The sequence below is a fragment of the Zea mays genome, chromosome 8 (assembly GCF_902167145.1).
Source record: "Zea mays cultivar B73 chromosome 8, Zm-B73-REFERENCE-NAM-5.0, whole genome shotgun sequence".
NCBI classification, from domain to species: domain Eukaryota; kingdom Viridiplantae; phylum Streptophyta; class Magnoliopsida; order Poales; family Poaceae; genus Zea; species Zea mays.
This window is the reverse complement of record NC_050103.1, coordinates 113,118,696-113,190,784: the sequence shown is the minus strand read 5'-3', so window position 1 is coordinate 113,190,784 and position 72,089 is coordinate 113,118,696. Positions and strand designations below refer to the sequence as shown.

The 72,089-nt window shown below is 44.8% G+C and overlaps 2 long non-coding RNA genes across 2 annotated transcripts; one reads left to right on the top strand and one right to left on the bottom strand.

Annotated features, from left to right (window-relative positions):
* The first annotated feature begins 16,300 nt into the window (after positions 1-16,300).
* On the top strand, positions 16,301-18,324 carry LOC103635712 (uncharacterized). Its single transcript, XR_002264141.3, has 3 exons — positions 16,301-16,544; positions 16,681-17,535; positions 18,175-18,324. It is a non-coding gene; the product is annotated as an uncharacterized lncRNA (long non-coding RNA).
* A 14,178-nt stretch (positions 18,325-32,502) lies between these two features.
* LOC109941644 (uncharacterized) lies at positions 32,503-50,375 on the bottom strand. Its single transcript, XR_002264359.1, has 2 exons — positions 50,337-50,375; positions 32,503-32,806 (listed from the first exon to the last, which is right to left on the bottom strand). It is a non-coding gene; the product is annotated as an uncharacterized lncRNA (long non-coding RNA).
* Positions 50,376-72,089: the final 21,714 nt, after the last annotated feature.

The window sequence follows — 72,089 nt, the reverse complement described above, 5'->3', positions numbered from 1 at the left end:
GAATTCCAAATTTAATTTGGAAACTGAAATAGAAAACAAAATAGATAATAGAAGAGAAAATAGAAACGGAAAATAAAAGAAAAAGACAAATCGCATGGGCTGAATTGCCCTGGTCGGCCCATCTCCTTCATAGCATCCACACTTGCGCTGGCCCAGGTGCGCCGCGCGCCCCTGTCGCTGTCACATGGGGCCCACCGTCGGGTTCCCTCTCGCGCACGCGGACTCAGGCTACGTACCGGTACCGCCATGTGGGACCTTTGGGGCCAGCTTCGTCTCATCTCCAAAGTCCCGCTCGTAAGAAAAAGTTGTGCAATGAACTCGCCGCGTTCACAGGGGTTGAGCACTTATCGTCTTGATCCCGTGTCCTCGCCCATATATAGACCGGATGTTGCCCTCCCTCACATATCTCACATCACCGTGTGCCGGGGACCCAAGTGTTGACGCCTTTTTGGATGCGCCAATTACTCAAGAGAACCAGCGGCGGTACTCTCTGCACAGGGGCGGACGGTCCGCGCGCGGGGGCCGGACGGTCCGCGGCCTGGTGCGAGGCGGCGGTGCTTTCTGGTCAGGCGCGGACGGTCCGCGGCACAGGGCCGGACGGTCCGCGGCCTGGTGCAGGAGCCCGAGTTCCCTGCCTAACGGCCGGACGGTCCGCGCCCTAGGGCCGGACGGTCCGCGCGTGCGCAGGGGCGGCGGAAGACCGCCGACGGCGCCTGGATCTCGCTCCCGGGAGGGACCCCGTCGGGGAGGAGAGATCCTAGGTGGTGTCTAGGCTCGGGCCGGCCGACCTAGACTCCTCTAATCGACGTAGAGTCGAAGAGAGACGAAAAATTGGGGATTGGAAGGCTAAACCTAAACTAGACTAGAACTACTCCTAGGATAAAATGCGAAATAGAAGTTGTATTGATTCGATTGTTGATGATTCCAAATCGGCCGTATACCTCTCTATTTATAGAGGAGGGGGGCTGGACCCTTTACAAACTAGTTTCCGAGCTTATCCCATGATTTTAGCTAACAACCGTAGCACAAAACTCGGAACCCTAATCTGTTCTGCGCACGCGCGGACCGTCCGGCCCACAGGCGTGGACCGTCCGGACCGCGGACCGTCCGGCCTCAGGGCCGGACCGTCCGCGCTCAATTTTGGTTCGAACATATGCCCCCCTGCCTTTTGGTGGAGCTGAGCGAACCAAAAGCAACTAACTCGATGTTATCACATCGGTTTTCTTAGGCATCTTGCCACTTACTAGGATGGTACGCAGTGGCCTTGGTCTCGATGGTTGACTCAACGGACGTGATCCCTTTAGATTTGATCGAACTGTCAGTCCCAACATCGCCGAGCGTCATACTGGTCCTGACCAATTCGTCACCTTGCCTTCCTAATTCTCTAAGTGTTCTGGCGTAGCTCCGTAGTCGACCAGGTCTTCTCCTTGCAGGTCGTCTTCCTCCATGGGCGTCGGTACGTCGTCGGAGGTGTCTTGGTGTAGTGCGGATGGTTCGGCCTCAGGGGTCGGATGGTCCGCGTCCTGTGCAGATGATCCGGCCTTTATAGCCGGACAGTCTACCATACCTGCAGAGAGATGCACAGTTGTTGTTTTATTTACTATCTTTGTGGCCGTTTGACTTTTCTCAACGGCCTTTGGTCTCCATCTCTTTTGCGGTGGCGGATACTGCGGATGCGTGTCATTGAATATTCTTTCTGCCTCTTTTTCCTGATTCTCCTTTGCTCTGAGGCGCTGTAATTTTCGCTTTTGCGATCGTGTCAATCCCGATGGACACCATCGGGGCATGGAGTATTTTGGATCGGCTATTTTATTGATAGTCGCACTTTCTTTTTTGTTTGTGTTGGCCGATTCACCAAAAATCATCGGCCCTTCGTTATTTTGTTGTACGACGACATCTGTCGCTCCTATTTTAATGACCTCTCCCTTTTTCGTACTGTTGGAGGTTATAGCTGTATGTCCCCCTGCCGGATTAGTCAGCCTTTGGGGCTGAGTTGTTCGGCAATCTTGCTGGGCCTGTGCTCGTGGACCAGATTGAGGGGCTCTCAATCGGTCTTGTACTGGAGGTGTCAACCTATTGAATACAGATGTTTGGGGTGCCCCCCAAGTGGGGTACTGTGGCATCCCAAATGGATATGGTGGCATGCCTGAGAGCACCTAGAGGGGGGGGTGAATAGGTGATCCTGTAAAAACTTAAACTTAAGCCACAAAAACTTGTTAAGGGTTAGTACAAGTATGGTCAAGTGGCTAGAGAGAACTCAAAACACAATAACCACAAGAAAGCAATCACAGAGTTGACACGGTGGTTATCCCGTGGTTCGGCCAAGTACAAAACTTGCCTACTCCACGTTGTGGCGTCCCAACGGACGAGAGTTGCACTCAACCTTTCTCAAGTGATCCAATGATCAACTTGAATACCACGGTGTTTTTCTTTCCTTTGATCTTTTCCCGTTTGCGAGGAATCTCCACAACTTGGAGTCTCTCGCCCTTACAATTGAGTTCACAAAGAATACGGAGTAAGGTGGGAATGAGCAACGCACACAAGACTCGAAAATCAGAGCAACACCACGCACACAAGTCGCAACAAGAGCTCGCAACGCAACACAAAGAGTTCACAACTCCACAAGAGCTCTATATGCTATCACAATGAAACGAATGCGTGAGATTGATGTCTTGGTGCTTAGAAGAGTTGTAGGAATGCTTGGTGTACTCCTCCATGCGCCTAGGGGTCCCTTTTATAGCCCCAAGGCAGCTAGGAGCCGTTGAGAACAAATCTGGAAGGCCATCTTTGCCTTCTGTCTCGTGGCGCACCGGACAGTCCGGTGCACACCGGACACTGTCCGGTGCCCGATTTGTTTCCTTAAATGGCGAAGCCGACCGTTGCCGACCGTTGCAGATCTGGCGCACCGGACAGTCCGGTGCACACCGGACAGTCCGGTGCTTCCTTCCGACCGTTGGCTCGGCCACGTGTCGCGCGCCGATCGCGCGGCCGACCGTTGGCCCGGCCGACCGTTGGCTCACCGGACAGTCCGGTGCACACCGGACAGTCCGGTGAATTTTAGCCGAAGTCGCCGGAGAAAAACCCGAGAGCGGCCTCTTCGGCCGAGGCAGCCTGGCGCACCGGACACTGTCCGGTGCACCACCGGACAGTCCGGTGCCCCAGACCGAAGCAGCCCCTTGGCTGTACACAGCCAAGTCTTCTCTTCTCTTCTTCTATCTGTTTCTAACACTTAGACAAGAATATTAGTACACAAAACCAATGTACTAAAGCTTAGAAACATACCTTTACTTGTGATTTGCACTTTGTTCATCCTTGGGCATATTTTCACATTTAAGCACTTGTGTTTGCATTCAATCACCAAAATACTTAGAAATGGCCCAAGGGCACATTTCCCTTTCAATCTCCCCCTTTTTGGTGATTTATGCCAACACAACATAAAGCAACTAGAACAAGTGCAAAATCACTTCAAATAAAAACTAACTTTGAGTTTTATTCAATTTTGGCATATATGGATCATCCTTTGCCACCACTTGGTTTGTTTTTGCAAATCAAACTCAAATCTCTATCTCTAAGTCAAACACACACGTTGAAGTATAAAGAGTCATTCTAAAAGAGATTGATCAAAGATTTCAAAAACTCCCCCTATTTCCCATAATCAATACTTCTCCCCACAAGAAGCCAACTTTTGACACTAGAGACAATAAGGGACAATAAAAGCTTTTGACAAAACAAAAACTCTATTCTACTATTTTCAAAATCTCTCAAGTGGTAGCTGATCCATTTATCACTTTGGCCTTTATTTTCTCCCCCTTTGGCATCAAGCACCAAAACGGGATCAATCTTGGCCTGTTAACCCCATTGCCTCACCAAAGTCTTCAATTAAGAGCAAATGGCAATAAGATTTCATGAGATGAACTTGGAATTAGTTACCCTCTCATCGGAGTGCAGTGGAAGTCTTTCATGGTCCAAGTCCACCTTTTCCCTTTCAATCCTCCTTCGAGACTCAATCAAGCAAACTCAAGCAAATGGTTAGTCTCAAAGGGTCAAGTTGTGACACATCTCCCCCTAAACATGTGCATCACTTTGCAACGGACTTGTGAGGTCCAGGGAGTGTTGGTACAACTTGAGCACCACAATAAGCAACAAAATGCAGAATGAACCTGATCAAATGCATAAACACATGTATGCTACAATTCAATCCAAGTTCCGCGAATCTAAGACATTTAGCTCACTACGTAACCTGCAAAAGGTCTTCTCATCTAGAGGCTTAGTGAAGATATCGGCTAGCTGGTTCTCGGTGCTAACATGAAACACTTCGATATCTCCCTTTTGCTGGTGATCTCTCAAAAAGTGATGCCGGATGTCTATGTGCTTTGTGCGGCTGTGTTCAACAGGATTTTCCGCCATGCGGATAGCACTCTCATTATCACATAGGAGTGGGACTTTGCTCAGATTGTAGCCAAAGTCCCGGAGGGTTTGCCTCATCCAAAGTAGTTGCGCGCAACACTGACCTGCGGCAACATACTCGGCCTCAGCGGTGGATAGGGCAACGGAGGTTTGTTTCTTAGAGTTCCATGACACCAGGGACCTTCCTAAGAATTGGCACGTCCCTGATGTACTCTTCCTATCGACCTTACATCCAGCATAGTCGGAGTCTGAGTATCCAACTAAGTCAAAGGTAGACCCCTTTGGATACCAGAGCCCGAAGCAAGGCGTAGCAACCAAATATCTAAGAATTCGCTTCACCGCCACTAAGTGACACTCCTTAGGATCGGATTGAAATCTAGCACACATGCATACACTAAGCATAATGTCCGGTCTACTAGCACATAAATAAAGCAAAGAACCTATCATTGACCGGTATGCTTTTTGATCAACGGACTTACCTCCTTTGTTGAGGTCGGTGTGTCCGTCGGTCCCCATCGGAGTCTTTGCGGGCTTGGCGTCCTTCATCCCAAACCGCTTTAGCAGATCTTGCGTGTACTTCGTTTGAGAGATGAAGGTGCCGTCCTTGAGTTGCTTCACTTGGAACCCAAGGAAGTAGTTCAACTCGCCCATCATTGACATCTCGAATTTCTGCGTCATCACCCTGCTAAACTCTTCACACGACTTTTGGTTAGTAGAACCAAATATTATGTCATCGACATAAATTTGGCACACAAACAAATCACCATCACAAGTCTTAGTAAAAAGAGTTGGATCGGCTTTCCCAACCTTGAAAGCATTAGCAATTAAGAAATCTCTAAGGCATTCATACCATGCTCTTGGAGCTTGCTTAAGTCCATAGAGCGCCTTAGAGAGCTTACACACATGGTCGGGGTACCGTTCATCCTCGAAGCCAGGGGGTTGCTCCACGTACACCTCCTCCTTGATTGGCCCGTTGAGGAAAGCGCTCTTTACATCCATTTGGTACAACCTGAAAGAATGGTGAGCGGCATATGCTAGCAAGATACGAATGGACTCTAGCCTAGCCACAGGAGCGAAAGTCTCCTCAAAGTCCAAACCTGCGACTTGGGCATAACCTTTTGCCACAAGTCGAGCCTTGTTCCTCGTCACCACCCCGTGCTCGTCCTGTTTGTTGCGGAACACCCACTTGGTTCCCACAACATTTTGCTTCGGACGAGGCACCAGTGTCCAAACTTCATTGCGCTTGAAGTTGTTTAACTCCTCTTGCATGGCCAACACCCAGTCCGGATCTAGCAAGGCCTCTTCTACCCTAAAAGGCTCAATAGAAGAGACAAAGGAGTAATGCTCACAAAAATTAACTAATCGAGATCGAGTAGTTACTCCCTTGCTAATGTCACCCAGAATTTGGTCGACGGGATGATCCCTTTGAATCATTGCTCGAACTTGGGTTGGAGGTGCTGGTTGCGCTTCTTCCTCCATCACTTGATCATCTTGTGCTCCCCCTTGATCAACCGCCTCCACTTGAGGTACCTGTTCGTCATCTTTGGTTGGGGGATGCACCATAGTTGAGGAAGAAGGTTGATCTCATTCATCTTGTTCCTGTGGCCGTACTTCTCCAATCGCCATGGTGCGTATAGCGGCCGTCGGAACATCTTCTTCATCTACATCATCACAATCAACAGCTTGCTCTCTTGGAGAGCCATTAGTCTCATCAAATACAACGTCGCTAGAGACTTCAACCAAACCCGATGATTTGTTGAAGACTCTATACGCCTTTGTATTTGAGTCATAACCTAACAAAAACCCTTCTACAGCTTTGGGAGCAAATTTAGAATTTCTACCCTTCTTCACTAGAATGTAGCATTTACTCCCAAATACACGAAAGTACGATACATTGGGTTTGTTACCGGTTATTAGCTCATACGACGTCTTCTTGAGGAGGCGATGAAGGTAGACCCTGTTGATGGCGTGGCAAGCCGTGTTCACGGCTTCCGTCCAAAAGCACTCGGGGGTCTTGAACTCTCCTAGCATCGTCCTCGCCATGTCGATGAGCGTCCTGTTCTTCCTCTCTACCACACCATTTTGCTGTGGTGTGTAGGGAGCGGAGAACTCGTGCTTGATCCCTTCTTCTTCGAGGAACTCCTCCACTTGAAGGTTCTTGAACTCGGACCCGTTGTCGCTCCTTATCTTCTTCACCTTGAGCTCAAACTCATTTTGAGCTCTCCTGAGAAAGCGCTTGAGAGTCCCTTGGGTTTCAGACTTATCCTGCAAAAAGAACACCCAAGTGAAGCGGGAAAAGTCATCAACAATAACTAAACCATACTTACTCCCTCCTATGCTCAGATAGGCGACAGGTCCGAAGAGGTCCATATGCAGCAGCTCCAGGGGTCTTGAAGTGGTCATCACGTTCTTGCTGTGATGTGCTCCTCCCACTTGTTTACCTGCTTGACAAGCTGCACAAGGTCTATCTTTTTCGAAATGCACGTTAGTCAAACCTATCACATGTTCTCCCTTTAGAAGCTTGTGAAGGTTCTTCATCCCCACATGTGCTAAGCGGCGATGCCACAGCCAGCCCATGCAAGTCTTAGCCATTAAGCATGCATCTAGACCGGCCTCTTCTTTTGCAAAATCAACTAAATAAAGTTTGCCGTCTAATACACCCTTAAAAGCTAGTGAACCATCACTTCTTCTAAAGACAGACACATCTACATTTGTAAATAGACAGTTATACCCCATATGACATAATTGACTAACAGATAGCAAATTATATCCAAGACTCTCTACTAAAAATACATTAGATATGGAGTGCTCATCAGAAATTGCAATTTTACCTAAACCTTTTACCTTGCCTTGATTCCCATCACCGAATACAATTGAATCTTGGGAATCTTTATTCTTGACGTAGGAGGTGAACATCTTCTTCTCCCCCGTCATATGGTTTGTGCATCCGCTGTCGATAATCCAGCTTGAACCCCCGGATGCATAAACCTGCAAGGCAAATTTAGGCTTGGGACTTAGGTACCCAACTCTTGTTGGGTCCTACAAGGTTAGTCACAATTTCCTTAGGGACCCAAATGCAAGTTTTATCACCTTTGCATTTTGCCCCTAACTTCCTAGCAATTACTTTTCTATCCTTTCTACAAATTGCAAATGAAGCATTCAAAGCACAATAAATTGTAGAAGGTTCATTTGCTATTTTCCTAGGAGCATGAATAACATTCTTTCTAGGCACATGATGAATAGCATTTCTTTTAGGAACAACATTTCTCCTAGTAACATTTCTATCATACACATAAGAGGAACTAGGAGCAAACATGGCATGAGAATCATAAACATATGGATCATAACTTCTATTTCTAGTTTGTCTTTTATCATGATACAAAAAGGCATGGTTCCTTTTAGCACTAGTAGCCATAGGGGCCTTCCCTTTCTCCTTGGCGGGAATGGGAGCCTTATGGCTTGTTAAGTTCTTGGCTTCCCTCTTGAAGCCAAGTCCATCCTTAATTGAGGGGTGTCTACCAACCGTGTAGGCATCCCTAGCAAATTTTAGTTTTTCAAAATCACTTTTGCTAGTCTTAAGTTGAGCATTAAGACTAGCCACTTCATCACTCAATTTTGAAATGGAAACTAAGTGTTCACTACAGGCATTAATATCAACATCCTTACACCTAGTACAAATTTCAACATGTTCAACACAAGAGTTGGATTTATTTGCTTCTACTAGTTTAGCATTTAAATCATTGTTTATGCTCTTTAAGTTAGAAATAGAATCATGGCATGTTGACACTTCACAAGCAAGCATTTCATTCCTCTTAATTTCTAATGCAAGAGATTTTTGAGCCTCTACAAACTTATCATGTTCTTCATGCAACAAATCTTCTTGCTTTTCTAAAAGTATATTCTTTTCATTCAAGGCATCAATTAATTCATTAATTTTGTCTATCTTAGATCTATCTAAGCCCTTGAACAAACATGAATAATCTACTTCATCCTCATCACTAGATTCGTCCTCACTTGAAGAAGCATAGGTAGAGTTGCGAGTACATACCTTCTTCTCCCTTGCCATAAGGCATGTGTGACGCTCGTTGGGAAGAGGGTTGATTTGTTGAAGGCGGTGGCGGCGAGTCCTTCATTGTCGGAGTCGGACGAGGAGCAATCCGAGTCCCACTCCTTGCCTAGATGCGCCTCGCCCTTTGCCTTCTTATAATGCTTCTTCTTTTCCCTCTTGTTTCCCTTTTCCTGGTCACTTTCATTATCAGGACAGTTAGCAATAAAATGACCAAGCTTACCGCATTTGAAGCATGATCGCTTCCCTTTGGTCTTAGTCTTGCTCGGCTGTCCATTGCGACCCTTTAGCACCGTCTTGAATCGCTTAATGATGAGAGCCATTTCTTCATCATTAAGCCCGGCTGCCTCAATTTGCGCCACCTTGCTTGGTAGTGCCTCCTTGCTCCTCGATGCCTTGAGAGCAATGGGTTGAGGCTCGTGGATTGGACCGTTCAACGCGTCATCGACGTACCTTGCCTCCTTGATCATCATTCGCCCGCTTACAAATTTTCCAAGAATTTCTTCGGGCGACATTTTGGTGTACCTGGGATTCTCACGAATATTATTCACCAAATGAGGATCAAGAACAGTAAAGGACCTTAGCATTAGGCGGACGACGTCGTGGTCCGTCCATCGCGTGCTTCCATAGCTCCTTATCTTGTTGACAAGGGTCTTGAGCCGGTTGTATGTTTGAGTTGGCTCCTCGCCCCTTATCATCGCGAACCGTCCAAGCTCGCCCTCCACCAACTCCATTTTGGTGAGCAAGGTAGCGTCATTTCCCTCATGAGAGATCTTGAGGGTATCCCAGATTTGCTTGGCGTTATCCAAGCCACTCACTTTATTATATTCATCCCTGCACAATGAGGCTAGAAGAACAGTAGTAGCTTGTGCATTCTTATGGATTTGCTCATTAATGAATATAGGACTATCCGAACTATTAAAGTGCATTCCACTATCTACAATCTCCCATATGCTAGGATGGAGAGAGAATAGGTGACTACGCATTTTGTGGCTCCAAAATCCGTAGTCCTCCCCATCAAAGTGTGGGGGCTTGCCGAGTGGAATGGAAAGCAAATGTGAATTTGAACTTTGCGGAATACGAGAGTAGTCAAAAGAAAAGTTAGAATTAACCGGTTTCCTTTGTTTGTCGTGGTCGTCGTCCTTTTGGGAAGAAGAGGACTCATCGCTGTCGTAGTAGACGATCTCCTTGATGTGTCTTGTCTTCTTCTTCTTCCCATCTCTTCGCTTGTGGCCCGAGCCCGAGTCATTGGACTTGTCATCCCTTGGCTCGTTGACGAAGGACTCTTTCTCCTTGTCGTTGATCACAATTCCCTTCCCCTTAGGATCCATCTCTTCGGGCGGTTAGTCCCTTTTTGAAGAGAACGGCTTTGATACCAATTGAGAGCACCTAGAGGGGGGGGTGAATAGGTGATCCTGTAAAAACTTAAACTTAAGCCACAAAAACTTGTTAAGGGTTAGTACAAGTATGGTCAAGTGGCTAGAGAGAACTCAAAACACAATAACCACAAGAAAGCAATCACAGAGTTGACACAGTGGTTATCCCGTGGTTCGGCCAAGTACAAAACTTGCCTACTCCACGTTGTGGCGTCCCAACGGACGAGAGTTGCACTCAACCTTTCTCAAGTGATCCAATGATCAACTTGAATACCACGGTGTTTTTCTTTCCTTTGATCTTTTCCCGTTTGCGAGGAATCTCCACAACTTGGAGTCTCTCGCCCTTACAATTGAGTTCACAAAGAATACGGAGTAAGGTGGGAATGAGCAACGCACACAAGACTCGAAAATCAGAGCAACACCACGCACACAAGTCGCAACAAGAGCTCGCAACGCAACACAAAGAGTTCACAACTCCACAAGAGCTCTATATGCTATCACAATGAAACGAATGCGTGAGATTGATGTCTTGGTGCTTAGAAGAGTTGTAGGAATGCTTGGTGTACTCCTCCATGCGCCTAGGGGTCCCTTTTATAGCCCCAAGGCAGCTAGGAGCCGTTGAGAACAAATCTGGAAGGCCATCTTTGCCTTCTGTCTCGTGGCGCACCGGACAGTCCGGTGCACACCGGACACTGTCCGGTGCCCGATTTGTTTCCTTAAATGGCGAAGCCGACCGTTGCCGACCGTTGCAGATCTGGCGCACCGGACAGTCCGGTGCACACCGGACAGTCCGGTGCTTCCTTCCGACCGTTGGCTCGGCCACGTGTCGCGCGCCGATCGCGCGGCCGACCGTTGGCCCGGCCGACCGTTGGCTCACCGGACAGTCCGGTGCACACCGGACAGTCCGGTGAATTTTAGCCGAAGTCGCCGGAGAAAAACCCGAGAGCGGCCTCTTCGGCCGAGGCAGCCTGGCGCACCGGACACTGTCCGGTGCACCACCGGACAGTCCGGTGCCCCAGACCGAAGCAGCCCCTTGGCTGTACACAGCCAAGTCTTCTCTTCTCTTCTTCTATCTGTTTCTAACACTTAGACAAGAATATTAGTACACAAAACCAATGTACTAAAGCTTAGAAACATACCTTTACTTGTGATTTGCACTTTGTTCATCCTTGGGCATATTTTCACATTTAAGCACTTGTGTTTGCATTCAATCACCAAAATACTTAGAAATGGCCCAAGGGCACATTTCCCTTTCAATGCCCCACATTTGATTTGGGACATATGGTGGAGGTATGTATGTGTATGGATATGGCATAGGTGGATATGGTGGTGGAGGTGTCCATGCAGGTACGTTAGGTCTTAATTGAACATTATGACCTTCCGTCCTTTCCGATTGGTGTGGTGGTCCAATCGGCCTAACCTGCCGTCGCACCTGGGTGGGTAAGCGAGGTCCCTTTGGTGGCCGGTCACTGGAGCCAGCCTTCTTTTTCACATATTTAGACAATAATTGATCAAAGGTCGGGCTAGATTTTACCAACCGACCAGTTGCCTTGAATGTGTTAGTTTTCCACGTACCTATTTCTGGTCGTCGTGGTTTGAAGGTACGTGGTTGCCGCGGCTCTTTGACGTTGCCGGACCGTCCGTCGGAACGCTTCGGACTGTCCGGTGATGTTACGGACCGTCCGCACCTAGACACCGGACCGTCCGCGATGCGTAGTATGGGTTCTCGCGCATATCCCCTTGTCTGTGCTTGCCCCCTAGCGCTGGAGTTTGTGATGGTTACCTTCAGTGTCTCCCCTCCATCAGGAGTCTTCTCGGCCATCACTTTCCTGCAAGAAATTTTGTTGTTTCCATCGGCCTCCCGTGCGTTGCCGATGATGACTTCTTTGTCTTTGCCCTTATCGGCTGTGTTGGGCCGAATTAGGACCTTTTTGCCATTAAAGTCGATCACATTCATTGGGAAGGGCTCCGTGTCCTCCTGAAATTTCAATCGTCCCTCATTAATGGCCGATTGAATTTGTCGTCGGAACACATTACAATCATTAGTGGCATGTGAAAATGAGTTGTGCCACTTGCAGTATGCGCGACGCTTTAGTTCGTCGGCAGGTGGAACGATATAATCAATTTTAATGTTACCATTTTTTAGTAATTCATCGAATATCTTATCACATTTGCCGACATTAAATGTAAACTTCACCTCCTCTTGTCGTTCCTTTTGAACTGACTGCAAGGAGTAGCAAGCCGAAGATTTGGCCTGCTCGGGCCAAACTATTTCGGCAGTGTAAACTTTCTTTGGTTCATCGTCCGAACTACTTTGATTGTGTTCTACTATAGGGACATTATGATGAACCGTTCTGACTAGTTCTTTGCTTCGGCTTTCACAAGCCGAAGCTCTCTGATGTAATTGTGCTAGAGTAAAGAACTGGATGCCTTCTAATCTCTCTTTTAAATAATAGCGCAATCCATCAAAGGCTATTCCCGCCAGTTGTTTATCTGTTAGATGAATTTGAAAGCATCGGTTTCTCGTATCCTAGAATCTCCGGATATAATCACTAACCGATTCATCCTTTTCTTGTCGTAGGGTCACTAAGTCTACTAAATCTAGCTCATAATCACCAGAGAAGAAGTGTTCATGAAATTTTTGCTCTAAGTCTCCCCATGACAAAATGGAATTAGGAGGGAGCGTGACATACCATGTGAATGCAGTCCCTGTTAAGGATAATGAAAATAAACGCACACGGAATGCTTCGGTGTCAGCCAATTCTCCTAATTGTGCTAGGAACTGGCCTATGTGCTCACGCGTGCTCTTTCCTTGGTCACCCGAAAACTTTGCAAACTTGGGTATCCTAGTTCCCTGTGGGTATGGGTGGTGATCAAATCGGCTGTCATAAGGCTTCCGATATGATTGCCCTCCAGGGATCATGCTTACTCCGAGCTTATCTCGGAACGCCCCGGCTATTTCTTCCCTCACTATACCAATGGCAGCCGGTGCAAGACCACCGGCTCTCTGGTCAAACATAGGTGGGGGTGGTTGCATGTTAGTATGTTGTCGTTCCCCCCATTGGTTTGAGCTACGTGGTGCATTTCCATTTGCGCTATATGGCTCATATGTTTGATCGTTTCTTTCCGGCCTTCTAGGTGGGGCCGGGAAGCTTTCCTGGGCTCTGGATCCTGAATTAATGGGCTGGTGCATTGCATAATGTGATGGGAAGTGTTGTTGGGACGGGCGAGGATTTAGGTAATAATCCCCCTCAAAAGACTCATGCGCGGACTGTCCGGATACGTACCCGGACCGTCCGTGATTATATGCGGACCGTCCGTCGTTGTATGCGGACCGTCCGACTGGATAGTTTAAATTCGGTGCCCTATGTGGTGGCTCGGGTGTGTGTCTAGGTAACTCATTAAAAATGGGCCCGACTGTGGCTGACCCGGACGGTCCGCGCTCGCGAGCGGACGGTCCGGACATGTGTAGATCGGCTGGTTTACTGCCGATTTGCGTTTGCTCAGGGTACGTGTCCATCGACATCCCATAAGGGGGTTGTGACTGGTCGTGACAACCTTTAGCCGATGTATTACGTGTATTATCTCCTAATTCAACCTCGTGTGAAGGAAAATTTGCTATACTAGATTTATCAAATGCACGTACTAGTCTCCTACAATCGTTTTGCATAACCCCTATGATATTTTGCATCTGTTCTCGCTATTCGTCTATGTAAGCTTTAAGAGATTGGAGTTCGTTGGTGCTACTTACATTTGGGGTAATCGTAGTAGGTCGGAGCGAAGCCAGATCTGTCGCCCGTTGCCGAACGACTTTGTTGTTCCTGTCCACTTTGAAGTCAGCCAGGAACTTCGCCTTTGCTTCTTGGATCAGCTGCTCCTGGCGCTCCTCGAACAGAAGTTGTTCTTCAGCCGGCAAAGCTTCCCATGTCGGTGTGATGATATTGCTGGTGGAAACCTCAGAGCTATCTTTTGAACCGGCCATTGAGGGCCGATTTGATAGGTCTATATGTGTTGTCCCCAGCGGAGTCGCCAAAAAGTATGTTGACGCCTTTTTGGATGCGCCAATTACTCAAGAGAACCAGCGGTGGTGCTCTCTGCACAGGGGCGGACGGTCCGCGCGCGGGGGCCGGACGGTCCGCGGCCTGGTGCGAGGCGGCGGTGCTTTCTGGTCAGGCGCGGACGGTCCGCGGCACAGGGCCGGACGGTCCGCGGCCTGGTGCAGGAGCCCGAGTTCCCTGCCTAACGGCCGGACGGTCCGCGCCCTAGGACCGGACGGTCCGCGCGTGCGCAGGGGCGGCGGAAGACCGCCGACGGCGCCTGGATCTCGCTCCCGGGAGGGACCCCGTCGGGGAGGAGAGATCCTAGGTGGTGTCTAGGCTCGGGCCGGCCGACCTAGACTCCTCTAATCGACGTAGAGTCGAAGAGAGACGAAAAATTGGGGATTGGAAGGCTAAACCTAAACTAGACTAGAACTACTCCTAGGATAAAATGCGAAATAGAAGTTGTATTGATTCGATTGTTGATGATTCCAAATCGGCCGTATACCTCTCTATTTATAGAGGAGGGGGGCTGGACACTTTACAAACTAATTTCCGAGCTTATCCCATGATTTTAGCTAACAACCGTAGCACAAAACTCGGAACCCTAATCTGTTCTGCGCACGCGCGGACCGTCCGGCCCACAGGCGCGGACCGTCCGGACCGCGGACCGTCCGGCCTCAGGGCCGGACCGTCCGCGCTCAATTTTGGTTCGAACACCAAGTCACCAGAGAGCCCGCCGAGCAGAAACCAGAGGGAGAGCAGAGAGCATCACCGGCTCAATTCAAGCCACATAGATGTCAGGACCATGGTAGAGCATCAAGTTGATCGCGAGCGTCTACCGAAGCTAGCCGGGGCCTCCACCGGCGAAGTAAAACACCAGAGCGCCACTTATTTCTCGTCGTCGCTCCTCCGCCGTCGTGGGTCCTCTATGCTACGTAGCCGAAGTTGACGCGTGCACGACTCATGATATGAATGTTTTCCCTAATTTAGGGTTTATCTCCGCAACGATTATGTTGGTTCACTATTGAGTTTTAATCACCGGAAGGTCATGTCATCGCACTAGTACAATTTGGTGGCATACATTGGACGAGCCATGTATAATCATGTACAACCACTACAAAACAAACCCCCTATAGCAACGTACACCTAGCAACGTATAGTTATATGTGTTGGAAGTGATTAGATCCCAACGCTTGTTATGCGTTGGAAGACACATCCGTTGAGCAACAATGGTAGTGGCAACATTTAACATGCGTTGCAAACCGTATCCGTAGAGTAACTACGATCATAGCAACGTTTACCATGTGTTACAACTGTATGCGTAAAATAACTAGAATAGTGGCAACGTTTACATGCGTTGCAAGCCATATATGTGGCATGATTTTGGTACATGGGCAAATTCGTTTAGTGTTTTTTACTTATTGAAACATTTGGTGTATTTATGTTTCTGTTTATTTAGCAAAAAATATACAAAATATGGCTTCAGCTAGGCTCTGTCTTTGTTTATTTGGCAAAAAATCTCTACTACACCTTAAGGCTGGAGCGAGGGCGTCCACCACCCTTACCGTGCCCCCGCTCCAGCCCCCGCCCGCACCGTCTTCCTCCCTGCAATCACGCCCCAGCCCGCGCCATCCCTTCCCTGCAATCTCGCCCCCGCCAGCGCCGTGTCCCCGCCCCCATCTCCCGAAGCCGTCCGCGACCGCTACCCAGCTTTCCTCTCCCCGCGCCGAAGCCGTCCGCGACCGCTGCCCTGCTTCCCTCGCCCCGCGCCGAAGCCGCCCACGACCGCTGCCCTGCGCCGCGTCCGCTGCCCTGCGCCGCGTCCGCCGTGACAGGGATCCGGGATTCGATGCCTCCCCCCGGTGATGCCCGGATCCACGACCGCCGCAGTCCAACCCCGTCCTCCGTCCGTGACCGCTCCATGGTGGCGTAGGCGCTAGAGGCATCCACGGGGACACCGTGACCCCACCCTCGTTCGACATCGGCACCACTCCCCCAGACCACTGCCGGATTCCATCGTAGGAGCTCCTCGCTCGGGGGGCGGGGGGGGGGGGGTCGACACGACTGGCGGCCGAACAGATCGAACGGAGATACATGCAGCCGGAGCGCCATCGAGTTGGGAAGGTTTACCTCGGAACGATCGGCTGGAGCGATGCGGTGCGGAGGTCGCTGGCGTCGCGGTCGGGGTACTGTGGCGGTGCGAAGTGGGGAGCTCGCTTGGGGGGACCTCGTGACCCCGCCCTTGTTCGACATCGGCACCCCCTCCCCTAGACCACTGCCAGATTCCATCGTAGGAGCTCCTCGCTCATGCCCGCTTCTTCACCGGCGATTCAGGAGGCCATGCCCCTTCGTCGTGTCCTGCCTTTTGGCCACAGAGCCACCCCTCGTCGCCTCTCCGACCCGGCCGCGTCCCGCCTCAGTTGATGGATGGGTGGGACGGCAAGGCCGTGGTGTACCCTCACCGCGCGCGAGAGCTGGTGCTGCGATTAGCTCCTTGACAGTTCCACCCACACCTACGTGTGCTCTGCCTCGCCGCATCCTGCCGCTCTACGCCGACATCGACACCAACAAGGCGTGTGGCCTCGGCCTCGGCGACCGCATCGGCAGTCGAGGCACCTCCCATTGGTGTCGCGGTGGAGGGAGCGAACAACACAGGTGTAGGTTTGTTGCGAATCTCATTCCCTTTCTCTGAATCCTGCTCCACCAGACGTGCTCCCACAGTGAGCACCGCTCGTCATTTTATTATAGATCTTTGTGATTTTTAACCATCTAATCTTTATAATCTTACCAGCTGCTTGTGGGGTGGGGACAGTGAGGCAGCAGGACTCAAGGTCCAGGATGATGAACAACAACAGTGGTGGCGACGCAGGAGGCCCTGGTTCAGGCATGGTCCGGGAGTGCCGGATGTCCCATTGGGGTCAATAGTAATTCACGATAATGCAGGGTGCTGTCAGCAAGAACATGGAGAGCCTTGCCGTCTCAGCCTTCCAATATTTTATGAATTTGGTGATTGGATAAAGGAACAGTCTTTTCCTTTTGCAGATTAAGTCAAAAGGGGTCACAATTACAGCGCTGTTGGCTAAGGCGACATCAACGGCTCTGCTTCAGCATCCTATGGTGAACTTGCAGCTGCAGGGATGGAAAGAGCTTCACATACAACAGTAGTATCAACATTGCTATAGCAGTGGCCATAGATGGTGGGTTGATTACATCGGTTCTTCAAGATGCTGGTAAGGTCAAACACTTTACCGTGCACAATGAATGTTGATTTTTTATGATTTATTTAAATGAGTGGTTACTTGTTGGTTTATGCGTCTTGACATTTATTCATTGTCAAGGAAACGTAAGGAGTTAGTTGATAAGGCGCGAGCAAAACAGTTGCAGCCCCATGAGTACAACTCTGATTTTTTTGCCTCATACACAAATATGAATATGTAGCACATCGTTGTATATCTTTTCTAATGCTCTGAATAAGATGTGGTGGTACAGTGCAGAATAATATGTTCTGTTTTTTTATTCAACTATTCAAATCTTATTTTTTATTCAGCTATTCAAATCATATTTTTTTGATTAGCTGATTGCCGGAGAGATTAAAATCAAAGGGGTTGAGCTGCAGGAGAGTTGCAGTTTGTCGTTCTTTTCCATGGTAGGAATTTTCATTGGGTTCATACAATTATTCTCTGTCGATGTTTACAAGAAAATAGTATCTAAAAACAAGATGCTTCTGTTCCATGAGGGTGTGATTGAGACTGAAACGGTGGGTACCAGAGTGAAGGAGTCGGAGGCAGTTGTAGTTGAGAAAGAGGTCGAACTGATAGATGAGCCTCAGATTCAAGAGAGCCCTCCAGTTCCTGCATTGTTGGATGATGAGGTGGATTTTGCTTAATCGTCACTTGCTATTAGAGAATCCGACATTCCCGTGAAAAAGGTGCTGATAATCGTGACAATCACTTCTGTTCGGCCACAACAACCATATTACTTGAATCAGCTAGCCCATGTTTTGAAAGCTGTATTGGCACCTCTTCTATGGTTAGTGGTGGAATGGCCTGAACAGTCCTATGAAACAGCAAAAACTATGTTACAGTCCACTCAGGTGGAAGAGGTCATTTGTAGATGTTTTTGTTTTCATATCTGAACTGTAATAGTAAGGTTACAATAATTTTTCACATAGCTGATGGAACTTCTGTTTGTGTGAAGCCAACAGATGGTCCCTCCTGCTCATTAGAAACCATTTTTTAAGACTTTTTCAGCCTCCTCTACTGCTCATGTTGCTGGCTTGTAACAGGTGGGCTAGGGGTTATCTAGAGATGACAAGGCCCTCAAGTTGGCTTTCCAGCACTGGATCGAAGCGATGAGTACAAACGGGCAGTGGGGATTGGTGGGTTTTACTGCCCATTCTTGCTCTTTTCATGGTACAATTATCCTGTTTTTTTCCTACAGTGATGTTTTATTTTGTGGCAACATCTTTCGACCATAAACAGATACACTCACTTTGACGAATGTCGTCATCCTCCGAACTGGCTCAGCCCACCCGCGTCTACGATCCCTGCCGGCGGCCTAAATCCACGCCCGACGTCCTCCATTCGTGTCTTCTTCGGTAAGATATCATTCTTGAGTAGCTGCATTACATGGCCTACAAAAAAATTACAGCCTTACTGCAAGATGGAAACTTTAGTGCGTTTTAACCTCTATATAAGTTCCACTTTCTTTTGTCATTGAGGATAGATTTCAGTTCATCTTTCTATTTGCATTTTAGTGGATCATGTGTGCCTTTCAGTATAATGTATAGTTAATTGTGATTGCTGCTACCTATTTAAGTCTGTTATTTGGCCCTCCATTTGCTGTCATTTTAATACATGCACATTGTGTCCACCTGAGTTCCTCTAAATTAGTTAATGTGTTCATGCCTCTATGGATCCTTAAAGTGAAATTATCTGCACTATTTCAGTAGAACATTATTGTGTTTCTATAACCTGATGGTGATATGATTGTTACCTCCATTAGTGTATATGAGGTAGTATCATTTCATAATTATTATTTGCAATGCACAAATGAATTGTATGAGGTAGTATCATTTCAGAATTATTATTTGCAATGCACAAATGAATTGTATGATGCAGTATCATCGTTCTTTGTTATAATTTCGTTTTAATTTCATAAGCTTAAGTTCATTGTGTGGATAATAGTAGCATTCACTGTCAAAGAGGTGGATGTAGAGAAGAAAGCAAGCAATATTGATACATGATTGATTATCATTCCCTGACCTTTACAATATCTGTTATGAATAGATCATCACAGTTTCTGAAATGGTCAGCAACAACTTGAGATTGAACTTTAGGAGATTGTGGAATGAGCAAGTCAAAACTAGATGAGAAGATAACTCTGTTATTAAATTATGCTTGTATTTGTGGAATTGGCAATTAAATACTTGGGTATTTATGCGGCCTTTCTCTATGCCCTGCAGGTTATCCGCTTGTTGCTTTTTGGGTATTCTGCTTACTCGCTTTTGGTTGTCCAACAAATCATGGTGAACTATTCTATATCACTTCTTCCTCCTTTTTTCTTTCCTTGTAGACATTCATGACATGTTCCAGGAGAAGTCGGGATATTATGAAGCACCTTCTTTTTCAGGCATGCATTGCTATGTGGAATATTATTTTATTATTGTGACATTATGCACTTGAGCTTTTAAGTATGCATTTGCTTGGTTGCAGAGCTTCTAAGTTTACTGCTCTTGAGCTTTTGCACACCTATATAGTTGTTGGGGGCCTACCTCACCGAAGGTCCTCAAAACATTCGTGTTTCAGAATTATAAAGTGTATTTCAGGTATATATTGGAGACCGGACGAAGGTAACTGTTGGTCACTCGTTTTCGATTGCTATATGGCATCAAAAACAAGGCAACACATAGTTAGAATGGAAAAACCTTTGCCCTCCTGTCAACACATAGTTTCCTTTTTTCCATACCACCTTCCTCGTGTTTAAAACGCTTCGGCATCAGCCTTTATTGAATCCTTCATCCTCTTGTCAATATATCTTCGGTGTATTGACAGGAGGGCAAAGGTTTTTCCATTCTAACTATGTGTTGCCTTGTTTTTGACGCCATATAGCAATCGAAAACGAGTGACTAACAATAGTCATGGTCTAGAGTAGAACAGTCCGTATAGGCATAGATCATCAGATTGATAGAACAGTCCATATAGGCACAAAACTTTATTACTAATAGAAGCCATGTGGTTTAGAAGCATATTTAATTTCTGGTGTCAAGTACTGTACTTTGTTTATCATTACCTTGTGGATCAATAGAAGTTTAAATTTTATTGGTTGGCCGAAAGTCCTTGGGCACAAACAACAGAATCTTGTAACACATGTTTATTCATGCGAGATTCTACTGATTTATATGTTCTAGTTTTTGCAGAGTTCCATGTGTTATGCACTGTTCATAGCCTTTCTCTAATTTGAATTGTTTCTTCCTTCCATGTGGTTTGTATTAACCTATTATATTTCATTTTCTTCATTTTTTCAGGAACACTACGAAGGTGAAGAGCTTGCATAAGAATGTACGTTTTGTTTCTTTTTTTATTTGGATCTAGATCATAATGACTTAAGATGAGCCATATGTAAATATATTTCTATAACTACGAATCAACTTCTTGACACTACTATGTAATGCGATTATAGATGTAATATATATTGTTTCTGCTTATTTGTCATGTGTGTGCGGTTGATTTGAAAAATATCAAATGTGCATTCTTCAGCATGTTGCTCAAAATAAAATAATTAAAAATTTTCATTTGTTTATTCCTTGCAACACATATAAATGTTGCTATAGCTCAAATCTAAACATTGCAACATCCTATGGCGATGAGTCAGTCATGGGCGGGAACAACACATGTAAGTGTTGTTGTATCTCATAGTTATTCGTTGTAGTTTAGCAACACTTATTGGAGGACATACCAACACATATATAAGTGTTGCAGTAGACTCTAGCAACAGCAGTATAAGCAACACATAATTATGCGTTGGTATAGACCCTAGTAACACTTATATGAGATTGTACCAACACATATATGCGTTGCTAAAAGGGGGGTCATTTTGTAGTGAACATGACAAGGACTTAATAATAGCTCCGCACCACTTTAAGTAAGTTATCGACATGGTTTTGAACTATAAATTATGGCAATCGTGATCTTAACATGTGTTTTCGTCTATGTCTATATAGTGACCACTACATTTGTATCATGATCTTTCCAAAGGATGGTAAAGTCGTGGTCTTCGACTCACTGAGAATGGAAAAGGCTACGTATAATGACTTCTTGAAGATTTTAGAGAAGTATGATTATTATTGCACACTTGTACTTATTACAACTTAACAAATGTATTCTTAATCTCACAATGCTATTCTTATATGCAGTGCATACCGTTTTTATTGGAAAGATCTTGGCGGCGAACATCCAGAGGACAAACCTAATTTGTCAATATCATTATTTTCATATGGTGACAAACAACCTCCGGGTACTGTCCTGTGCGGTTATTATGTATGCGAATGGTGTCGTGTCACCTTCCATTACATGGTCAATCGTGAGGATGTAAGTTCGCTATCATTGTCTATGTTGCAATTTTTATGTTATATTATTGCTCATCACATTACTCTTAGCACTGCTTGCTTTTTGCTTTCATTGCAGGTTCCTAAATCCAAGATCAATGCTGAATGGTTAGAAAGAGAGATGGTTTCCGTCGGCGTGGCTAAGGTTGTAAGAGACTTGCTTTACTTTATGCGCCGTGAAGTTCTTCATCAACAAGGGCTATTCTACAATACAAATGGAAATTTGCAAAAATTCCCAGAACTAAGTTTGTACATGATATCACACAGTGTTTAGGTCTTTAGTTAGGAACTTTAGATGTTTAGTTGTCTATGGAACTTTGAGATGTTTAGTTGTCTATGGAACTTGATATGTGTATAAATCTGTGTAAGACGATGGAACTTGATATGTGGATGAATCTGTGTATGGAACCTGTTATGGAACTTGATATGTATAAATCTGTGTATGCAATCTGTGTATAATCGGTGTATGAAATCTGTGTATATTTTGTGTTTGAAAATTCTGTATATGAATCTGTATATTGAAAACTGTCTATGATTTATATTGTATGCAGTCGGACTTATATAAAAAACTGTCTGTGATGTGTGGCTAACACAGACGGCTAGGATAAGAAACCGCATGTGATGTGTGTCTATCACAGGCAGTTCCTTTGAACTGGACCGCCTGTAATGTGTGTCTTTCACAGGTGGTTTTTGATTGACCGCCTGTGATGTTGTTTTACATCACAGGCGGTGCACCACAAGCGGTTCCTGGAACCGCATGTGTAGAGGCGAACCAAACCGCCTGTATAGAGGTTTGCTGTAGTAGTGTCGTGAGTCGATGATGGCACCGGCGTCAGTCGTGCATGCGCCACTGCGGCCTGGCGTCGGTTGGGGAAGACGTGTGCGGACTGTTGAATGCCACCCAAACGACCATGATTAAATCGTGCTTACCGCTTTGATAGGCTGGGGACCGTAGATTCGAGATCGGACGGCTCATAGTACACGGGCAGTGCAATCTAATTTGAGCGATCAGGTGGCGATCAGGCGACCAGGGTTGTGTACCTCTTCGGTTAAAGGTTTCGTCTAATCTGGTGCGTAGGATTTAGATCGAATGGCCGAAATCCCACGATATCCCTTCGCCGCAGCAAAAATATAGAGACCCTAGAGTTACGTGAAAATAACCAGCCGTCAAGATTAGTTAGAAAGTAGTCGAAATAGGTCCTCAGTTTTGCAAAATAAAAATTAAGCTTATGTAAAATGTTGGCCACCATCCAACGATGAGTAGATAAATATAAAATGAATATGGAAAATAATTTCAAGTATAAAATAAATCTAGAAACCTTAGAAAATCCATAACTTAATCGTTTTAACTTCGTTTTTAGTGGTTATCGAACTTGCGTTTTCGTAAAGGCCCGTATAATATTATTACGCAGTTTGTTCTCATGTTTTGGTGTAATGTTATCATATTCATTATTTTTTATTTATATGTATTGCTACGAGTAGAAGCAAGGTCACGAGAAACCTGAAGCTCAACTTTGAGAAGTGCCTAGAATCGCAAGTAAAAAAGGCAAGTTGTGTCCTTGACCACATTCTTTAACCTAATAATGTTCTGTTAATCACTGTGGCACTAGTAGGTTAAGCTGATGGGACCTAATAAGTTACCTAATTTGTTTACCCTACACCTTGCAAACTATTGAATTATTGGATTATCTTGCTATTGCTCTACGTGGTTTTGGGTTTAATGCTATATATAATTTATTATCATGTTCCAATATGATTTATTATTGCTGGTTTATGCTCATGCATGATAAGATAACCTTGTTTAATTGGAACATGGAGCGACCACACGAGAAAACAGTGCTACCACAAGGGTGGAATGAGACACCCTTAGCTAGCTAATTAGGTAAGCTAGTGAGGGACTACCTTACCCAAAAGGGACATTGACGTTATGAGGAGTTGTCGGTATAGGGATGTTCTCGGGTCGATCATGCTGCGATGGCTTTTCGGATGAGAGATTCCTATATCGCCCCCTTCTCAATGAATTCATAGCGTGTTTTCTCGAGCTATTGGAACTTTGTAAAGGCCTCGTAGTGTACGCTCGCCAACTCATCTTAGAAGTGTTTAAAGGGCCCGTACAACCTCGAGTGAAAAGGGAACACGACTTGTGAGTAAAGATGTGCAACCTATGCAGAGTGTGAAATTGGTATATCAGTCATGCTCACGGTCAATAGCGGCTCGGACCCTCACATGAGTAATTTATGAAATTAAACTTAACTTGTCATTTGCATTGCATTATCGGATTTAATATGAATTGTGATCAATTATTTAATTGGGTTGGTATACACTTATACTTAGTAATTGCTAATAAAATTTTGACCAACTTCTTTAAATCCAATGCTCAACCTTAATCATTCTCCTTGGTAAGCCTTACACTACGCATGAGCCTCCACCGTGAGCTCATGCACATTATTCCCCACACTTGTTGAACGATGAACGTATGTGAGCTCACCCTTGCTATAATCACACCAGGTCAAGAATAGGTAGCGCTGGAGGAACATGAAGGATACTACGATGAGTTCGGAGAGGCATAGGCCATCGTCTTCTAGTCAACTATGATGGTGGAGGATCGTTGTCGTCATATGATGTATATTACTTAGCTATTTTTGTACGAAATTCTATTATATAATAAAGATGTGACATTGATTTCTTTACCATGGGTCATCATATGTGTGAGACTTGATCCTAGCACACATTTGAGACACACTCGGGTTTGCCTTTAAATCTAGGTGTGGCAAGAATAGATAAGGGTATTCCTTTCTCATTGAGTCCTGACGCTCCTAGGTTGCTTATTCTTCTCCTTCGTGACTCCACTAGACTTCAGAGCTTTATTTCAAAATTCCTGGACTTGCAAACAACTGAGTCCAAAACTTTCACTAGTTTATCTCGGTACTGCAGGTGTTCCTAAACTTGGATTGATTCCTCTACGATGCGACTCTCTGGCACTTTCAAACATTTCCTGCACTAGGACACATGAAACACATTGTGGATATCTGACATTGATTCTTGCAACTGAAGGTGACAAGTTGCTGGACCTACTTTGCTTAGGATAGGGTAGGGTTTGATGTAGCGTGGGGCTGGTGTAACGCCTCAAAATCTCATTTTGGGGATATAGTAAAATTTTCCAAAGATTTTGAAATGGAATATCTTTTAACAAGAATTCCTATAAGTTGGAGTTACCTTATCCTAAAATAAGTAGATGGCTATAATAAAACATGTTACAGATATAATTCCTAAAATTTTTATATCTGAAATTTAATTCGTGAAAAGAAAGCATAATCTATTTATTAAACGTGGAATATCTCTCTCCTAAACTATGCAATTGGAAACACCTTTTGAAGTATTCAAGTAACTCTTAATATAAAATATATATATTTCTTTCCCTCAAAATAAGTAAGAGACTAATATTCATTTTTGAATTAACCTTTAATTGAGCACCCATTCGAAAAATGATATTTTCCTAAAATGAATAATATGTGAATAATTCTTTATTATATGTTTTGGAACATTTACTTAAAGGAATGCAATAGTAAGTATATAAATAATCAAGAATATACTTGCTCTCATGCTGGTCTTTGCATTTTGCATTTACTTTAGTTTGAAATGTAAAACTCAGATTTGAATTCAAATTTGAAATGTGAAAATTAAAATAGAAAATAACAATAAAAAGGTGAAGCCAGCCTCTTGGGTCGAAACCTCTGCTCCCAGCAAACTTTCACCTCATACTGTCGCCAGCCCAGTCCACTTCCCAGGCGCTGGTCAGGAGGCAATGTCTCTCTGCCTCGCAGGCCCGCGCGTCAGCCGTCCATTGATAAGGACAGACAAGGGGGGCCTATTGTCCAGTTACACTCGCGCGCACGCAATGGAGTCTGATCACTAATAATGGAGCCAGGTTCATCAGGCTCATCCCTTCCATCCTATAACAACCTCGTCGTGTTAGCCGGCCGATCATCCGCCTCGGTCTTCTCCTCGGGGTATAAAATCTGATCAATGCGACGACCCTCGGATCTCTGCATGCCCGTCATGAGCCGCTGCAGTAGTCAAAACCATCACCAGCTGCATCGACGTAGCGATACAAACAAACGGTGAAGGAGAAGATGAAGCCATCGACGTCATGCGCGCACCCATCATCGCTCTGGTCTCATGGTGGAAGGGAAGCAAATTGGAGGAGGTGTGCGGGTAATTTTGGGCGCACAGATGGTTGAATCGGTGATGATTTATCGCCAATATCGAGAGTCCGTCACGGAGATCTGTCGTGAGCTCGATGATATTTATGTGGTCGTCGTGGCCCTAAGGATGCACCTGGTGGAGTCGCGGGGGCTCCCGATCGCTTTCGTGGCCCCCAGGTGCTCGGTCGGCGATAGGAAGGAGGATTGCTCACCGGAGCAATAGTGTTCGCCGTGGCCCGAACATCCCCATGGGCAGGGATCTCTGCACAACCCTCAATGGTAAGACCGATTCCTATCAACTCACCTTCATACCCATATCGCGTAGCATGTCTTGGATCAGAGAATAGCACATTAGGAAGTCAATTTACATGGCTCTAGTGGGAATCTGTTGTGATTCCCGGCAGCGGCGCCGTGCACAGGGAGGTCGAGAGGAGAGGGATGGTTGTGAGCCACTGATCCCTCTTTGGACGATATAGATTGGATTAGGAAATAACCCTTGGGTCAGTTTGATGAGGACCATTGATCATTCAGTCGAGGGCTAGGATCAGATCACTGCATGGATATAATTTGGGTCATGGATCTCTGATCCTACGGCTAGGACTCGTACCAGTTCATAAATTCGGGTGGATCTAATCTGGACCACGTGTTTCTGATCAAGCGGCTTAGATCGGAACGTACCCTTTCGCCTCGGCAAATTTGCTAAAGAACCCCTGATATATCTAGGAATAAACCCGCCGTACTCGGCCACAGGCAAAGCTTTACACTGGGGTCCTAGATTTCACAAAATAGTCCCGGGTGTTTGCAAAAACACCCGTGGATAGTATCTCCTAGTATAAAAAGGTCCTAAAACTTGTTTCTATCATAACTTTTACACCTTAACTCCGATTTGATCGATTCAAATTGTGTTAGCTTCATAGAAATATTTACTACACAGTAACAACATTAATTATACGATATCACATACTTTTATATTTAGGTAACTAAATTTATTAATCCATGTTTATTGGATTAGCTTTTCTAATATAGTTAATATAATATTATGATCCTATAGTTATAATTTGACTAAAAGATAATCTATAATCAAGTAATAACTTAGGTTAAAGTTGAACGAAGATAGTTATATAATTTTTTTCACATAACTTATATTAATCAAATATAGTTTATTGTTTAAACACATAAAACTTCAGAAAACCGTATCTTTTCAACCATTACTCCATTTTTAGTGATTCTCAAGCTTGCAATCTCGTAGCAACGTGTAGAATATTCTTATGATGGTTGCTCAAGGTTGGTGTAGTGTTATTTTTATGTACTCCTTGTCTATTTGTATGAATTGCTACGAGTAGAGCGAGGTCACGAGAAACCCGGAGACTAACTTGGTGAAGTACCCGGCAAGTTCTGCCCTTGATCACTCTTATTTATCTAATAATGTTCATGTTAATCACTGTGACATGCTTAGGTTAATTTGATGGGACCTAATAGGTTTCCCTACTATTGTTTATCCCACACCTTGCAAACAAATGAACTATCGGGTAGATTTGCTATTGCTCTAACTGGTTTTGGGAATTAATGTTATATATGATCATGTTCCATTAATACTGTTGGTTTAATTATTGTTCATAATAAGATTATTGTATTAATTGGAACATGAAGAACCACACGGGAAAATAGTGCTACCACAAGGGTGGTATGGGACGCCCTTGGCTGACTAATTAGAAAAGCTAGTGGAGGACTACCTTATCCGAAAGGGGCAAGGGCGGTAGGGGAGTTGTCAGTATAGGGAGGTTCTCGGGTTGATAATGCTGCAATGGATTTTCAGACGGGGGATTCCTATATCGCTCTCCTCAGAAACCGTAGCGGGTTTTCTGAAGCTAGTGGAACTTTGTAAAGGCCTCGTAGTGCTACCCTGCCTCATCTCCTCGGTAGAGATGAATGGTAAGTCATGATCACTTGGTAAATAGGTAACACGACTTGTGGGTAAAGATGCACAACCTCTGAAAAGTGTAAAACTGGTATATCAGCCGTGCTCACAGTCATGAGCATCTCATACCCTCACATGATTAACTTATGGAATTAAACTTAATTTGTCATATGCATCGCTTTGTAGGTTTTATTATTAATTTTGATCTCTCATTTATTTGGATTGGTATCTACTTATACTTTGTAACTGCTAATAAAATTTTTACCAACTTTATCAGCTTTAACCATCTTCTTTGGTAAGTCTTACACTTCACATGAGCCCCCACCGTAAGTGAGCTCATGCACATTATTCTCCAACTTGTTGAGCAATGAATGTATGTGAGCTCACCGTTGTTGTACTCACATCCCCCAGGTCAAGGACAGGTACCACAAGATGAGGAGCATAAAGGATGTCACGATGAGTTCGTGAGAGGTTTAGGTCGTCGTCTCCCGGTCCACTATGATTGCGGTGGATCGATGTCGTCATATGATGTAATTATTTAGTTATTTTGTATAGAACCTCTATTATATAGTACAGATGTGACGTTCGTTTCTGTACCATGAGTCATCATATGTGTGAGACTTGATCCTAGCACACATTTGATTCGCGCCTGGATTTGCCCTTAAATCCGGGTGTGACAGCTGGCTTCCCTTTCACTTGGAATCTTCTGACACCTCTCATTGGTGAGACCTTAAGATATACAAAATCTCCTTCTTGAAAACTGCGCTATCTTCTCATGTTGTCATCATAGCTCTTTTGTCGACTCTAGGCCTCGAGAAGTCTTTTCTGGACCATGGCAACTTTCTCTTCTGCCTCGATAAAGGTGGGTCCTACCATGGTCTTTTCTCCCACATTAGACCACATTAATGGGGTTTGGCATCTTCCATACAGGGCTTTGAAAGGTGACATATTGATGCTTTCTTGGTAACTGTTATTGTACGAAATTTTGCATAAGGAATGCTGGATTCCCAATCTCTATCAAAGGTCAGAGTACAAGCTCTCAACAAGTCTTCTAGGACCTTGTTAACTATTTCGGTCTGCCCATATGACTGAGGGTGGTAGGCAGTGTTGAAATCTAGCTTGGTGCCCATGGCCTGCTACAAACTCTTCCAGAACTTAGAAGTGAAATGTGTTCCTCTATCTGACACTATTCTTTGTGGAATGCCATGGAGTCTGACTATTTCCTTGAGAAACAAATGTGCAAGGGCTACACCTTCGTAGGTGGTCTTCATAGGAATGAAGTGAGCCACCTTGGTGAGACGATCGATTATGACCTAGATGGAGTCATTTCCTTTCGAAGATCGAGCAAGTCCAACCATAAAATACATTCCTATTTCGCCCCACTTATTCAGGTATTGGTAAAGGTTGTAAAAATCTCGCGGGCTTTTGATGCTCTACCTCGGTTCGCAGGCATGTGTCGCATCAAGCAACAAACTGAGCTATATCATTCTTCATCCCTCTCCACCAGTATCTGGCTTTGAGATCTAGGTACATTTTGGTGGACTGGAATAGGCTGAGTTGTGTGCCTCATCCAGCAGAACTTCCCAGGATTCCCCTTTTGGTACACAAAGATGGTCTTTAAACTAGAGAGTTTTTTTTCATCTGTTTGAATATCCAAGCGTTGATCTCTGCTGGCCTTCTCTAATAGTTCCTTTGACTTTGGGCCCAGGAGTTGAGCTTCCCTGAAGCGGTCTTCTATAGAGGACTAGACTTTTAGCTTTCCATCCTTTCCCAAACATGCATTAAGATGGGTAGATTCTTGCTTCAATTCTTCAAGAGAACATGCTGCCTTTTTCCCAAAATGTTTTCTGCTGAGAGCGTTGGCTACCACATTTGCTTTCCCTGGATGATAGTGTACTTCCAAGTTATAGTCTTTGATTAGCTCCAACCATCTTCACTGACGAAGGTTAATGCCTGGTTGGGTGAAGATGTACTTAGGCTCTTGTTATAATGTGATATGTGCGCATGTCACACTTGTTCTCGATCAGATAGTGCCTCCATATTTTTAGAGCATGCACTATGGCTGCCAGCTCCAAGTCATGTGTTGGGTAGTTTTGCTCATGTGGCTTGAGTAGCCGGGAAGTGTAAGCAATTACTTTTTGATCTTTCATTAGGTCACATCCCAAGCCTTGTCTGGATGCATTGCAGAAGATGACGAAGTTTCGGTGGATATCTGATAAGGTTGGCATAGGAGAGGTAGTGAGCTTCTTATTTATTTCTTGGAAACTCTCTTCACATTCCTTTGTACAGATGAATTTCTTGTCTTTCTTAAAAAATTTCTTTCATTAACTTGGATGCTTGAGAATCTCGTAATAAAGTGATAGTAATATCCTACCATCCCTAGGAAGCTCCTGATTCCACTGATATTGGTAGGTTGCTTCCATTTGGACATAGCTTCCACCTTAATAGGATCCACTCCTACCCCTTTGGTGGACAAGTTATGTCCTAGGAATGCTAACTTTTCCAGCCAAAACTCACAGTTACTGAACTTGGCATCGAGTCGATGTGCTCTAAGTCTTTCAAGGATGACTCAGAGGTGGTTCTCGTGCTCTTCTTGGCTCTTGGAGTAGATGAGAATGTCGTCGATGAAGAATATGACAAACTTATCTAACTCTTCCATGAATACCTTGTTCATGAGATTCATGAAGAAAGCATGTGCATTGGTTAGCCAAAAGGCATCATAGTGAACTCATATTGACCATACCGGGTGACTAAAGCAGTTTTCTGTATATCTCCTTTGATTCTCAACTAATGATAACCCTATCTTAGATCAATCTTTGAGAAGTATCATGCCCCTTGAAGATGGTTGAACAAGCCATGAATCCGAGTTAGCAAATATTTGTTCTTGACAGTAACTTCGTTGAAGGATTGGTAGTCAATACACATCCTCATGTTGTTGTCCTTCTTGGTGACTATTGGGGACTTGTTCTCAAATGATATGAGTTAAGAACAAGGCAACACAAAATGTTAAATGTTAATGTCCTTCGTCCTTCGAAGCATTATTTCCCTTAGGATATAATGATGTTCAGACGAAGGTTATGAAGGACATACCTTCATAAACGTGATATATGTTAATACAAGAAGAAGTATATGAAATATAAGAGGCAAGATAAGCAATCATACAACATCATTAATTCATTATCATTATATTATCCAAAAAAGACAAAGGCAATATTGAATTACAAATGTACCTTTGACTTGATAGAAGATAAAAAGTACAAGTGTGACGCAAAAGCAAGTACAAGTCAGCGTGAACAGTACCCCCAGGACGCAGCCTGTGAGAAATTACAGTCATGCCCTTTACATTTACTATTGACTTATAGATAGATCTATGAGGACTAGATAGTCTATTCCCCTTTAAGTCGGTTCCTTTTTCCGCAATTGAGCCGAAGCTCCCTTGCGCGTAGCTTCGGAGCAACGACAACTTTCGTCGCTGTCGCAGAACCTCCCAAGTTATCGGGCCCACATGCACCTGTCCTTGTCTCAAAGACCTCAGACAGCTATGCATGTGCACCAAACAACTTAACAGGATCTGTCCGAGTGCCCCGAGGACCCCGGATAAACGACTTACTGCCAAGATCGCAAGATTAAGTAAACACAAATCACACACCATCATTTGCAGCGGAAATAAATTCTTTATTGCAAAATGATTACATGTTACAATAAGTTTACATTATACAATTAACGGAGTGATTACAAAAGAAAGTGATTCAAAAGAATTATAATTTAAAATGTATAAAATATTTATAGTTTTTAAAATACATGCTAGCTTAAGTGACAATCCTCAATAAAGAAGCTAAAGATGGGATATACTTATATAAGAAGGCCGAGCCCACCGGCACTTAGCACCATCCACAACAGAACAAAATTACAACCTGAAAAACAACAGGGAATAAAACCCTGAGTACGCAATTACTCAGCAAGACTTACCCGACTAAAGAAAAGACTCTCAAGGATATGCTGGTTTGTCGGGAATCAAGGTAAAGCTTATCAAATTTCAAAGACTCATTTTCGCAGAAAAGCTTACTAGTAGTGGATCCTTATGCAAAAATTTTACTTCACAAATTAAGTACTTTTCCTGAAACTAGTTTTGCCTAATCAAGAGCATTCACTTGTCCTACACTAGCTTCCTTTTAGCAGCTTTAGTTTCACTTGTTATCTACGTTGAAGGTCGAAGATCCAGTCTTCATATCCGAGAAGTTCGGCGATCCAAATCGATTAATTCCCAGCTGGGGATCTCCAACCACACGACATATGTAGCACTTAACCCTGGCATATGTCAACTCGCCATTGGGTTTCTCAAGACCAAAACGGGTTCACGCGACCCAAGAGCACAGCACTCCATCGTCCAGTCGTTGGCCTGGTTGGTACACGTTACTCTCGCCATGGTGTCCGCCATGTTTCCGAGAGTACAGCACCCCCACCTTCCAGTCTCTTGCCACGGAGGGTTCAAGCTACTCTCGCCATCTCTCCACTCCCAGTGCGTGCGAGCTGTTCTGGTATTGGTCCGACCGAGACAAAGCTTACCCATGATGAGGCATGTGGCCAGTTAAAGGGTCCTAGATCAGTAGGCCAACAATCGGAACGATCCTTAAGCGACACAGACGGGCGACCTTTCCTGCTCAGCGTCTAGTCTAGATTTATTCCAACCATTCTCCCATTTTTGGTACCCGGCAGGGGTACTCTTTTCCGAATGATGAACCCACTCCGGCCGAAGGGGAATCATCACCATAAGTTTGCTTTGATTTTTAAACAAAAGCCCATAACAGTGTTCCACATCATTCTTTTTAAAAGAATCAATTTTTAATTTCTCTAGGCAGGGCTAAGCCTCATTAGTTCTCTTTATAAAACAAGTAGCAAGGAGGAGAATCAAATTCAAAGGAATGATAATGCATCAATTGTTTATTCACTCAACTCCTATCACCTAATGCAGCAGATAAGTGATAAAAGTTTTTAAAACAGCAAGGAGGTGGCAAATGCACCGGGGCTTGCCTGGGATAACACTAAGTTAGTGTTGTTAATTGATGACCACTTGGTGAGCATCTTCTATCCTGGCACTTGGTTGATTCATCCATTTTAGCTTCGTCCATCAGCATCACTTGGAGATCAATTCCACTCGTCTTCCATAGCACGTGATCAATTAACGTAACTAAATGATATGAATGATGCACATGAGCATGAGCACGAAGAGCATAAGATAGATAATCTATGTTAAAGAGGATAAATATTTAAAACAAGTCATCACAACACCTAGGAGCACACTAGATGTCAAGATATTACTAAGTATCACAAGTACATTTTTTTACATTTGCATAGATCTAACTTAAGCATCAATCAACAAAAGGCTATACATGAACCTTAACTTTATGGATTAGAGTACACTATCAAAGGATTAACATCATTCTTAGCACTAATGAATAACCCACTATTAACTAGCATAAAATCCTATGGAGCAAAACTTATCTCAACCTATAGATCTAAAATACTTCTATGCATAACAAGCATTTCAATTATAAACTTTACTCCTCAATCATCCAGCATTAACATCATGCTTATAACTATAAGGCGACCAAATTAATTCATAGATCTAGATATGTATGTCTACTAAACCTTCTTCGCATTATTGAGTTCATTATAACCACACAAACACAAGGTCTAATTAGCTACTAGTTCCAATACATTCATCAAAGTATTAATTCCCAAACTAATAGGTTTAGAGCACACATTAAGAAAGAAAAACTCAACCATGTGCAACAAGACATTTGGATAAACATTTCAAATGTCATAAGTCTTCATCACTCAAGAATCAAAAACTGATTACTCCTACTTAGCCAAACAGGAATCAAACCAAATACTCCATTGCAGATTTTCTGGACAGCATTCAGCAGTCAACGGTTTTGCTCCTAACTCACAAGATATTCATCCAAAAATAATGAGCTAGGACTTTCTGGAACGCCTAAGAAATCCTCTACAACTTTGGTATTATCATCACCATGAGATTAGACACTTAGAAAGGTCAAACAGTACAAAACAATAATGCTGTCCAGATTTAGACAGAATTTGATTATCCACTTCAAAACTCCATAACTGGAGATTTAGGCATCCAAAACAGGTGATCTTAGATTTTCTAGAAAGCTTATAAAATTATCTACAAATCCTTTATAAATATTTCAGGTTGATTCAATGTGGATCAAAGTCAGCTAATACAAACAAACTTCTCTGTCCAGATTTGGACAGGTTTGGACATCACAATTCAAACAGCTGTAACTCAACCTTTAGATCACCAAAAAGGGTGATCCAAAACTTGTTGGAAAGCTTAAGAAAAGTACTACAACTCTCCTATAATTACTAAGAGCTGATTCTCAGTTTAGCTTAGACAAACAAGGTCATTTTCGAAATCAGTACAGAATCTGGACAGATTCTGAAACTAGACTTAGAAAAATCATAACTCCTAAACTACTGAACCTATGTTCATGAAATTTTTACACAAGTAAGATAAAGAAAGTATCTACAACTTTTATATATCATACTTTCACAGAAAACATGATCTACTTTACTAAACTAGCTGCATAATTAAAATCGTACCTACAGCCCTAAACAGCAGGAATTCCAGCTTAGTTCCTATTTAAGTTAACCACACCTTACCAACTCCTTTATCAAAGCATCCATTGCCTAATTTGCATCATAAACCAATCTTTAGATCAAACAATACTTTGGCTTCTTAATACTAATACACCTATTTCATAACATGAAACTATACTGAAAGGGAATTAGGCTTACACCTATTTCCTAATTGATTTTGGTGGTTGAATTGCCCAATACAAATAATTGGACAAACTAGTTTGCTCTAGTCTATAAGTTATACTGGTGCCAAAGGATCACAATAAGCCAATAAAAAGACCAAGAAAAGGGTTCAAACAAAGAGAGCAAGGGACAACCGAAGTCTGCCATGGTCTGGCGCACCGGACTGTCCGGTGTGCCACCGGACAGTGTCCGATGCACCAGGGAACTCCAAGCTAAACTCAACACCTTCGGGAATTCTCAGAGGCGCTCCGCTATAATTCACCGGACTGTCCGGTATACCACCGGACAGTGTCCGATGCCCCAAGGGAGAGCAACTCTGAACTCGCTAGCTTCGGGAATCCGCCCCGCTATAATTCACCGGAATGTCCGGTGCACACCGGACTGTCCGGTGTGACAGCGGAGCAATGACTACTTCGCGCGCAACGGTCGACTGCAACGCACTAAATGCGCGCCTGCGCGCGCAGAGGAGCAGAGCACGCGCGGGTGGGACACCGGACAGCCTACAGGGCCTGTCCGGTGCACCACCGGACAGCCAAGCGGGCCCACAAGACAGAGCTCCAACGGTCGGAACCCAACGGTCAGGTGACGTGGCTGGCGCACCGGACAGTGTCCGGTGGCGCACCGGACTGTCCGGTGCGCCCGTCGACTGCAGCCTTCACCAACGGTCAAGTTTGGTGGTTGGGGCTATAAATACCCCAACAACCCCCACATTCAAGTCATCCAAGTTTTCACCTTCCAACTACATTACAAGAGCTAGCATTCAATACAAGACACACCAAAGAGATCAAATCCTCTCCCAACTCCACACAAAGCTTTAGTGATTAGAGAGAGCGATTTGTTGTGTTCATTTGAGCTCTTGCGCTTGGATTGCTTCTTTCTCTCATTCTTTCTTGCGATCATCTCATTTGTAATCAAGGCAAGAGACACCAATTGTTTGGTGGTTCTTGAGGCAAGAGAGGGAAAAGGGTTGAAAGAGACCTGGTCTTTGTGACCACCTCAACGGGGAGTAGGTTTGCAAAAACCGAACCTCGGTAAAACAAATCCTTGTGCCACACTCTTTATTCGCTTGCGATTTGTTTTCACGCCCTCTCTCGGACTCGTTTATATTTCTAACGCTAACCCGGCTTGTAGTTGTGCTTAAGTTATTAAATTTCAGATTCGCCATATTCACCCCCCCCCCCTCTAGGCGACTTTCAATTGGTATCAGAGCCGGTGCTTCATTAGAGCCTAACCGCTCGAAGTGATGTCGGGAGATCACGCCAAGAAGGAGATGGTGACCGGCGAGAAGCCCGCTACAAGCCACGGGAAGGCTCCATCAGGAGAGTCCTACAACAAAGGGAAGGGGAAGAAAAAGGAATCCCCTTCACACAAGTTGCGTCGGAGCGGTGACAAGAAAAAGAAGATGAGGAAGGTGGTCTACTATAAGACCGACACCTCATCGCCATCCACCTCCGGCTCTGACACGCCGTCCGTAACATCTAAGCGCCATGAGCGCAAGAAGTTTAGTAAGATTCCCCTACGCTATCCTCGCATTCCTAAACATACGCCTTTACTTTCCGTCCCGTTAGGCAAACCACCAACATTTGATGGTGAAGATTATGCTAGGTGGAGTGATTTGATGCGATTTCATCTAACCTCACTCCACAAAAGTATATGGGATGTTGTTGAGTTTGGTGTACAGGTACCATCCGTAGGGGATGAAGATTATGATGAGGACGAAGTGGCCCAAATCCAACACTTCAACTCCCAAGCCTCAACTATACTCCTCGCCTCTCTAAGTCGAGAGGAGTATAATAAGGTGCAAGGGTTGAAAGGTGCTAAGGAGATTTGGGACACGCTAAAGACCGCGCACGAAGGAGACGAGGTGACCAAAATCACCAAGCGGGAAACGATCGAGGGGGAGCTCGGTCGCTTCCGACTTCGCCAAGGGGAGGAGCCACAAGACATGTACAACCGGCTCAAAACCTTGGTGAACCAAGTGCGCAACCTCGGGTGCAAGAAATGGGATGACCATGAAATGGTCAAGGTTATTCTAAGATCCCTCGTTTTTCTTAACCCTACGCAAGTTCAATTAATTCGAGGAAATCCTAGATATACACTAATGTCTCCCGAGGAGGTAATTGGGAATTTTGTGAGCTTTGAATTGATGATCAAAGGCTCAAATTTAATCAACGAGCTTGATGGCCCCTTCACGTCCGAAGCTCAACTGGTCGCATTTAAGGCAACGGAGGAGAAGAAGGAGGAGTCTACATCGAGTAGAACACCCATCGACGCCTCCAAGCTCGACAACGAGGAAATGGCGCTCATCATCAGGAGCTTCCGCCAAATCCTCAAGCAAAGGAGGGGGAAGGACCACAAATCCCGCTCCAAGAAAGTTTGCTACAAGTGTGGTAAGCCCGGTCACTTTATAGCAAAATGTCCTATTTCTAGTGAAAGGGGCGACGACAAGAAGGGAAGAAGAAAGGAGAAGAAGAGGTACTACAAGAAGAAGGGCGGCGATGCCCATGTTTGCCGGGAGTGGGACTCCGACGAGAGCTCCACCGACTCCTCCTCCGACGAGGACGCCGCCAACATCGCCGTCACCAAGGGACTCCTCTTCCCCAACGTCGGCCACAAGTGCCTCATGGCAAAAGACGGCAAAAAGAAGAAGGTCAAATCCAAATCCTCCACTAAATATGAGTCCTCTAGTGATGATAATGCTAGTGACGAAGAGGATAATTTGCGTACCCTTTTTGCAAACCTCAACATGCAACAAAAGGAAAAACTAAATGAATTGATTAGTGTTATTCATGAGAAGGATGATCTCTTGGACACCCAAGAGGACTTCCTTATTAAAGAAAATAAGAAGCATGTTAAGGTTAAAAATGCTTACGCTCTAGAAGTAGAAAAATGTGAAAAACTATCTAGTGAGCTAAGCACTTGCCATGAGACTATTGACAACCTTAGAAATGATAATGCTAATTTGTTAGTGTAAGGAAAATGGACCCCGAGCCATTTGGCTAATTGAGTTTTGGTGTTTGATGATTAACACAACCTGTGGACTAATATGTTTGCTAGTGTTTATAATTATAGTTCACAGGATGCGAAGAGAATTGGACCAAGGCAATGAGGATGCAACACCTCAAAAGAAGACATAAATAGAAGCATAGGAGTCCAATACTCAAGAACAAAAGAAGCCCGAAGAAATCAGCAAAGGAATCCAAGAAACGGGCTGTCAGCCAGCGCCTGGTGGCGCACCGGACATTGATGTCTGGTGTGCACCGGACTGTCCTATGAGGCACCGGACAGTCTGCGCAGAGAGGCCGCAGACAGGCGCTCTCTGGTTGTAGCACCGGACTGTCCGGTGTGCCAACGGGCAGACGGCAACGGTCGGATCCAACGGTCGACTGCTACAGGCGCCAACGGTCGGCTGACGTGGCGTGCACCGGACACTGCACAGTAGATGTCCGGTGGTGCACCGGACTGTCCGGTGCACCCGACGACAGAAAGCTGCTACTTTCTGTCCAACGGCTAGTTTGGGGTGTGGAGGCTATAAATACCACCCCAACCGGCCATTCTCAAGTGTGAGAGCCCAAGCAACATACCAAGACACATAGTGCATATTTCCAAGAGCTCAAACACCCAAGTGCTTAATAGAATCACTCGGTGATTAGCGTAGGTGCTTTGCAAAGTGCTTAGGTTAGTTAGACCGCTTTAGCGCTTGCTCTAGGTGAACCCTAGATTGTTGAGTGAGTTTAGATAAACCTCACAACCCCTCGGTTCTTGCGTGAGTCGTTGTAATTGTACCGAGTGGGGCGAGAGTCTTGCGAGACCGTGACAACCGCGTTTGTGTCACGGCCGCCACCGTGTACTGGAGGGAACGAGGCCCGCGGTGTTTCGGCCGGAAGCTCGATAGTGGAGACGGCGGGGAGCGTCCGAGAGGAGCCGGAAGCGGAGCACCACTTGCGCGTGGAAAAGGCCCGTGGCTCTCTACGGAATTACTCGACCGTGGTGCTTGGCCCTCGCGTGGGCTTCCCTTTGCGTAGGGGCACCAACGAGGATTAGTCGGGACCTTGCGTGGTTCCGGATACCTCGGTAAAAATACCGGCGTCTTCCACGAGAGTTTGCTTCTCTACTTAGCTCTTTACATTCCGCATTTATATTAAGCATTTAAGTTTCAATCTTGTAGTCATACTTATTTAGTGTAGATTGAAACTTAGCCTTTGCGGTAGAGATAGCAACACTTAGACAAAACCCAGTTTGGACATTCTAGTTTTGATTATTTACATAGGTTTTGCTCTAGGGATTTAATTGTGGCCTAGTTTAGTAAAAGTTTTAGAAGTCCTAATTCACCCCCCCCCCTCTTAGGCGTCACCCGTTTCCTACAAGTGGTATCAGAGCCCGGTTTGGCTCATTTGAAACGCTTTAGCTTCACCGCTAAAAGAGCCGACGCTTTTTAGAGGAAGGGATGGATACCCATAGGCCACCACACTTCGACGGCACTAACTTCCCATATTATAGTGCTAGAATGGCTTGTTACCTAGAGGCCGTTGATCTAGGTGTTTGGAGAGTCACTCGTGACGGGATGAAACCCCTCAAGAATCCCGAGAAACCCACCACGAGTGAGGAAAAAGAAATTCATTTAAATGCTAGAGCCAAAAATTGCTTGTATGAATCTCTTAGCATGGATATTTTTAACCAAGTATTTACCTTGAAAACTGCTAATGAGATTTGGCTAAAATTGCATGAGCTCCATGACGGCACATCCAATGTCCGTGAGCAAAAACATTGCCTAGTCTTAAATGAGTATAATTCTTTTGCTATGAAAGACGATGAGCTTGTTAGAGACATGTATTCTCGTTTGAATCTAATAATCAATGAGCTCAACTCTATTGGCATTAATAAGCTAGGCGATGCTGACATTGTGAGGAAGATTATCTCCCTGTTACCACAACAAAGATATGGGAGCATCATCACCATCCTTCACAACATGGAGGACTTGAGCAACATGACCCCGACCATTGTAATTGGGAAAATCGCGGCCTTTGAGATGTCGCGAAAAATGAGTCGGGGAGAGGAGCCAACTTCCTCAAGACCATATGCTTTTGCATGTGATGAAAGGAAGGGCAAAAAGAAGGCTCCCACTCCAAGTTCCTCAAGCGAAGAAGAGGAAGAAGAAGAAGAAAGTGATGATGATGAAGATAATCAACCATGCACATCATCCTCCGAGGATGAAGAAACAATCCGACGCGTCGGAAAGGTAATGAGGATGATCCACAAGATTAATCTAATGGGTGTGCCCCTGCAGGTCGAGGATCTTCTCTTTAACATTGATAGGAAAAAGCAAAGGAAGAGAGGATGCTTCGCATGTGGGGAGAAGGGCCACTTCAGGGACAACTGTCCAAATATGGCGAAACCCAAAAAGGAGAGGAGCAAAGGCAAGGCGCTAACAAGTGTTAGAACTTGGGATGATTCCTCAAGTGAAGATGAACCTCCAAGGACGCGCAGCCACCGATCCTCATCACGCTCATCACGGTCATCACACAAATGCCTTATGGCAAGAGGTAACAAAAGCATTCCATTCTCTAGTGATGAAAGTAGTAGTGATGATGAAGGTGAGGGAAAGCCCTCTGTAGATGAGCTTGCGGAAGCCGTAGAATTTTTCCAGGATGTTTGCACTAAGCAAAAAGCTCAACTTAAAACTTTGAAAAATAAGTTGGTTAGCTCTCAAAATGATTACAAAGGTTTGCTTGAAAAATTTGAAACTTTTGCAAACTTAAATAGTGAGCTATCAACTAAAATTGAGCTATTAGAATCTAGTGCTCCATCCACTGCTACCGATGATAGCCTTATTAAAAAGAATGAAAAACTGAAAGCTAAGTTAGCTAGCTCCCAAGAAGCTATTGAAAATTTGCTTGAGAAAATGGAAATTCTTAGCATTCACAATAATGAGCTAACTACTAAGCTAGAAAACATTGGTAGCACCCCAGCAGCATCTTTAGTTGAAATACCTGAAATAATTAAGAAAGATGCTTCTACTTCCTGCTTTGATTTAATAGATGATTCTAACCCCTGCAACCAAGTCGATGTTGAGAATATTGTTGTAGAGACATGTTCGGATGAGGTTGCAAAGGAAAATGAACAATTAAAGCAAGAAGTGGCTCGCCTTGGCAAGGCTTTGTATGACAAGAAAGGCAAAGCCAAACAAATCCGACCTCCACAGGATAACACCGTTGCGGGAGTGAACAAGCCTGTAGAGGGAGAAACTGTGATTTGTAGGCTATGCAACATGGAAGGCCACAAGTCTTTCCAATGCAAGGCGATGACCGGGGATAAACAAAGGCAAAAGCTCAAGCAAAAGCCATCAAGCAAAATCTCCAACACCTACATCAAAAGGTGAACAAAAAGGATGCTACACCGTATTTGATCAAGAAGAAAAAGAACGGAAAGGTGATAGCAATCAAGGCCAACAAGCAAGCCAACAAAGGAAAGGGGGCCAAACGCATCTGGGTGCCAAAGGAAATAATTTCAACCATGAAAAGCACCAAGAAGGTTTGGATCCCGAAAGGGAAGTGAGTGGACCAAAGGTAATCGGGAAATTTGGAGACTTGGCAAGTTTGGGATGTATATCATGGGATACATCATATTGGATCAAGTTTATTGCCAAGTGGGTTAGTGAAAATTTTGGACCCAAATTTCCCACCCATGACTAAGGTAACTAGTTTTATTGTATTCTTCATTTTTAGATATGCGTATCTATTTACCTTTTATCTAGTTTACCTTTCTTGCCTAGTATTACTTTTGTTATATACTTTTGTTTAAAATCATGCATACTAGGTAAATCATATGGTAGGATTGCTTGTTGTTTATTCATATACTTAAGCAAACCTACATGGCTTAAAATGTTTATTTAAGCACGGCACATAGCTTCTATATCACTCCATAGTAAATGATGCATCAATTGAAAATTTTGATTTCTACAAAGTGTATCATTTAACTTATATGTGCCAAAGTTTGGATTATTGATAATTTGCCCCTCTTAATATCAAATCAAAGTGCATGTCTCCTACAAGTATTCAAAACTTGTATGCACACCTTTAGGGGGAGGTTACTCTATAATCTCACACTTTGAGACTAACACCTTTTCAAGTCTATTTCATGTGATAGTCTCATTGTAAGGAAAATGAAGTCCCCGGAGAAAGACAACAATCTTCCACTGCAAAATCTCCAAGAACTCTCATGTCTCTCAAGCTCGTCATTGACATTCAATTGGTATCTTTTGAGACTACATTTAGTATCATTTACATGTCTTCTCCAATATTTGATTAGACTATATTTCAAATCATATGCTTCCATGTTGCTAAAAATGCATAAGTAGTTAACTCATATTCTGTTACCTATGCATAAGGGAAGTTAGTCTTTTCAAACCATGTCTTGCACCTCTAATTTTTCACATGCTTTTTCCTAAGTAGAGGATCTCTGTCAGGGGGAGTATTTCTTCATCTCTAAAAAGGGGGAGAAACTTCCTTCTAAAGAGAACACTCATTTAGGGGGAGTTCCTTTCAACTGGTATCATTAATATGGTTTATTTTAATATCCTTCTAGTGATATCATTTGATTCAATTCTTGTTGAGGGCATGCTTTTATTTACTTCCTACATGCTTTTAATGTCTTCCTTTTCGGTGGTTGATGCCAAAGGGGGAGAAGTTTAGGGACCAAAGCAATGAAAACTTTATCAAACACCAAACACCACCAATTTAAAATTTTATATCTACAAATGGCTTTTCAAGTGGTTTTGGTTATTTGGTCCAAAAATAGGAAGTAAGTGAATTATGGAGTTAGGGGGAGGCTTAAGTCCATAATATCACATTGTGGGGACATTCATGCATCTTAGCAAGTAGATTGCATATTTTAATTCAAATACTTGTATTATTTGCTTGCTTTGGTTGTGTTGTCATCAATCACCAAAAAGGGGGAGATTGTAAGGAAAATGGACCCCGGGCCATTTGGCTAATTGAGTTTTGGTGTTTGATGATTAACACAACCTGTGGACTAATATGTTTGCTAGTGTTTATAATTATAGTTCACAGGATGCGAAGAGAATTGGACCAAGGCAATGAGGATGCAACACCTCAAAAGAAGACATAAATAGAAGCATAGGAGTCCAATACTCAAGAACAAAAGAAGCCCGAAGAAATCAGCAAAGGAATCCAAGAAACGGGCTGTCAGCCAGCGCCTGGTGGCGCACCGGACATTGATGTCCGGTGTGCACCGGACTGTCCGATGAGGCACCGGACAGTCTGCGCAGAGAGGCCGCAGACAGGCGCTCTCTGGTTGTAGCACCGGACTGTCCGGTGTGCCAACAGGCAGACGGCAACGGTCGGATCCAACGGTCGACTGCTACAGGCGCCAACGGTCGGCTGACGTGGCGTGCACCGGACACTGCACAGTAGATGTCCGGTGGTGCACCGGACTGTCCGGTGCACCCGACGACAGAAAGCTGCTACTTTCTGTCCAACGGCTAGTTTGGGGTGTGGAGGCTATAAATACCACCCCAACCGGCCATTCTCAAGTGTGAGAGCCCAAGCAACATACCAAGACACATAGTGCATATTTCCAAGAGCTCAAACACCCAAGTGCTTAATAGAATCACTCGGTGATTAGCGTAGGTGCTTTGCGAAGTGCTTAGGTTAGTTAGACCGCTTTAGCGCTTGCTCTAGGTGAACCCTAGATTGTTGAGTGAGTTTAGACAAACCTCACAACCCCTCGGCTCTTGCGTGAGTCGTTGTAATTGTACCGAGTGGGGCGAGAGTCTTGCGAGACCGTGACAACCGCGTTTGTGTCACGGCCGCCACCGTGTACTGGAGGGAACGAGGCCCGCGGCGTTTCGGCCGGAAGCTCGATAGTGGAGACGGAGGGGAGCGTCCGAGAGGAGCCGAAAGCGGAGCACCACTTGCGCGTGGAAAAGGCCCGTGGCTCTCTACGGAGTTACTCGACCGTGGTGCTTGGCCCTCGCGTGGGCTTCCCTTTGCGTAGGGGCACCAACGAGGATTAGTCGGGACCTTGCGTGGTTCCGGATACCTCGGTAAAAATACCGGCGTCTTCCACGAGAGTTTGCTTCTCTACTTAGCTCTTTACATTCCGCATTTATATTAAGCATTTAAGTTTCAATCTTGTAGTCATACTTATTTAGTGTAGATTGAAACTTAGCCTTTGCGGTAGAGATAGCAACACTTAGACAAAACCCAGTTTGGACATTCTAGTTTTGATTATTTACATAGGTTTTGCTCTAGGGATTTAATTGTGGCCTAGTTTAGTAAAAGTTTTAGAAGTCCTAATTCACCCCCCCCCCCTCTTAGGCGTCACCCGTTTCCTACAGTTAGCTAAGGTTGATTCAAATGTGTGTGATGTTTCAATTCCAAATCTTAGAAATGATAATGTTGATTTGCTTGCTAAAATTGAAGAATTGAACATTTCTCTTGATAGCCTTAGAAATGAAAATGAAAAATTGCTTGCTAAGGCTAAAGAATTAGATGTTTGCAATGCTTCCATTTCCGATCTTAGAAGTAAAAATGATATATTACATGCTAAGGTTGTAGAATTAAAATCTTGCAAACCCTCTACATCTACCGTTGAACATACTACTATTTGCACTAGATGTAGAGACGTAAACATTGATGCTATTCATGATCACATGGCTTTAATTAAACAACAAAATGATCATATAGCAAAATTAGATGCTAAAATTGTCGAGCATGACTTAGAAAACGAAAAATTTAAATTTGCTAGAAGCATGCTCTATAGAGGGAGAGGCCCTGGCATCAAGGATGGCATTGGCTTCCAAAGGGGAGACAATGTCAAACTTAATGCCCCTCCTAAAAGATTGTCTAATTTTGTTAAGGGTAAGGCTCCCATGCCTCAGGATAACGAGGGTTACATTTTGTACCTTGTCGGTTATCCCGAGAGCAAAATTAGGAGAATTCACTCTAGAAAGTCTCACTCTGGCCCTAATCATGCTTTTATGTATAAGGGTGAGACATCTAGCTCTAGGCAACCAACCCGTGCTAAGTTGTCTAAGAAGAAAACTCCTAATGCATCAAATGACCATAGCATTTCATTCAAAACTTTTGATGCATCTTATGTGTTAACTAACAAATCCGGCAAGGTAGTTGCCAAATATGTTGGGGGCAAACACAAGGGATCAAAGACTTGTGTTTGGGTACCCAAAGTTCTTGTGTCTAATGCCAAAGGACCCAAAACCATTTGGGTACCTAAAGTCAAGAACTAAAATTGTTTTGTAGGTTTATGCATCCGGAGGCTCGAGTTGGATCATTGATAGCGGGTGCACAAACCACATGACAGGGGAGAAGAAGATGTTCTCCTCCTATGAGAAAAACCAAGATCCCCAACGAGCTATCACATTCGGGGATGGAAATCAAGGTTTGGTCAAAGGATTGGGTAAAATTGCTATATCTCCTGACCATTCCATTTCCAATGTTTTTCTTGTAGATTCTTTAGATTACAATTTGCTTTCCGTATCTCAATTATGCAAAATGGGCTACAACTGTCTTTTCACAGATGTAGGTGTCACTGTCTTTAGAAGAAGTGATGATTCAATAGCATTTAAGGGAGTGATGATAGAGCTGAACTCGACACTTGCTTAATTGCTAAGACTAACATGGGTTGGCTCTAGCACCACCGACTAGCCCATGTTGGGATGAAGAATCTTCATAAGCTTCTAAAGGGAGAGCACATTTTAGGATTAACAAATGTTCATTTTGAGAAAGACAGGATTTGTAGCGCATGCCAAGCAGGGAAGCAAGTTGGTGCTCATCATCCACACAAGAACATCATGACGACTGACAGGCCACTGGAGCTCCTACACATGGACCTATTCGGCCCGATAGCTTACATAAGTATCGGCGGGAGTAAGTACTGTCTAGTTATTGTGGATGATTATTCTCGCTTCACTTGGGTATTCTTTTTACAAGAAAAATCTCATACCCAAGAGACCTTAAAAGGATTCTTGAGACGAGCTCAAAATGAGTTCAGCTTGAGGATCAAGAAAATATGAAGCGACAACGGGACAGAGTTCAAGAACTCACAAATCGAAGGTTTCCTTGAGGAGGAGGGCATCAAGCATGAGTTCTCTTCTCCCTACACGCCACAACAAAATGGTGTAGTGGTGAGGAAGAATAGAACTTTATTGGACATGGCAAGAACCATGCTTGATGAGTACAAGACTTCGGATCGGTTTTGGGCCGAGGCGGTCAACACCGCCTGCTACGCCATCAACCGGTTATATCTACACCGAATCCTCAAGAAGACATCATATGAACTCCTAACCGGTAAAAAGCCCAATATTTCATATTTTAGAGTCTTTGGTAGCAAATGCTTTATTCTTGTTAAAAGAGGTAGAAAATCTAAATTTGCTCCTAAGACTGTAGAAGGCTTTTTACTAGGATATGATTCAAACACGAGGGCATATAGAGTCTTTAACAAGTCCTCTGGACAAGTTGAAGTTTCTTGTGACGTTGTGTTTGATGAGACTAACGGCTCTCAAGTAGAGCAAGTTGATCTTGATGAGATAGGTGGTGAAGAGGCTACGTGCATCGCGCTAAGGAACATGTCCATTGGGGATGTGTGTCCTAAGGAATCCAAAGAGCCTCCAAATGCACAAGACCAACCATCCTCCTCCACGCAAGCATCTCCACCGACTCAAAATGAGGATGAGGCTCAAGATGATGAAGGAGAAGATCAACAAGATGAGCCACCTCAAGATGACGGCAATGATCAAGGGGGAGATGCAAATAATCAAGACAAGGAGGATGAAGAACCAAGGTCGCCACACCCAAGAGTCCACCAAGCAATTCAACAAGATCACCCTGTCGACACCATACTCGGCGACATTCATAAGGGGGTAACCACTAGATCTCGTGTTGCACATTTTTGTGAGCATCACTCTTTTGTTTCCTCTATTGAGCCACACAAGGTAGAGGAAGCACTTCAAGACTCGGATTGGGTGGTGGCGATGCAAGAGGAGCTCAACAACTTCACTAGGAACGAGGTATGGCATTTGGTTCCACGTCCTAATCAAAATGTTGTAGGAACCAAGTGGGTGTTCCGCAACAAGCAAGACGAGCATGGTGTGGTGACAAGGAACAAAGCCTGACTTGTGGCCAAAGGATATTCACAAGTCGAAGGTTTGGATTTCGGTGAAACCTATGCACCCGTAGCTAGGCTTGAGTCAATTCGTATATTACTTGCCTATGCTACTTACCATGGCTTTAAGCTTTACCAAATGGATGTAAAAAGTGCCTTCCTCAATGGACCAATCAAAGAAGAGGTCCATGTTGAGCAACCTCCCAGCTTTGAAGATAGTGAGTATCCTAACCATGTTTACAAACTCTCTAAGGCGCTTTATGGGCTCAAGCAAGCCCCAAGAGCATGGTATGAATGCCTAAGAGATTTTCTTATCACTAATGGCTTCAAAGTCGGAAAGGCCGATCCTACTTTATTTACCAAAACTCTTGACAATGACTTGTTTGTATGCCAAATTTATGTTGATGATATCATATTTGGGTCTACTAACGAATCAACTTGTGAGGAATTTAGTAGGATCATGACAAAGAAATTCAAGAAGTCGATGATGGGGGAGTTGAAGTATTTCTTGGGATTTCAAGTGAAGCAACTCCAAGAGGGCACCTTCATTAGCCAAACGAAGTATATTCAAGACATTCTAAACAAGTTTGGGATGAAGGATGCCAAGCCCATCAAGACACCCATGGGAACTAATGGGCATCTCGACCTCGACACGGGAGGTAAATCCGTAGATCAAAAGGTATACCTGTCGATGGTAGGCTCTTTACTCTACTTATGTGCATCTCGACCGGACATAATGCTTTCCGTATGCATGTGTGCAAGATTCCAAGCCGACCCTAAGGAAGCTCACCTTACGGCCGTAAAACGAATCTTGAGATATTTAGTTTATACTCCTAAGTTTGGGCTTTGGTACCCACGGGGATCCACATTTGATTTAATTGGTTATTCGGATGCCGACTGGGCGGGGTGTAAGATTAATAGAAAGAGTACATCGGGGACTTGCCAGTTCTTGGGAAGATCCTTGGTGTCTTGGGCTTCAAAGAAGCAAAATTCCGTAGCTCTTTCTACCGCCGAAGCCGAGTACATTGCCGCAGGTCATTGTTGCGTGCAACTACTTTGGATGAGGCAAACCCTTAGGGACTATGGTTACAAATTAACCAAAGTTCCTCTTCTATGTGATAATGAGAGTGCAATCCGCATGGCGGATAATCCCGTTGAACATAGCCGCACTAAACACATAGCCATTCGGTATCATTTTCTAAGGGATCACCAACAAAAGGGAGATATCGAGATTGCATATATTAACACTAAAGATCAATTAGCCGATATCTTTACCAAGCCACTAGATGAACAAACCTTTAACAAACTTAGGCATGAGCTAAATATTCTTGATTCTAGGAATTTCTTTTGATGTTGTGCACACATAGCTCATTAATCTACATTTGATCATGTCTCTTTTATATGCTATGACTAATGTGTTTTCAAGTGGATTTCAAACCAAGTCATAGGTGTATTGAAAGGGAATTGGAGTCTTCGGCGAAGACAAAGGCTTCCACTCCACTCCATAAACTCATCCTTCGTCGTCGCTCCGAGCATCTCTCCGTCTTTAGTATAATCTTCACTCATATTTTGTTTGCCAAAGGGGAGAAAGTAGTCTAAAAGGGCTTATATTTCACTCAAAGTATCCGTTTTTGGCGATTCATGCCAAAGGGGGAGAAAGTATTAGCCCAAAGCAAAAGGACCGCACCACCACCCTTATTTTAAAAAAAAGAGTTTTTCAAATTGGTATCTTATTGTGTTAAAAAGGGGAAGAAAGTAGCACCCTCTTCAAAATTAACATCAAAACCCTATTAAACACTAAGAGGAGGATTTCATTAAGAGGGAGTTTTGTTTAGTCAAAGGAAAAGCATTTGAAACAGGGGGAGAAAATTTCAAATCTTGTAAATGCTTCTCAAGAATCTTATTCGTTTAGCTTTGACTCTTTGCAAAAAGACTTTGAAATGAATTTACAAAAGAATTTGCAAAAAAAACATGTGGTGCAAACGTGGTCCAAAATGATGAAATTAAAGAAACAACCCATGCATATCTTATGAGAATTTATATTGGTTCAATTCTAAGTAACCTTTGCACTTACAATTATGCAAACTAGTTCAATTATGCACTTCTATATTTGCTTTGATTTGTGTTGGCATCAATCACCAAAAAGGGGGAGATTGAAAGGGAATTAGGCTTACACCTATTTCCTAATTGATTCTGGTGGTTGAATTGCCCAACACAAATAATTGGACTAACTAGTTTGCTCTAGTCTATAAGTTATACAGGTGCCAAAGGATCACAATAAGCCAATAAAAAGACCAAGAAAAGGGTTCAAACAAAGAGAGCAAGGGACAACCGAAGTCTGCCCTGGTCTGGCGCACTGGACTGTCCGGTGTGCCACCGGACAGTGTCCGGTGCACCACCGGACAGTGTCCGGTGCACCAGGGAACTCCAAGCTAAACTCAACACCTTCGGGAATTCTCAGAGGCGCTCCGCTATAATTCACCGGACTGTCCGGTGTACCACCGGACAGTGTCCGGTGCCCCAAGGGAGAGCAACTCTGAACTCGCTAGCTTCGGGAATCCGCCCCGCTATAATTCACCGGACTGTCCGGTGTGACAGCGGAGCAATGGCTACTTCGCGCGCAACGGTCGACTGCAATGCATTAAATGCGCGCCTGCGCGCGCAGAGAAGCAAAGCACGCGCGGGTGGCACACCGGACAGCCTACAGGGCCTGTCCGGTGCACCACCAGACAGCCAGGCGGGCCCACAAGACAGAGCTCCAACGGTCGGAACCCAACGGCCAGGTGACGTGGCTGGCGCACCGGACTGTCCAGTGCGCCCGTCGACTGCAGCCTTCACCAACGGTCAAGTTTGGTGGTTGGGGCTATAAATACCCCAACCACCCCCACATTCAAGTCATCCAAGTTTTCACCTTCCAACTACATTACAAGAGCTAGCATTCAATACAAGACACACCAAAGAGATCAAATCCTCTCCCAACTCCACACAAAGCTTTAGTGATTAGAGAGAGTGATTTGTTGTGTTCATTTGAGCTCTTGCGCTTGGATTGCTTCTTTCTCTCATTCTTTCTTGCGATCATCTCATTTGTAATCGAGGCAAGAGACACCAATTGTGTGGTGGTCCTTGCGGGAACTTTGTGTTCCGATTGATTGAGAAGAGAAGCTCACTCGGTTTAAGTGACCGTTTGAGAGAGGAAAAAGGGTTGAAAGAGACTCGGTCTTTGTGACCACCTCAACGGGGAGTAGGTTTGCAAAAACCGAACCTCGGTAAAACAAATCCTTGTGTCACACTCTTTATTCGCTTGCGATTTGTTTTCACGCCCTCTCTCGGACTCGTTTATATTTCTAACACTAACCCGGCTTGTAGTTGTGCTTAAGTTATTAAATTTCAGATTCGCCCTATTCACCCCCCCCCCCTCTATGCGACTTTCATATACAATACACCATATACACACGATACATCCATTGCACTATTAAGAATCCACCACAACGTTGCATATATTTCTACCATGACACATTGCATAATTTGCATTTAAGAACTAAACTTTAACGCATGACCCGACTACTTCAAAATCATGAATCCATTCATTTCATATAATTTTGCAATCCAAACTTAAAGTCATGTCGCAACGAAGAACCGCTTTCATGACACTATGCACATTTCATTTAGCACAAATATCGACTCCATACAAATCAACCATTTATTCGGTTAACGAAGACAACGGATCGACTTACCATGACTAAACTCGAAGCGACGTCCGCGAACACACCGCGAACACAGCGAAGGTTTTGGGTTCGGTCCTTTTACCGAACACTTAATAATCGTCACACGGGCTTTGGTTCTTCACCACCGGAACCTAGGGGTTTCTCTCCTCACAAGCATACACAAACATACACATGGTTAGCCTCTACTTAATCTACGCCGAGTACATGTACTAGCGAGGAATAAACACAAGAAAAACAACGAGTTCTCACCGGGGTTCGACGAAGTGGTGATCGGGTCGGCATAGATCGAGGTGGAGCTCGCTGCGGTATTTCATCGAGCACATCGAGGGCGCGACACGAAGGGGGTTTCATAGTTGTTGCTGCTCCATGACCAAGGGCGAGGTTGGCGTGCGGCTGTGGTCGGGGGCGAGCTGAGGGAGCTCGACAAGGCCCCTGGCTTGGGGCAGCGTTGTGGACGAGTCGAGGATGCGGGATACAAGGGCACGGCTGGTGGCGCTGATGGATAGCGCCGGGGCGAGCGCACCCATGGCAGCTGGACAGAGAACGTGAGGGAGATGGGAGGGCGCAGGGACCAAGCTTGCTGGCGTTGATGAGCAGGAACGACGCGGCGGCCAGGCGCGCTGGAGAAGCCGAGCAAGGGCGAGCTCCATTGAGGCAGAGAACGGCGTGGCTAGGAGTGGAGGGCGGCCAGTGCTGCTGCAAGGAACTGCTCGCGTGAGAGAGACACCAAGAGAGGAGAATGAGATCGACTGGGAGAATTCCAGAAGGAAGACCACGTGGGGGAAGAGGTGGCAGCCAGGAAGAGGATAAGAAATTCAGATTTTTCTCTTCTATTTTCTAACCAAAAGAATACCCAAATAATTGAAAAAATCTGGGATTTGAATCCGAGCGAGATGCAAACAGACCAATCAGAACAATATCAATTTTGATGTTTTTGGATCAGACAAATTTCCACAGTTATACAAATTCGAACACTTGAATCCCTCTATCATGTATAACATATTGGAGAATTAATCCGATTATTACCCTTGCATCTGATTCTCTTTGGTAACGTGCGCAATCCAATTTATAAAAATCGAATGCCTAATTGTTCCACGGCTATAGACAATGAAACATATTAATTACGAATACTCATTTTGGTTCTAGTTGTCTCGGTCCGATTAAATTTTTGCATCAATTCTATCGTCGAGTTCCAATTAATTTGTTCGGGATAAAAATCGTAAGAGTGGATCGAGATTCCAAATTCATGTTCTCTTAATCCATAAATTTTTAAACAGACACAAGACTCGACACTTCGCGAAATAAATACGCGAGATCGATGCGACTTCGCAATTGTGATCCTTTCGAAAGCGACGACACGCATCGTTCACGTGGGCGAGAGGTTGTGCGCTGTCTAGACACCGCTTAGCACCAGCCACGCGCCATGATGTCAGGCCATAGAGAGACACGTGCAACATAAGCGTGAAAGAATTTCAAATGAAGTTTAAGAAACCAGACCCGATTTCCAGAATTAAAGTTTGGGAAAGACGTTGATGGCTTAACCCAAATGATATTGGATTCGATGTTCCGAAAATTACCAAAGTCTAAATTTTGCAAAATAAATTAGGACAATTTAGATAGATGGAGACACACACGATATCAAAATTGTGATAGACGAAGATGATTAAAATTTAGTGCCCATTTTATTCACCGTTATCACATGTTAAAGTTCGCACTCGTGGTCGAGTAGACGATAAACACCTGGGTTGTTACAGCCACGATCATGCTCTTCTTATCGTATATGCTTTTAACCTGAGTCCGAAGGTACCTGTCCATAAGCCATGCTTGGAAGACATTGTTAAATTACGTTTTTGAGGACCTTCGGAGGACGAAGGCCCCCAACAGTAGCCCCTCGCGGTATTAATTTGTTTAGGATAACGAATTCAGACTGCAACATGGACAGAGGCCTTAAGCCGAAGGTCCAAAAAACACCTTCCCTTTGCTAGAATAGCAACAGTCAATGACAGACGGGACCCTCCAATTTGGAGCGTGCCGAGCGTATAAATAAGAACTCGCACCAACCACATTTGGTATGCTGCTTGTGCCATTTGCTTTGTTTTCTCAATTTTATAGCTCTTGCTCACTAACGCTTGCTAGCTTCTCAAATTTCCTAAGCTTCGGTTTAAAAGACATATTTTCGCCATTTCCGAAGGAAAAAATGTCTCAAGACAAGAATATTGCTGCTGAGACGAAGCAGACTGAAGAGGAGAAGCTCTTTGAGGAGAAGAAGGCTGCAAATCCTTATATAGCTGGGTTTATCAAGTCAATGGCAAAATCAAACACAGAGAAGATTACTAAGGAAATATTGGAAGGCCTGTCTGAAGATACCGGTGACAGTGATGATTATGATGCTGAAAGCGGGGGAGAAGATTCTGAGGATCGGCCGTGGAGGCCGAGTCATACAATTTTTGGGAAATCAACGATTAAACAGAGTCATCTTGACAATATGAGAGGAAGGTACTTTCGGGATATGTCTATTGTGAGAGTTGGTGGAGACAACAATGTTCCTGCCCCCGAGGAAGATAAAGTTGTGATTACCGAAGCTTTTTCAAAGCTGGGCTTCGGTTTCCATTGAGCAGGTTTGTGGTCGAAGTGCTAAAAATTTATCAGATTTACCTGCATCAGATAACCCCTGAAGCTATTATTAGAATGTGGATTTTTGTTTGGGCTGTGAGAAGCCAGGGACTGGAGCCAAGCGCAAAATGCTTTTGCAGTATGCACGAGCTTGTATACGAGACGAAGGCCATGAGCAAAGAACAATATCATAACAATTTTGGCTGTTATGGATTTATCGCCCGCCCCAATGCAAGCTACCCGGTGCCAACATACCAGAAAAGGTGGCCCGGGGCCTGGATGGAGGAATGGTTTTACGTGAAGAATGACTTGAAGGCAAGAGAAGATATTAAGGAAGTTATTATGCGCCCCATTTGGTCCCGCTTCGGCCTTCGAATGCCGGAGGTTGAAATTGACGAAGCCGCTGAAGCATGTCAGAAGGCATTTGGTACTGACTGCTTCTTTATTGGTACAAGAGATTTGGTTCAAGAGCACATAGCATTCAGAGTATGGCCGCTTATAGAGAGCTGGGAAACGCTGAAGGAGACCATCACCGAATCTAGTGAAGGTGAACTGGTCCGGCTGAAGTACACATTCAGATACGGGGATAAATTCGATGAACCAAACGATGACTGGCTAAAATGCATCGAAGTTACCAGTGATGAACTGCTTGGATCATATTCCAAGGCTGAATACAATGCATTATCCACAGCCTTCGGAGGCCGGGGAAAAAAGAGATTGAACAGAGTTTTTGATGCTATTGGTTTCGTCTACCCCGACTACCGCTATCCACTGTGAGGTCAGGGAAAGAAGAGGAAAACTGCTGCTTTGGCCAATCCAGACAAGCCTGCACCGAAGGGCAAAAAGTTGAAGGTCCTTACCCACCGGCCACACTATATTAAACCGGCCGTGGTGCCTGAGTTTGGCGGGGAGGCTTCTTCAGCTGCTGAACCAAAAGAACCCATTCCTCCTACGCAGAAGGCTAAAGAGTCGGCTATAATGCCGAAGGCACCTTCGGTTGATCTAGCTGAGTCGAAGACTGATAAGGATAAGGCTGAAGAACCAAATATTGGAGAAACCAAAGTGTTAGAAATTTTGAGCCCTTCATCAGAAGTAACAGCGCCAAAGGCACAAAAAAGTTCTGCTGCAACTCCCAAGAGAAGGATGGCTAATGTACTAGATGTGTTAGAAACGGTAAAGACTTTGAACTCTACTCCTTCAAGGAAAACTGTCGAAGCCTCGAAAGCGCAAACCGAAGCTGAAACAAAGCCGGCCGAAATTGAAGCTGCAGTAATCCAAGCTGGTACCGAAGCTGGGCTTTCAGAGCCCGATGAGAAAAAGCCTGCGGAAATTGAAGAAAAGGCAACAGAAGAAAAAGCCACAGAGCAAATTTCGCCTGAAAAGGTTGCCACTCCTGCTCCCGAAGCTTTAAAAGAGAGTATTGATTACATCATCCGCCATGCTTCGGGAAATGGACTCTTTAAGGAAGAAGAACAAGAAGCTCAACATTATGCCCAAACATTGAAATACCCGAAGGGGGCATTGGTGTTTAATGGCAGTGGGGAGGAAGATTTTTTGTACTGTCTCCCGGATAATAAAGAGATAACCGTATGTCAGGAGATGGGTAGAAGCTTCCGATTTCCGAAGCTGGAAGATGGCCTTTCAATACTATCAAAGGATGAACTGGCTGACAGCTTAGCATATAATAGCATAAAGGTATAAAAGTCAATTTTGTATTTGAAAACAAATTACTTCATTTGTTTATACTTAATCCTGTCCCCCTCCTGCAGGGCTTAATCCTTAGCAATGCCCTTAGAGCACAGAAAAACATTGAAGATGAAGGGTATACAATGGCCCTGAACAACCTTCGTTCAGAGGTGATTGAACTAAGGAACGAGGGCCTTGAAAAAGACAAGATATTAATTTCATTAGTAAACAAAGTAAAAGAAGACGAAGCTAGTTCCAAAGTATACGTTGAAGACGAAGCTGAGGTCCAAAAGAATGAGATCGAAGATGTTGGGGACTTGTTCTCAACTGCTATGAGCTAAGAACAAGGCAACACAAAATATTAAATGTTAATGTCCTTCGTCCTTCGAATCATTATTTCCCTAAGGATATAACGATCTTCGGACGAAGGTCATGAAGGACGTACCTTCATCATCACAGTATACGTTAATGAATGACAAAGCATATGAAACATGAAAGATAACATGAATAATCATATAACATCATTCATATATCTTTATTATATAATCTTGAATAGATAAAGACAATATTTAATTACATTTGTACCTTTGGCTTGACAGAAGGCAAAAATCCAAGTGTGGCGCACGAGCGAATACAAGACAGCGTGAACAGTACGGGGTATTGTTCATCTATTTATAGGCACAGGACGCAGCCTGTGAGAAATTACATTCATGCCCTTTAGAAATGATTATAATCACAATACAAGTTATCATGGGTCGATTGGTCATTTCATCTTTAAGTCGGTGCATCTGGAAGTACGCTACGAAGCTCTCTGATTGGTAGCTTCGGCTTTGCTTCTGTGTCGATCTTCCGAAGGTGTTTACTCTTATGGGACCTTCGGCGACGAAGCAGACCCCCAACAGAAGACCTTCGAAAACAATTAGTTGATGCCAAAGAAAAATGTGATGTCGCAGAAGCTAACCGAGAGGCCAGTGATTATTGGAAAAACTATTTAGAAAAAATAGTTGAGGAACTTCGCGCATCCAAGGAAAGATGTTTTGAAAAATCTTTGGGCTGCGTGGAGAAGATAAAGGCTAGCCTCGCCAACGTGGGCGCCTATTCAAACGAAGATAACTTCATACGAGGCGACCCTAAGGGTGTTATCGAGTGGATCAGCGGAGAAGCCGAAGCTTTTGAGGAAATTTTAAGTGACCGAGGGGATGTCTGCGCGTTTTCTGGTGCAAGAGGAGTTTTGGCTATCTTGGAGAAGGCGGGTTGCAATCATGTTAAAACCTTGGCCCAGACCGAAGCTGCCTTCTCCGTGGATGACACAAAGGATCCCTCGACCGAAGCAAGTTTAATGGGCGGAAAATTTTTCACTGACATCTGGGAAAATGGCGGCCGAGAAATGGCTCACGAAATAATGAAGAAAAGTGAAAAAGTTATTCATGACGCTCGAGAAATAGCGAAAAAAGTTGAGGAAGCTGCAGAACGCGAGAGACGGATAGGTATCGCTATCGTTTAATGGCTTTTAGCTTCGTCGTTTGTTTTTGTGACTTCGAACTGATTGATTTTTTTCTATCGCAGCTGAATTATCTCCTCCACCGGAGCCATTCGACCCCCTGGCCGACCCAAAAACGAAGAAAGCAATAGAAATCATCAACATAGCTGAATCTATTATTGATGAAGTTGTTAACAAATTGCTTAACGAAGTTGCGGAGAAGGTTGTGAAGGAAGAATAATAGTTATTGCAAAAACGTTCTTAAGTGATTAATGTAACATTTGTTGAACTAAGTCTGTAATATTTGATGTGTATATTTTTGAATCTAATATGTAAACTATTTTGCAATGTACTTCTTTGCGATGCATGAAACTTTTATATATGTACCGTTTTTTAGCCTTCGGCGAAAAAACACCTTCCCTTCTTTTCATGCTTCGTAAAGAATAATATTTATGCTTCGTGAGAATATCCATACTTCGTAAAGAACATCCAAGCTCCGTAAAAACATCAATACTTCGTAAACAATAGATCTCTTCTTCTATATCAGAGCTGATGAAGTTGTAATTCTCAGCTTACTTTGTGCTTTGGCACCTTTTCATTTTTGTAAAGCATTCTCCAAAGATCGTGTCATTGGTGTGATATGATGTATGATGTGATGCTATGTGAGATGATGTGATGATATGATGCAAAGAATGATGCTAATGCCGAAGACACACACCCACGCTGGAACACACAATCTATGTGTCCCCTTAGGAACGATCAAAATCTCTTTGCCGCTTATTTTTCGGCTTCACCGTTTATTTTTTGGTGTAAGTTCTGCATCCCCTTAGGAACATCTTTTGAACTTCTTTGCCTTCTATTTCGGCGGTATTTTTCGCGCTGACTTTTTGCGCTTCGCCTTATATTTCGGCGGTATTTGGCTCTGCATTCCCTTTGGAACGACTTTTGAGCAGAAAACTTACACTGCGCCCCCTTAGGAACGACTTTTTGTAGCTTCGGCGAAACTTACGTTGCGCTCCTTAGGAACGACTTTTTGTAGCTTCGGCAAAACTTATACTGCGATTTTTAGCTCTACATTCCCTTAGGAACAACTTTTGAGCTTCATCAATTTTTGAGCTTCGTAAACCTTCGAAGAAGATATATTTCATTCTGATAAAAGTGAAACTATTACAAGAAATTAAAACTAATCCTGCATTGTTTGTTCTTTATTGAAAAACAAAAAAGACATAGAACACAAAAGTACTTCAGGGGTAGGATATCGCTCAATAAATGTGCTTTGATTCTGGCACAGTACTATTGACTGTGCGAGCTTCAGATTCCTCCCTGACTTCACATTGCTGCTGAGGGTACTGTCGCCCTTCTGTCTGACCTCGAGAGTAAGTTAGTTGTAGTGGTGGCGGGGGTGGGAGTTGTGGTCAGGAAGCCTGTGAATGACTAGCCGAAGCTACAGAAGCTATGGGGTGATTGCCCACATACTCTAGTATGTAGGGAGAGTGGCACGAAGCAGTGTGCAGGACCTGCTTCGGCTGGTCCTGCCGAGCTTCAGCTTCTGCTATCTCCTTTTGCTTCTGAATGGTGACGTGACACATTCTTGTAGTATGGCCCTTGTCCTCACCACAAAATAAGCAGTAGATCTTTCTAGGTTGATCCCCAAATCTTCCTCCAAAGCCCGTGGCGCCTCTGCCCCTTGGAGCTGGTGGCCTGAAAGAGCTTTGTTGTTGCCCCGAAGATTGTGAGGTATATTGTGACCTCTGAGACTAACTTCCTTTGTCATCACTCTGAGTGGAGTTATGGATTGACCTGACGTGCCTCGGATGGATTCTTCCTCCGAAGCCCCTAGTCATTTTGGAGAATCTGTAAGCCTCCTCCCTTCTTTGGCGAAAGTCGTTGTCAGCTCGGATGTACTCATCCATCTTCTGAAGTAGCTTCTCCAAAGTTTGCAGGGGCTTCCTAGCGAAGTACTGAGTCGTAGGTCCTGGCCGAAGGCCCTTAATCATGGCCTCAATGATGATCTCATTGGGCACTGTAGGCGCTTGTTCCCTCAATCACAAGAACCTTCATACATATGCCTGAAGGTATTCTTCATGGTCTTGCGTGCATTGGAATAGAGCCTGCGCTGTGACTGGCTTTGTTTGAAAGCCTTGGAAGCTGGTAACCAACATGTCCTTAAGCTTCTGCCACGATGTGATAGTCCCTGGCCGAAGAGAAGAATACCATGTTTGGGCTACATTCCGGACTTCCATGACGAAGGACTTCGCCATGACTGCAGTATTGCCCCCATACGAAGATATAGTTGCCTCATAGCTCATCAGAAACTGCTTTGGATCTGAGTGCCCATCATACATGGGGAGATGAGGTGGCTTGTATGATGGGGGCCATAGGGTAGCCTGCAGTTCTGCTGCCAAGGGAGAAGCATCATCAAAAGTAAAGGTATCATGATTAAAATCATCATACCATCCATCTTCATTGGACAAGCCTTCTTGACGAAGCTCCCTATGTTGGGGTCTTCGATCCTGTTCATCTTGAACAAGGTGACGCACTTCTTCAGTGGCTTCGTCGATCTTCCTTTGATGATCAGCCAGCCGCGCATCTTTTCTTTCTTCCATTGTACTTGCTGATGGATGATCTCCATGTCCCTGATTTCTTGGTCCAACTCCTCCTCCTGGAGTGTTGGACTTGTGGCCTTCCTTTTCTGGCTCCGAGCTTCTCGGAGAGAAAGAGTTTCCTGGTTTGGGTCTAGTGGCTACAGTGCCGCAGCCCCTGTCGCTAAAGCTTTCTTCGGCGGCATGACGAAGGTCAGTGCTTTCTGAAGGTGGTCGAAAAGGGTTCACCGGAGGTGGGCGCCAATGTTGGGGACTTGTTCTCAAATGCTATGAGTTAAGAACAAGGCAACACAAAATGTTAAATGTTAATATCCTTCGTCCTTCAAAGCATTATTTTCCTTAGGATATAATGATCTTCAGACTAAGGTTATGAAGGACATACCTTCATAAACGTGATATATGTTAATACAAGAAGAAGTATATGAAATATAAGAGGCAAGATAAGCAATCATACAACATCATTAATTCATTATCATTATATTATCCTAAAAAGACAAAGGCAATATTGAATTACAAATGTACCTTTGACTTCATAGAAGACAAAAAGTATAAGCGTGACGCAAAAGCAAGTACAAGTCAGCGTGAACAGTACGGGGGTACTGTTCATCTATTTATAGGCACAGGACGTAGCCTGTGAGAAATTACAGTCATGCCCTTTACATTTACTATTGACTTATAGATAGATCTATGAGGACTAGATAGTCTTTTCCCCTTTAAGTCGGTTCCTTTTTCCGCAATTGAGCCGAAGCTCCCTTGCTCGTAGCTTCGGAGCAACTGCAACCTTCGTCACGATCATGCTCTTCTTATCGTATATGCTTTTAACCTGAGTCTGAAGGTACCTGTCCATAAGCCATGCTTGGAAGACATTGTTAAGTTACGTTTTTGAGGTCCTTCGAAGGACGAAGGCCCCCAACAGTGACAAACAAGACAGGGGCTCCCCAAGGTGATGAGTTAGGGAGGATGAAGCCTTTTTAATGAACTTCATTGATTTGCATTTTCAATTCTGCTAGTTTTGTAGAAGCCATGTGATACGGTCTCTTTGCAATAGGTGTGGTCCTTGTAAGGAGGTCGATACAGAATTCCACCTCTCTTTCCTGGGACATTCCTGGCAATTCATCTACGAATACATACATAAAATTTTCAACCACATGCACACCTTATGCTTCTAGGATGAATACCATTGGGTCTTGGGCGGTTGGAAGGGCCCGACATGAGACTGAATTTCACTGGTGATCAGTGAGAAAGACGGTCTTGTTTGCACATCCTACGATACTATTATATCGTGATAGCCAATCCATCCCTAAGATTACATAAATCCCCTAGGATGGCACCACTGCTAGATTGACTAGGAACACTGCCCCACTTAAAAGGATTGTGACTTGGGAACACTTAAGGCAGCAGAGGAGGTCTGTCCTTGGGGTGCGGGTGATCAAGTGTATATTTAATGGTGCAGTCAGAATATTATGTTTTTTCACAAAACTGGTGGCTATGAAAGAATGAGATGATCTAGAATCAAAGAGAACGTCTACATATGTAAATTATACCAAGAACTCACTGAGTACTACTCTAGGGCCTGTTGAGCTTCCTGGCATCGATGTGATTCACCCGAGCCCTGTCGTGGAACTAATGCTTGCTAGCTTGGCTGTTGGAAGAGGGTGCCTTGGAGGCTGGTGCTAGAGCATTCTTGGGGTCATTAACGGAGTTGGACACAGTGGATGCTGCCAGCTTCCTTTGTAGTTGTGGACATTATTGAAGTGACTAGGGTTCGTGCAGTACCAAAAACCTTGGATAGGCTGAAGGTTGACTACTTGCTATTGACTAAGTGTGGAAAGAGTCATGGTTTGGCTGATCGAAATGATGTGGAACAGATCCTACTAGCTTGTTGAAGTTCTGCACCTTGGATGGCAACCCAAAAGAGCGGGCTTTTTCATTTCACTCCTGATGTTGGGATTGAAAAAATTGGAACTTCCTCTTGAGGTGACCTCTTTCTTCTTCTCTTGCCCTTTCCACCTGAATATCCTTATTGGTGAGGTGCGAGAAACTGTGGAAATAATGGCTAGAAAGAATAGTCTTGAGCTCCGGCCTCATTCCCTAAGGAAATATCCATTTTCATGCCATCAGTACTCACATGTTCTGGTGCATAGCGAGCAACTTTAGTGAACTTGTGAATGTACTTACTGACGGAGCACCCTCCTTGGATCAGTTCACAAAACTCCTCTTCCTTAAGTTGGATGTTCCCTTTTGAAACATGATGCTCGTGGAAAGTGGCTTCAAACTCATTTGAGGAGGCATTTACCATGGCATCACTAAAGGTATCCAGCCAGGATAGGGCCATCCCAGAGAGTTGATGGGAGGCTAGCTAAACTCGTTGATCTTTCGGGCATCCGATAGCATCTAGCTTCCTTTTGATGGTGCACAGCCAGTCATCTACATCCAACGGGTTGCTAGCTCCAGCAAACATGGGGGCTTGATCCTTAATAATTCTCCCATACTATCCTACGGTTTTCCTCCATTATGACGCTGATTCTCCAAGCTTCTAATGAGGACTTCAATGAGTTTGGTCTGGTTGGCCAAGACATGGGCTAAATCTAATGGCATCTCTGGAGGTGCGGAAAGTTAGGTATGGTTCCCTTCTCCCCTGTCATCTCCTTCATTGCCTAGGTGGGTCCTTGCCCCATTCCCTGAGGTTGCATGCATGGCTCTATCCGTGGCCATCTGTTAGAGGAAAAGTGGGGTTACTAACATGCATATGCATTTTATCATCATTCATCATTTTTTGAAACAATCATCTTTATTTCATTCATCAAACAAGGTCATACAAGCATGCCATCAGCATGATACTACACCATGCCTGAATGTCGCCTCCTAATGTGTGCCCAAACCCTTAAAGGAGCTCATCGAGGTCAGCCAAGAAGATTTCCTCGATGTCAGAGAGGCTACCTAGTCCTAGGGTGGGTAGCTGCGGTGGAGGATCATATTCTTTGTACGTCTGGCACCTAATTCCTGAAGCGTTTCTGAAGTTTCTTGACAGGAGCTTGGATGAACCTCTTCATATTCCTAGCATACTCCTTCTTTGTGTTCATGTATGCCTCGCGTGTGTCTTCTTCCCAGGCTTATGCTGTCTCAAGGTTGTTCTGGAGAGAGATGTTTTCCTCGGCTTCTTAATCTACAGCTCCGGGTCCTCTACCCTGGAGTTTAGGTGGTTGCGGTGTGAGAAGAGGTTGTCATAATGGGTGTCAAGGGTGTGGAGGTATCCGGCCATATAGATTATGGTGGGTTCATCCTCATTGTGGTCTCTCCTTGGCAGGGCTTGTAGTCTTTTCCTCCAAGTAGGGCTATTTTTGTTGGTGGGTGGGAAGTAGTAAAGAGGTGTTTCGACAATTTCTTTGTCATATGCTTGGTAGAGTTGGTGGAGTGCTTTGAGGGTAGAATTTTGACAAGTGTCTTGGAAACAATGGCTAGTGGTAGTGATTTGGAGGGGTGGGTGGTTTGGGTAGCTTTGGCTTTCCCCAAGGTAGACCACCATGGAGCACTTCTCTACCCCATTCTCCTGGTACTCCTTCCAACATATTCTCATTTCTTGCGGATTTTGAGGCGAAGCGCGCAACTCTAAAAAAGTAAGGGAACCCTTCAACCTATGAACAATAGGATGTCTTAAGAACAAACACACCCTACATCTGGTTAAGAGAGGAGTTTGATAATATGGATAGAGAGAAGGAGAGATACTTATAAGTACTTATTTTCTTTTGAAAATAGGTTTTTAGGTCAGGGCTACGATCTACGGCCAATCTTATGGCTTTGAGACCACCTGAAGCATCCCTAGCCTCTGGGACCCAAGTAGTAGCAGGGGCCAGCTCCACCAAACCAGTGTCTTCACGGTTACTGGCGATAGTTTGCCCAGCATCTCCTAGTGGGTGCAGGTTTGCAAGAGCAAATAGCAGAGATGGAGAAGCAGCAGGGGCTATCTCCACCACCTAGAGTCATCAAGGTTATTGGTGGTAGCTTATCCAACCTCTCTCGGTGGGTGCAGGTCCGATGGAGCAGTCAACTCCACCGACCCAGAGACATCAAGGTTATTGGCGACAGATTGCCTAGCCTCTCCCAGTGGGTGCAAAGGGAAATATGCCTTTAGGTTATTTCTAAGTGTTTTGGTGATTAACTTCTCAACACACCACTGTGAATTAACACTCCTCATACGATCATGAGCACAGATGTTTAGAAAACAAATTGAAGCAATCAAGTCCAAAAAAATGAGGAAAATAAGAAAAGCATTTTTGGGCTTGAGAATGGGCATATTGCAAACCTCAATGAATCAAAGTGATAAAGGTATGTTTCTAGCACTTACTCAATTGTTTTAGGTGTTAACAATGTTTATCTAAGTGCTAGGGAACTTCTAAGACGAGGTAAAAAGAAGGGAAGAAGTTTGGCTCAAGACAAGAGAAGTTGGACCAAACTGGGCACACTGGACAGTCAGGTGTGCACCAGACATGTCCAGTGCTAGCCTAGTCAGTTGGACCAACTAGCCGCTCTCGGGAAAACGCTGAGGCTCACTGGCTAAAAATCACCGTACAGTCCCCTGTGCACCGGATATGTCTGGTGCGCCGGACGAGCAACGGCTCTTCGCCCGCGCCAACAGTCGGTCGCGCGACCAGCCAGCCACATTAGCAGGCACCGATCGGGAAGGGTGACCGGACATGTCCCATGTGCCACTGGATAGTCCGGTGCCCATCTCGAAAAGGAAGGCTGTCAATCAGGTGATTCGGTGACCGTTGCACAGTGGATGTTCGGTGCGCCACGGCGCCACTGAACTGTCTGGTGCACCCACTTCAACGGCTCTTAGGCCCCTTGGGGCTATAAAAGGGACCCCTAGGCGCATGGAGCAGAACACCAAGCATATTTTGAGCGCACTACAACTCCAAGACTCTGTGACCACACCTCCGAAGTGTTCTAAAGAGATTTGAGTGCATTTTCCGAGTCGTTACTCTGTCGTTTTGTCGTTGCACTCTCTTATTTGCATCTATGCGTGTTGTTGTCCCTTATGTGCGTATTCTATTCCCTCCCTTACTCCCATTTTGATTGTGATCACTTGTGTAAGGCGTGAGAGACTCTAATTTATGGAGATTCCTCATAACCAGGATATTGTGAGATATAAGGAAGAACTGTGGTACTCAAGTTTGATCTTTGGATCACTTGAGAGGAGTTGATTGCAAGCCTCGTCCATTGGAACACCACAACGTGGAGTAGACAAGCATATTACACTTGACCGAACCACGAGATAAAAAATATTGTGTCTCTTGTGCCATTTACTTTATTGCAATTTTTATCTCTTACTTGTTCCAATTATTCACTTGTGATATTGCTCTAAGTCTAAATTATATCTTGAAAGAGCAATGAAGTGAAAGGAACTTCTCTCTTCTTTCTACTTTTAAACTTGGTTTTAATTCTTCCTACTCACATTTTAAACCAAGTTTGTGTGGTTTAAGTTACGTTTTACAGGATCACCTATTCACTCTCTATATGCTCTCGGTCCGATGGAGCATACCTATCCAGCGAGCACTCTGTCAAGTCATCAAAGTCGGTGGTCGGAGCAGAGCAGTTGCGTTTATGGTAGATCTTGTTAGAAATATAGTCATTTTCCATATCATTTTAATTCCATAAATTAACATTTTGATGATGACATATAAAAGATAATTAATCATAGAAATCGTGATCTCAAATGTATCCATAACAATATTGATTATGGGTCAAGCCCATAAAAGATCCAACATTACACACCATAGAGTTTATTAAATAAATGGGCCAAATCCATAAAAAATCTAACATATCTGTGCGGAAGCGGCGCACTGTAGGGATAGAAGATGCCTGCAGGGCCCGAGCCTAACGTTGCAGAGTGAGCCCTGTGGTGGCGAGTAGGAGTAGGTGTGTCCTTTCGGCCAAGAAACATAGCTGGGACCCAAGGAGGCCATGCCCGTCAGCACCCTTAGGGCTTGTTCGGTTAGCTCTCAATCCATGTGGATTGAGTGGGATTGGATGGGTTTGAATCCCAAACAATTCAAACTTCTTAAGAATTTTTTCCAATCCCATCCAATCCATGTGTATTGGGAATAACCAAACAAGGCCTTACGCGGAGCAAAGGGTGGGGAGAAGGGTGGCTGGCAGAGTCCGGGCCGTCAAAGCCACCTGCCCACCTGGGTTGCAACAAGGCGTGTCCTGCGGCATGGGAGCGCGGCGATCCTGCAGGTGGCGAGGAGGAGACCGACGAAGCTGGATCTTGTCGGTCGTGTGGCTCGCGTTCGCCGTCGACTACATCATGGCGCCAGGCGAAGCGACACGTAGAGACATCCCATCGCGGTCCGGCTGGCCCTCCACCAGGTCAATGTAGATCAGCAACTTGAAGGTGAGACCGCATAGACCCGTTGGAGGCGGCGCATTGTTGTGGATGATCATCGCCCCTACCCATGATGGTGAGCCTGCCAGACGATCTTGGAGATGTCGGATGGATTCCCAGTCCACGCTAGAGACAGCGGGCATCTTGCTTGCTGGGGAGAGGCACCCTTCTTCGACGTAGTCAAGAACACAGGCATGGGCAACAACCCTCTTGGCGATGCACTCATTCCAGGCTTGAGGAGGAATGCCTTCTAAACAAAGCGTGACATGAAACTTGAGACCATGGCAGTCTCCCAGGGCGATTAGTTGCCACTGCCTGATGCGGAAGTCTAGGTTGCCGTGTAGGAAGCCCCTAGTGGCGACGACGACGTCTCGGTAGTGGCGGTGCACGAAGGTGACGAGGAAGTCTGCCGACGGGCTTCTAGACAATGTGATGTCCTCCGGGCGCACCCCAAACCTGGAGCAGAGGGCACGCTCAACCCTGTCGTTGCTGATGTCAGGGCTGGCCAAGCTAGACCACCATGGCGTGAGAGCTCAGCCTCTCTAACTCCCTCTCCATGTCGCAGGTGGAAGAAGACATGGCAGAGGACTGTTCCGGCTTTTCCCCTGGCTCCAGGGCGAGCCATGGCCGGATTTGGTGTTCACCATGTATTGATTTTTCATCTGTACCTGTACGTGATAAATCCATCTAATCTAGCTAGATGGTCCGAGTCCGACTGAGAAACAAACGTATAAATTCGCCCCGCCGCCCCCCTTCCCATCTACATCTATCTACATCTACCGTTAGCTGCCACCCAGCCGCTCCCGAAAGCTGTTGGCGTTCCTGAACCATGCCGACAGGTTGCACATCCGACGCCGGGGACGATACAAGAAATCGGCGCCAAGAACCTGAGGTGGATGCCATGGCAGCCCCAGCACATCCTCCTCCTCCTCTTGTAAATAGCAAACGCGAGTGCGACATCAATGAAAAGGAGGTCTGTGCTTACAAGAAGCGACGCTCGTCCATCGCTGCAGCTGCAGCTGCCGCTGGTGCAACGCCATCACCGATCGTGCAAGAACCGACAGAAGAAAAGTTGGCGGCATCTGTTTTCAGTTTGGATTCTCTGCACCGGGACTGGGAGGTTAGTATCCCGAACAATGCATCGTCGTCGTCGTCTTGCCGACATGATCATGACCACCAGCGCTACGGTTGCCCTTCCACTATGGCCGTTTGTGCGGGTAGCAACGGATCGGCTGAGCCAACGCAGAACCAGGAACGGACAAGCAGGGCCAGGAGCAATCCTGTGCAAGAAGCTAATAAGGCAGGTGGTCAGCATGGCCAGGAGACTGCTAATACGGCAGCAGGTGGTCAGCATGGTCGCGAGACTGATGTTCCTATGCGACCTTTCATGGGCTTGAGCTACGGCCCTCGATTCTTGGGCGTGACTGATGTGACACTAGTTCTTGCCAAGAACCTAACCGCCTCAGATTGCTGCTCGGGCCAGTCCCGCTTGCAATTTTCACCCAAGGAGATCATGGACTCGCCGCTGTTCAGCATTCTCACAGCAGCTGAGCGTGCATCTGTGGAACAACGGGATGGTCAGGATGGATTGCCGTTGGAGGCCATCGATCGACATGGTCATTCCTACAACATGAGGTTCAAGTATATCCATAGCGCCAAGCGATACCGCCTTATGCAAGCATGGGTACCTTTCTTGAGACGGAATGGCGTGCGCAATGGGGATCTGGTCGAGGTCTGGGCTTTCCGTGTTGATGGGAGGCCCATGCTATGGTTGTTGAACTACGCAGGACAGGGGTGGGTTCCTGAAGAGATAGAGGCAGCAGAAGGTTTGTTGATGCTGTCAGGTTGCAACAATGGAACAGATAAGCCAGAGAAATTTTCTTTCTCAGACGATGTAATAGTCGAGTAGGTACATTTATATCTAGCATGTTTAGGAGATAAACTTATGTAGTTCTCTTCTCTTCTCTTCTTATTTTAGGCTGCTTCTTGGTATATCTGTTAGTTGGTGATTCTTTGTAGGATTTATTATCAGCGCACTTTGAGGTGCTAGTATATATAATAACTGTAAAGCCCAAAAACTTGTGTAAAAAATAATAATAAAAATAAATAAATAAATAAAAATATTTATAAGTGGGTGTTTTGGGATTATGAAACCTTTGGTGATTATTTGGTCTTCCTTTCCTTGTGCATATTCAATAAAAAATATTATTTTGGATTCCTAATAAAATAATATAAAAATTTGAACAATGATATTATGTTAATACAAATTATCTCACCTTTTAAGTCACATCTTCTAAAATACATATATAGCTTATAATAAAAAAAAATATTAATGATTGTATATAAGTTAAGTTATTCTTTCCCGATAATATGTTTAGAGATATTCTCTGCGAGGGTTAGGTTAAGCTAACTCTTAATAGATTTATGCAATGGAAATTATTTCATCAAAAACATATAAAATGTATACTTAGAAGCATTTACCTAAATGAATAATGCAATTAATATAAAAGAAATAAATAATAAACCTTGCACACATATTTGGAGTTTTATCAGTGCATTTAAAATGAACACAAACTCTGTTGTGAATTTGAATCTAAATTAAATTCGAATAAAAAGAGAGAAAAGAATTACTAAATGGCGCCTAGGCCAAATCCGTCCCTGGTCGGGCCACGTTTTGGCCCATCTTCTTTTTTTCCCTCCCCCGCTCAATCGTTTGGAGTCTGGCGCGCTCACGTGAAAATACCTGTGACTAGCAGGTGGGTCGCGTTGTGAGCCTCCCTATCTACGCGCGCGCCAGATCGGGTTTGCTCTACCGTGTGGGCCCTTCGCCATCCTTTGGGCACGCGGGTGTGGACTCGTCCGCAGAACCACTGTCGCGCGGAGCCCCTGCGTCACGTTCGCATCCACCATCGCACCGCCAGTCCCTTGGCCACCGACGCGTGGGCCTGTGTGGCTGACACATCACTGTAGATCTTCCCCGTTAAACCAAATCGTCGTCGCCGCAACAAATCCGCCGTGATTCTCGCAACCATCTGACCAGATGGTTCGGATCAGTCGCACGCCTGCGAGGGCCCTTCTCGTCAGCAACATCTTCTCAACAATCGAGTCCGATGCATGCTTAGACAGAACTCGCGGGGTTGTTAGTATGGGGTATCCGCGGTGTATGTGAGCCATGAACTCCTCCTCCTCGACCATATCTTCGGGTAGAAACTCCACAAATCCTTGGTGTGCCTCGACCGCAAACCTGACCCAACATCCAATTAAGAGCTTGCGCCTAGAAGGGGGAGCTAGGAGAGGGTGGTGACCTGCCGTGGGCGTCTATCCGAGTTTGGGGGACTCATAAACCTCGGGGATTGATCTGGGAGAACCGTGTGAGTGTTCTGTGGGTGCTTGTGACCTCCCCATCACCGAAGCGTAACCGCACAACACTGGATTGCTCGTCGGAGCCTAAGAACTGCTGCGGCGCCAAACGCCATCGTCGGCCCACTGCTCCACTCGATCGCCGGTAATTATCCCTCGCCCACGTTTGTTGTGGTCAGCTACTCGTGTGTCACCGACTGGATCAGGTTTTAGGGCTTGGGATTGGAGAATGGTGTGGCCGAGTTATGTCTCCGCCGTGGTGGAGGGGTCGGCGCCGCCGCGACCGGCCTAGAGATAGAATATGACGGTGGGCCGTTGATCTCCTAATGAGCGCCCCGGATTGGTTCATGTATACTGGTTCGGCCAGACCTGACGCGGGCCGTTTGATCTCGATCGGGCGGGTTGAAGTATTTTAAATCTGCGTCGTCGGTCGTAGATCGGACGGATATGATCGTGTGTCGGTTCGGTGGGATGCGATTTAATCTAGACCCCAGATTTTAGATCCGATGGTGTAGATCAAACATACCCCTTTGGTTGCGCTGTTTTGCAATATAACCCTCAGACTATTATGAAATCAACCCGCCATCCATACTGTGGCTGGGAATAGCGCGCATAACCCTAGATTTTTACACAGAGCACTCAGTAGTTCAAAGAATTAATGCCCCCCGTCCATCATCGAATAAAGGAAGAAAATCAATATATAAAATGGGTTTTTGGGTATAAAAATAATGTTAGAAATCTATTTAATTCATATTTCATTCATTCTAACTCCAAATTGATCCATTCCAGTGTCATTAATTTTGTGTTAATATTGTTTATCATCTAGGAACTCTATTTAGCCATGAAACTGTCACACCCGGGCTTTAAGGAACAAAGCCGGGTGCATCTCATACATGCGCCAAGAAGACAACATATACAATAACAGAGTGTATAGAGATAAATGTCATAAAACATCAGAGTATTTATTACATAGCGGAAGACTTATTACAAAATAAAATAATGAATATAAAACGAACTAAGGATCGTCGACGCCAATGTCAACTGAGAAACGCCACCTAGATCAGATCATACTCCTCGCCTTGTGGCTCCTCCTGAACCACCTGCTCTTCTCCTGTGGGGGGGTGAGACAGCAAGAGTGAGCTCACATACGTTCATCGCTCAACAAGTTGTGAGGAATAATGTGACATAAACTCACCAAAGGTGGGAGTTCATGAAGTGTAAGGCTGATCAATGAAATAAAGGCTGAGGCTGAGCATTGCTTTTATAAGTTGGTCAAATATTTATTAGCAATTACTAAGTGTAAGTAAATACCAAACCTTAATAATAATAAATAAAGTAATAGTAAAGTAATCCCAAATGCGATGCAAATGTCCAATTAAATTTAAGTTCCATAAATTAATCATGTGAGTGTCCGAGCTGCTCATGACCGTGAGCACGGCTAGTATACCAGTTTTACACTCTGCAGAGGTTGCACATCTTTACCCACAAGTCGTGTTACCCATTTGCCACGGAGTTGATCAGACTCCATACACCTCTACCAAGGAAGCGAGGCAGGGTACCACTACGAGGCCTTTACAAAGTTCCACTAGCTTCAGACTACCCGCTACAGTTTATAGGAAGCTCCAGTGCATGGTTCTTGCCTGACCGCCATCGCAGCAAAATCAACCCAAGGACCTCCCTACACTGACCACTCCCCTACTGCCCTTGCCCCTTTCAGGTAAGGTAGCCCTCCACTAGCTTTCCTAGTTAATCAGCCAAGGGCGTCCCATTAAACCCTTGTGGTAGCACTGTTTTCCCGGGTGGTTCTCCATGTTCCCATTAACATAATGATCTTATCATGAACATAAAATAATGAACCGATAATAGAAAGTGTAGTCATGAGTCATAAATACCTTTATACCCAAATCCACATAAAGCAATAGCATGTACTTCCCAAAAACTTAGTAGTAAAACCAATGGTGAAGCAAGGTATAAAGATAGTCAAAATCTAGGGTATCCTATTGGGTCCCATCAAAATTAACCTATGCAGATCATTATGAATAATAAGAACATGAATGGGTAAAAGAAGTGATCAAGGGCACAACTTGCCTTCAACGAGCTCCTGCTCAGCAGTCTACCAGCTGAACCTCAGAATCCTCTGTAGCTTGCTCGTCTACTCGCATCAACACAATACATACATAGTATAGCAAGAATTAACATTACACCAACCATGTAAACAAAATACACAGTAATAATCTAGACACTAAAATGAGATTATAGGAACTGGAATTATTAATTTTGGAGTTATAGATTTTAAGTTATGGATTTTCTAATGTTTTGTGTATTTAATACATGATTAAGTACTAGATAAATTTATTGTGTCTTTCATGCCATAAAAGTGGCACCAATGGATAGAAAATAATATTACAAAAATTTAGGAACTGGAATGGACCAATTTGGAGTTCATATGCATTTTCTATGAATTATACAAATTCTAGGAATCGTTTTCCTAATAAAAACTCATTTTCTAAATAAATTCTATAGATTTTAGATCTGTCTGGACCGCACACCAATTAACCAGAAGCACAGGGGCTAGCGTGCAAGAATTCCTATGACTCAGTGCACTGTACAGGGTGGACTGCGGGTTGGTTCCCTGTAATCACAGGGGTGGTTTAGCAAAGGGGTCGGTCCGAAGGGGTACGGTGACACTGTGGTCGTTTGATCTGGAATCTAGGGTCCCGATTAGATCCACCACGACCCAAACCGGTATCGATTTATGACCGCAGGATACGAGATCTACGACCCCTATTTACTTAAGCCTGATCCGATATCACCCACTCGATCAGAGATCAACGAACAGCAGTGATTCACGTCGTGATCAAATCTAACCGACCATCTACTAATCAACGCCCTAGGTTCGTTCATCAGAAGAGTTATCTTTAAACTAATCAGGACCACCCAACCGCACATCAACGGCCCAGGCGCATCCCACCTTCTACGACGCCCAGCCACATCGGCGGCCACCGCACCACGGCGGCGCCATGGCCGGCGCAGGCTGATACTACGTCATCGAGCTCAGAACTCTAAGTTAAAAAGTGCTAAAGGTACTTGGTTCCTAGTGATTATGAGGGTACGGTTCTCACCGGAGCTTGCCGCGAAGGGCACCCTGGCCACGGTAGGATGCGGACGGTGGCGATGATTGAACCCTGATGAGAAATTCCTCACACCGGAGACGGCCCTGATTGCTGGTGATCCCAGTGTAAGCTTCCAAGGCCCCCTGGTGACGGCGCGCGGGCACCGATCGAGGCTAAGTCGGCGGTGGATCGAAGTTGGCCCACGGCGGCGCCATTCCTTCATTGCATCAGGGCGAGCTATTCAAGGGGGCATGGCTTCAGGTTCCCGAGGTGCGGGGATTCTTATAGTGCCTAGGGACGAGGCCGAGGTGGGGATTTCGGTCAATGGCTGCAACGGCCACGGAAAGCACGACGCAGGTGGGGTGCTAGAATCCAGGGCGATGGGTCGGCATTCCGTTGCGACGGCGGCATTGGGGAAAGGTGAACCTGACGAGTGGGGCTCACCCGACAGTGACTCGAGGTAGTACGCCTGCTGACACCAGATGCAGCAGCGATGAGGGCGAATCCCACGCGGATTCC